Genomic DNA, 72,089 nt, shown 5'->3' with positions numbered 1-72,089 from the left:
CATATCAATATCAGCCAAATTCATAATACACGCATCAACAGTCTGGGACAGCTCCTTATAATATCCTGCAGGATTTTTACGAGGGTCCGGTAGAGACTGTTTAAGTGCCAAAACTTCAGATCATTTCCAGGGGACGTGTACCCATATACGCTGGAAATGAGCAGGGACACCCGGAAAAGCGCCTGCTTGTGGAACCGCTTCTCTCCATACTGAAGGAACTTCTCTCATAGGGTCATTTTTCGTCCTCTGTCTAACTGCAGGATCAGGTTCAGGAATAGTCTGGGAAGAATATAAGGACCTAAAAGTAACAAGTGTCTTTATAGCATCCTCAACTTCAGGACCCACAATGAGTCCCTTATCAAACCTATCCTGTATATCCAATAGACCCTGAGGAGTTAAATCCAACTCCATATCCTCCCATCCTTTAACAAGAGCATCACACATGACATTAAAAATGTATCTCTGCCTAGGCGCATTCCACTGGATAAAGGTATTCAGAATATCGGGTACACTATACAGTGGACCATTCATCATCCATTTGTGAGCAAGAGAGTCAAATACAACTCATTCAGCAGAATCTGGAATTTGATTGCCTTCGAGAGAAAACAGGAGTCATATTAAAAGACCCAAAAAGAGGAGAGAAAAGACCTGAAGCAGTGTTAACCAACCGACTACGAGTTGGGGAAGAAGCAGACAGTAAAACTGGAGATGCAGTATTAAGCAAAGGAGGAGAAGGATCAGCCATCACGAGAGAACCTGAAGATGAAGGAGACTGAGGTACAGAAGTTGGTGGCAAAGGAGGTGCAGGTGGCAATGCGAGAAGAGGCAATTGCGGAGGAACCGGAGCACCCAGTTGAGCAACAGGTTGTTGAACAGGCGGCAACAATACAGGTGCATTAGCACCTGGCACATAAGGCGGAGGCAATCTCAGCAAATGGGACATTAAGGGATCTTTGTCAAGATCCTTATTCTGTGGAGAAGTAGGCAGCACAGGGTAGCACCTATCAATTGCCATACGATGTTGTCTATCTGAGACCTCAATCGCTCGATCAGTCTCATCATCTTTGAACTGCTGGACAGCCTGTATGACCGTCATATCTCTTATTTCCTATTTTTTTTTGCCTGCTTAATTTCTCTCTGTTTGGCTACTTTACGCCAAAAGGCGAAAAGAGTCAAACATTGCTGGCCGGGCTTTTCTCTTAAACAAAATTGCTTCCAAATTATCTAATATGTCGGGCTCAAAGCTATCATTTTGTGGCCACCGCAAAACACCATCTTTCTTTGTGTATCGGATCCATGCCTCATTAAAGGCAATGGGGCCAGCACCATCTTTAGAATAGAGCTCATAAGTGGGAGTTCCAACCGGAGGAATCGGACATGAGTCCTTGAGCCGGGAATCCCTAGTACAGCAAAAGCAACAAAGCTTCCTAAATCCACTCAGACCAGGCATTTTTTAAAGCACACCGGTCCGTTTACTAACTTCAAGGAGTGAAAGCAAACAACACAGTACAAATGTACTCACCCCTTGGCTTCGGCTATTGCAACAGTCGAATAACAAAATTTCAAAAACAAAACAAAGAAGTGGGCGCTAACCACGAATACTTAACTTAATGGTCTTCTCACGTCAACAGAGGTCCGTCTAACGTCTCGCAATACCAGTCATCACCAGAGGGTCCAAGGCAGGGCGGTAGTCAGGGCAGCAGTCGTCAGCAGCCGTCGGAAAGGAGTAGCAGCGCTGCAAAAGACCTTCGGTCCACTTCGATATACAGGGGTCGCTTGATGTGGTTCGCGAATCCTCCGGAATTTTCTTGCGGGGCTTCTCACGACCCTCGGGCTGAACCGCTACCACTGAAACCGCCCAACGTTGGGCGCCAGTTGGAGAACTGGGCCTTATGTGCCTGGCGGCGCAGGGCACGCCTTGAATCCCCGAGTTCACCTGCCTTGTCGAAAAGAGACACAGGACACTTCGTTGAGCATGGAAGCCAGGTTTATTAGCTGCAGCTAAGCACAGTTATCCCAGAAGTTACACACAAGGTGGGTTCTGAGGAGACTGCCACTTCAATCCGTGGCGCACAATCTTTTATAGGAACATATTTACAACGTTTACTCCTTACACATACAAAACGAACCAATGAGAAAAGTTGGAAAACAAGCTATCAGGTGTCTCAAATACGCCCCTCTCTCAGACCCTGTGTGTTACCCCTCCCAACAAATTAATCAGTGGTGGTACCAACAATCCAATTTGCAGGTGGCAGGACGTATTTGTGTGCCACAAAGGATAGTTGTGTAATAGGAGAATACAAGGAGAGAATAGCGAAAGCCAGTCGGATAAGATAATATAAGGAAAGAATAGGAGAAGGCAAATAATCAGTCGAGACAGGGATCAATCAAGCCAGACATGGATTTACGAACTCAGCCAGACCCTGACATCGGGTTTCGTAAACAAGGGCAATAGAGTCACTCTTTAACTGAAAGGACACGCAGCAGCTGAGAAAAGCAAAAACACACCGTCCGCCGTGCTGCCTGAGTGAGGGCAACACAAAATGGCGGCGAGACACAAAATGGCAGCTAGATACGGGGCGAAGTCAGAAATCGAAGAACCTCAAAGTAAGTCACTTCTATTCAGTATGCGCTTTGAGAGCCAGTCATGGATTTTTAAGTATAATGCACACCCGAGCCTAGAGTAGGTCACACCTACTCGTGGCAAACGTTGTGTACATCAAGCTTCGAGTATCTGATGCACAGAGCTTTTTCAATAAGTACTTGCATCTTATGCCTGTTTTAGATGTGGAATATACCTGAATTTCCAGGCCTTGGTCGAAAAACATTTTATGAGAATAGTTTTGTCTTACCGTACAAAGGCACTTTTACCCATGTACTTCCAGGAGTAAGGCTTGCATAGTCAAACGGGAGTAAGGCTTGCTTAGTCACATGGAAACATGTTGTGAATCAAAACTCTTTTTGCCCTTGCACTATGAAATCCTAGTCCTGTAAATGTATGTGGAAGTGATAGCTGAGACTGGATATACCGGCATTTACATTAACCATTTCTTTCGATCTTTATGAGCCAATCGTTGTTATCTATATGCGCTTTAGGGTCATAGATGGGGGTCAGTAAACTTTGGGCATATTATCAAGAACAGCGTTAAAATTATCGCCGGTTTAGCAGCAGAAAACTGCAGCTAAAGCGGCGATAATGGACTTGATAATATGCCCTGGAGAATTCCAATAGAAGCCCATGTTCACACCAGAACATGGACTTCTATTGGAATTCTCAGGGGGATAATATCAAGCCCATTATCGCCTGTTTAGCTGCAGTTTTCTGCTGCTAAACCGGCGATAATTTTTAACACCGTTCTTGATAATATGCACCACAATATTTGATTTAGAATATATTAGAGAAAACTCTGTGGAAAAAACTTATGTCAGACTTTTGTGTTTTTTGTGGTCAATGGTCTCATCTGTTCATTGTAGTGCCTTTTGTGCTTGGTTACACTTCTTCTCTAGAAGGATAACGTTTTTGGAACAATATCCGCTTTCTGAAATGTCTGTGTTTCTAAATTTGAGTTTATCCACCTTCTTCTCCATTGGTGCATATTTTAGTTCAAAGTTCTGCTAGCCCTTGTTGGCTGCTTGTTTTTAATGAGTCCATTAGAGTTTGAAGCACATTGAGACTAAATTAGACTATCTTTTCTAGATTCCCATCTCCTTAACTTTGCTAATTCTCTTATTCGTTGACCCCAGCAACACAGCATCTCTTGTGAAGGCACTAAAAGTTTGCTGAGTGACCAAAATATTTCAATGGGCCTGAACTCAGGAAACTTTAGTGTTTGCATTTTTAAACAAAATGCTAATTATCTTGACACCCTTTGAATTTTCTCTGGGAGTGAATGGGGCATCAGCAGGCTTTTCTTGGCAGTTCAGGCTTTCCTGAAGTAAAGAAGTTTCAAAATTACTGCTTGGAGGATCACAAGACCTGAGAAGGCATGACTTAACAATGCTGGAAAATCTCCCTTAGAGCTATGTACAGCTCACAAAACCTTTGAAGAAATTCTGGCATGAATGGGAAGCTGTGACATTTTGTGATGACTGTCGATGAACTACTGGTCCTAGGGATGTTATTCACCATCCAACGCACATGGATTTGGACTATTTGAAGGCAGCACAGTAATGGCATAGTGACAGCAAAGCAGAGCACATTACCCAACACGCAACGAAGCTGTCAAACATCATCCCTTCATATTGCGACCTGGAAGAATTATGACTACAGCATTTTACAAGCTAGTTGCAAGCCAAAATCAATCTTGATAGCTGCACCTTTACTTTATAGGAATAAGAGGGATGGAATGAATCTACTTTGAGCTTCAATCAATATGTGTCCTTCTTCACCACACCCAGCATTCACAGACTTGTCCCTAAATTTATGACCACTGGGCAAGATGTCAGCATTAATGAACAAAACAACTCAGGAAGTTGATGAGAACAGCAACTGTCACCTTGTACCTGTGGGAAAGGTACAACAAGGGTGCAAACCATTGATTACCATTATGCTGGATAACAATAAACATCTGTTATTCAGTACTAGGGGAACCTGCTGGTGAACGTATTTATTTTATTTATTGTATAATCTTATAAAGCGCATAGCTACCCAAAACGGGTTTTAAAGCACTATGCATAGCAAAAATCAAACAGATTTTCAACTTAATATAACTATGTCTTCTGACCTTTGTGAAAAGTGAGCACAGAAGTGCAGTCCCTAAGGGATTTGGGAAGGGAGTTCCACACTGCTGGGTCCAGCACAGCGAAAGAGCATCCTCCTATCTGGGCAAGTGAAACTTGGGAACAGTACAAAAGACCAGCTTTAAAGACTTCAAAGTTAGTTTAGGGGTATATGGTATCACTAGGTCTTAAATATAGTATCAGCCTATTCTAGCTTTGGTCTTAAACACAAAACAGAGAGTCTTATATTGAATACATTTGGGCACTGTAAGCCAATGCAGCTAAATGAAGAGATGTGAGACTGAAGCGTGCTTAGGGAACTGAAACAAACGTATGGCCGCTGAAATCTGGACTATCTGCAGACACCTGATGGAAGCCTGACCTATTCCCAAATATAATATATTACCATAATCCAATCTGGATAAATTAAGGCTTGAATCATGGTCCTTCCAGTATTGCAAAACAGGTGGAAGCAACCTTAGTACACTTTATCAATATATAAATCATGTTATGTTATGCGTTATGTTATGTTATGCCATGCTGTGTTCCACTTCTTTTTACACCTGTCTTTAAAAAAAGTATTATTCTATAGAGCCCTGGCCACTGTTAAATGCTTAAAAGCCACATTGTTTGCAGTTATATGTGCCATTAACTTGGATACTGCATAGCTAGTAGTAATCAAGGTTGCAATTCTTTATGTTAATGATACACCTGACAGAGTGGTCCAAGACCTGCATGATGTCTCAGTTTAATCAATCAGTTTCTGAACCTAGGCCTACACCTTGCCATGCTACAACAATATTGTTGCCTGTAAGGAGGTACTTAAGATCATCTGCTCTGGTGAGCATACATGGTCTGATCATCAAGCTATATTCAGATTCTTTACCCATCTCAGTCAAGATCGAGTTCCAGTTCTCTAGCGTCTACCATATCAGCCTTCTTCTAAACTTCCTCAAAATCACAGTTCCCATTACACCATTTAATACAGATTATCTCTCTGACCTCCACAATAAGTGAATCACAAAAAACACTTGATTCCAGTATTACTCTTTCAGAACACATCCCTCTACCCATTAGTACTCAGAAGAAATCTTGGCAGCCGAGGGATCTTGCAAGAACCCTGAAGGTGTTCTAACCTTGCTGACAAAGCTTGTCATAAAAGAGAAAATATAATTTGTATAAAATTGGCCCAATCTATTCAAGCCAACTCTTATGAATGCATCCCACTGCCAATAATCCTTCTAAAGAGATCTTCTCGATATATTGCATGCCCGGGCATCCTGATGCAGTTTCAACTTCAGCTATCCCTACCCAAAAGTTGCACTCTGATCTTTCAGATGTCTTTCAAGGTAAAATGAGAAAGTTACTCAGTTTGTTTCACTGAGAAAGGACTTTCAATTGTGCATCATCCCAGTCCTCTTTAACTCCTTCATACACTTCAGTTTGTGTCTGGTCATCTTTGGATTCTGAAACCATTAATGAAATTCTTTTGACTCAACTTGTAACGTTTCTGGTTGCCCCTCAGACCCGCGTCTTGTAAAGATTGCTAAAGCAGGTGCCTCCTCTCGTGTTAAATTTTTTACCTTGCTCTGCAATACTTCACTTAACTCTGGCATGGTATTTCCTGGCTAGAAAAAGGCACTTATTAAGACCTTCTGAAAAAGTCTTAAATGGACCCCTCTGTCATGTTTAATTTGAGGACCATCTCCCTGCCACCACTGACTGCAACACGTTGTAAAAGCTCCATAAACCAACTACTTCCTAAATATATTAATGTCCACGGCCTTTCAGTCTGGCTTCCTCCGTTTTGTAACTAGTGTTAGCATAAATATGTTATAGCACACCGCTGCCGCATCAAAGAGGTGATTGACTATTATTATTCTCTTAAACCTTTCTGCAACTTTCAACACGGTCTTTCATGATATTATGCTAAACAGACTTGACACTTCTGGCATCACATGCACTGTCCACACTAGTTCTCATCCTTTCTACAGCAACGTTCTTAAGCTGTGTCACTGGTTCATTTCCTTACTGATTTTAAATCCATCAACTGTGAGTCCATCAGGGCTCCTTGATTAGCCCCACTCTCTTTAAAAGTTATTTGACCTCACAGGCAACTCTTATCTCTTCATTAATGTGTACGCCAACAACACTCAGCTGATTCAGCCTTTTTGGAGATCTCGATGTTCTGCAGAATCAATTCAAGGATCGGCTTAGCTCATTGCCAGCTGAATGTCTTTGAATACTTGGAGGTTGAATGCAGACAAGATGGACATTTTTGTATTTGGCAAGTCGTCCATCTGGTCCACGAGTTGGCAGTCTAATGTCCTTGCTATTGCACCAATTCCATCTGCCACCACTCAGAAACTGGGGTAACATTTGTCGGTAAATGTTCCTTTTGGCTCATATTAATAGTCCCTCCTCAACTTATCTCTTTCTAATAGAGGTTATCAAGAAAACCCTCCCACTTTTCCCAAGCTCCTCTGGGAAAACTCTGGTTCAAGCACTGATAACTTTTAAGTTGAATTATTGTAAGGCTTTGCTCCTAGGTCTGCTCAACTACCTTCTTTACAAGCTGCAGCTTATTCACAATGCCTTATCCTAGGTTTAAATAGGAAAGTAAATGTAACTGTCCATCTATCTGTCCTTCACTGGCTTTCCATACACAAACGCTGGCTTTTCAAGGTCCTCTGTGTGTCAAAAGTTGCTATACAGCTTGTCTTCTAATTACTACACAACCTTTTTCTTCTCTTTCTATACTAGGCAACAATGTCTCTCTTCCAGTCTTCGCCAATTTGTCAACATTATCAAATTCACGAAAAGCTCACTTTGGTTGTCATGCTCCCATTCTGTAAACTCTTCAAAACTCATTTATTTTCCTCATAGCTGTGCTGCAGCATTTCAACTGACTTAGCCAACATTTTAGTGCCTATGGGATAAACTACTTCAACAATAGATAATCTCACCCACCTTTAAGAGAGATGTCATGATCACATCTCTTACTACTGTAGGATGTATTAAAGCATTATGATAACCTGTTGCTTGAGACATTGGCTAACCGATAGCTGCCAATGTCAAGGTCCATAGTAATCAATGTAAAAGGAACTCTGTCAAAACAGAAGGGAGAGTTTCTTAGGTTTCTTTAGTATCCAGGGTAGATGAGGATGAGGAGTCCAAGGCTTCACTCAGAGGGTGAATGGATGGGACAAGGTCTGTAGAAACAGTTATCAAAGCAACAATCAATGGTACGTGGCCAGCAGGGGCAGCATGGTGGACGCGTCTTAGTGACACTCTGTTGTTTGTCCCCGTAAAGATACATTTCTCCTTCCCTGCCAAGAGCTGGTAGCAACGATTGCGAGCGACGTTCTCATAACACCCCCGGGTATCCATGGAAGATGTTATGAGGTCCGGTAAGCGAGCTGGCTGACTCAGTGCGAGGTGCGGCTGTGCAGCGCTGGGTCTGCGGCCTCGGACGGGCGAAGGAGGCGTTCTCGACTGGGCCTTGCTGGTTCCAGCCCCGGACGATGGTGTGTATCGGGTCCACATTCAGAAAACGTGTGGAGTAGTGCAGGGACGTACTGGCCCCGAGACAAGTTACGCTCCTGAAGGGCTGGCCGTAACAATCGGAGGCTGTGGTGGCATTAATCGTCGGCCAAAAAAAAAAAAAAGATAGTGGATGGACCACAGCTGCGAGAGTCCAAACAGGGCAATTAGCTCTGGGTTTAAGCTCTGCTCTTCTGCTTGTGTGTGATCCCCATAGTGAAGAAGCGGGTTTTAGAACCCAGCAGCGCCAGGGAAAACGCTTGAAGTCTCCGGATTCCCCTGCCTCGGCAAACAGAGACACGGGCCACTTCTCGATGACGTCAAAGACCAAAGTTTATTGGCTGCAACCAGGAACAGAGATCTACGAAGCACAACACGGGTGGTTCGCTAGAAACTGCACAATTTCAATGAGTGGAGCATGGTCTTTTATGCCAAAAATCACATTCCAAAGTAGCATCGGTTACACACAAACTGACCAATGACAATGTGACATTTCAAAAGTAGCGCATGACGACAATCCCATTTTCCGTTGTCCAGCCCACCAGAAATGACCAAGCAAATTCCAACTTTCCTGTTCGATCAGGCCGGACAAACCCATCATAAAACCTTAACCCAAATCAGTGATTATGTCGTAAAGGAAGGAGCAGAAGCAGATTGGAAGCAAGATAGAAGGGTGGGTGCAGTGTACTGTAAATTCGGCAATGTCCTGCTCTTTGATCTTTATCTGACCAGCTGCTTAACAAGGAACTGGCTCAGCGAGGTCAGCCTCGGGCAAGGGAGTCAGTTCGGCCAGGTCACTCAGAAGTCAGCTAATGTGTACGTGTCCCAAGGACTCGCTCGGCCGCAGTCATCGGCCTATGTGAGGGCAACCACACAAAATGGCTGCCGTCCACAAAATGGAACCCGAGGGTTCAAACGAAATCCCTGAATACATAGTGTTCTCATTGATCGATTAAGACGAAAACACTCGTACACACCGCACTAGTGATTTGCGGTCCGCTGACACCAAAATCGTCTAGTTCCGACGACCTTTATTGAACGGGTTCGGAACCACCGAACCTCAGACCCTCAAACTACAGAACTACAGACCCTCCTTTTGCCCTTACATAGGCAACAAACCCAAACCCATGTCAATCTGAATCTAGGTCTATCTTCATCAGATCATCGATATGTTGCTGTAGCATCATCCTAGTACTTAGTACCTCCCTCTGGACAGGTCTCCTTGCACACGAAGTAGCACAAAGGCCACAAATAGCAGGAGCACACTGTACACAGAGACAGAACAGGAAAAGGATAGCTAAGACCATCCCAATGATCATCAGAATTTTTCATCCCCACGTGGATATCAATCCCCAAAACCATCCCATCAACGACCAATCTCCTTTGTCTATATGTACAGAATCGGAGATCTTATGTAACTTGAAAATGGCCTGGAAGACTGACGGAGCGTTGTCTGGAATGAAAATGTAGCAGCTCGATTGAATCAGTTTACATACTCCACCTCGGTCGGCAAGTATGACATCAAGAGCAACTCTATTCTGAAGTGTCATTAGTCTATCCGACTGGAGCTCAGCAGTCAAGTTACTAAGGGCACCGGCAGTTTCGACTATGGTGGACTCAACCACTCTCGTCAACTGGCGAATGTTCCTGCTGTTAGCCATCGGTCCCCAGAACGGCAGAAAACCCTTAAACAAATCTCCCAACTCTTGCCCTGCGGTATCTTCCTGACTGAAGACACCTCTAGCAACTCTTGTCTTATGGTAATCTGCCGCAGCTGTAAAAGTGGGAGGCAACAGGAAAGAAACAAAACATGTGCCCGAAAAGTCAGGGGGCAACCATGTATACGCTTTGTCAAAACAAACAAAATAAGTACCCTTAGCGGCTAGAAATGCTGGGGAAGTCTAAGACGTGTATACATAAGTGTCAGTGCAGACACTCTTCCCTAGCTGAGCTCTCGGATTCTTGCCATTACCCTGCAGACAATAGCGACCCTGATTGGGCACTATCAAAATCGGTGGAGAACTTTTCGCTCGCTGGTTAACACTCAGACTAACTCCATATCCAGTAACGTCCCAACCACTATATGGTTGTTTCTCATCTTTCAAAATAGTCTCAACTGCATTAGTCCCTTTAACCATATTGACTATGCCTCTAGCTAAAGCACTATTCTTCGGATTGTCTTTCGGTGAACGTAGAGGATAGACACTATGGGCATAGATGAACATCGTTCTATATGCCCAAATAGAACCATTAAGGCTGAAAGGCAAAACCAAGTATGGAATACCTTTACCGGTCGTATGGGGCATTAGCCCACAAATCCAACAATTCGTTGTGTTCATAACTAACTGGTGTTGATGCAAAAGTTGAATAAAGGAATTGTTGGAAAATTCCAGTCTTCTAACTACCTCATGTTCGGGCAGAGGGTGAAAAGAATGTGAAGAAATAGTAGGTGTAGGTGTAGGTTGCACAGTGGGAATAAACGTCACTTTAAAAGAGAATGTCACATAACCAATTAAACATATAATTAAACTCAGTAGCATAAATAAGCACAATATTAAAAATCTTTTTCGTGTTATCAGTTTGTGTATCTTATTCTTAAAACTCATTGTCTCTACAGGTCTCTCCAACTCGAAGAAATCCATCCTCACTAAATATGCTGCTCGCGGTGGTAGGGTGTTCTATGCTAAGGAATGCCTCTGTCAACCCAGGGCAACTCCCTTAGGCCAAACAGAACCGTCGACCTATTGTCTCGGGCTTGCACTCCAAAGACTTGACTACCGCGACCCTACAGCTGAACCCGGATGGCGGTTCGAAAAACAAAAATAAGTAGTTCCTCGGAGGAGAGTTAACCTGTAAACAGAAAAATCATAAAAATGTCATTTATTTATTTGTCCATGACTCTCGGTCACAAATTATAACGATCTTCCCCAGGCCTTGTCTGTTCTCTAAACAAAAGTTCAGGCTCGGTAGTGTTCAATCGATTCAAAGGAGGCACAGCTTCTTGCAAAAGATCGTCACTTTCTTTCTCAGTGTTCGTTCCAATCAAACGGGCATAGCTGAATGGCAAAAATCGTCGCACTTTCAGTTTCAGAGTCTGGAAGTCCTTTCTGGACCCACCGGTCGTACGGTAAGGGCAACGGAGCCCGTTTGCAGTGTACGCCGTGGATCCAGTTTTTCTTGCCTTGCACTCGAACTGCAGAACGTGTAGACAGGAGGACCAGGTGCGGTCCTGTCCAACGGGGCTGCTCGTTCTTGCTCCGCTGAAAATTCTTCACGAAAATCCAAGTGCCGGGATCAATGGCGTGGCCTGGATCTTCAGCAGCCTGTGGTAGGCTATTGTGAACCTGTTGGTGTAAGACATGCAGTTTAGCCGTCAGTTCGTACAAGTAATCAAGTAACACAGGGTATTCGAGATCACTGAACTTCGTCGGTCTTGGCACGCCCCAAATGTTTGCCGGGCGACCAAACACGACCTCATACAGACTCAAACCCATTTGTGAATGCACAGTCATTCTTGTGGACAAGAGTGCTAAAGGCATAGCATCTGGCCATTGCAAACCAGAGCTTGCTTGAATTTTGGCCAATTTTAATTTCAAAGTGCCATTATAGCACTCGACTAAACCAGCTGATTGGGGGTGATTTGCAGCGTGGAACTTCTGCCTAATTCCTAATCCCTCACATACTCTCTTCATCACTTGGCCCACAAATTCACTCCCATTGTCACTCCAAATAATTCTCGGCAATCCAAATCTCGGAAAAAACTCTTTGATAAGGGCTTTCGCTGTGGACAAGGCAGCATTGTCCTTCAAAGGGTAAGCTTCCACCCACCTAGAAAAGGAGCAAACAACCACCAAAACATATTTCAAGTTGTTGCACCTCTCCATGTGGATGAAATCTAGCTGCAAAGCCTCGAACGGATACGTAGGAGGAGCAAAATGACCAGCCGGTGTTGGAGTTCCTCTACCAGGATTGTACATCAAACACACCATACAGTTCTTGACCAATTTTCTCTGCACATTTGGGAATTCCCACATTCTGCCAAACCGGAGCCAACAACTTGCAAATCCCTTTCACACTAATATGTGCCATCCCATGAGCAATCGTAACAACTGGAAGCACATGCGCGTCGGGCAACAACCATCTTTGATGCTCAGACAAATCAGTCCAACAACCATTCAAATCTAATCTACCCTTACTTTCTCTCCATTCATTCAACTCTTTCTCTGTAGCTTCAGCTTGGATGGATTTCACACTCTCAATCGTATCTTCACACATACTTTTCTCTGGAACCCATCTCGCCGGACCTGCAACATACATTCGGCTCATCACATTTCTCACAGTTTTTTTCGCAACTTCATCAGCAAACGCATTTCCGCGACAAACATTATCCGTAACTTTCTTATGGGCACTGCATTTCACAATCGCTACTTGTAACGGCAAAGTAAGTGATTCAAGAAGTTCGTTCACCAACTGTCCATGCTGGATCTTCGTCCCATGCGAAGTCAAGAACCCACGTTCACGCCACAAACGTCCAAAACAATGAGCCACACCAAACGCATACTGACTGTCAGTGTACACATTCACTCGCTTTCCTTTTGCCAGCACACATGCTCTCGTTAATGCAATCAACTCTGCTGTTTGCGCTGAATTGTGTGGGATACGTGCAGCTTCAACAATCGTATGCAAAGTCGTAACAGCATATGCCGCAGTCGTATCACCATTCGGCAGCTTAAAGCACGAATAATCAACCCACAAAGTACCATCGCACTCTGGAAGAGGAGTATCACTAAGGTCTATCCTCCCTTTCGTTTCTTCCTCAGTTCTAAGGAAACAATCATGCTGTTCTTCAACATTATCTGTCTCAGCTGAAATCGGCAACAACGTGGCTGGATTCAACGTGTTGCATCTTTTAATGTGCACGTGACTCGCTAACAAGGTTAATTCGTAACCCGACAACCGAGCACTAGTTAAATGCTGTGTCTTGGTACGATTCAACAAGGTATCCACTGCATGTGGAACCATCACAATCAATGTATTGTCCATAACCAAACCAGCAGACTGTCGAATCGAAACAGCCACTGCTGCTGTTGCTCTCAGACAACTCAGCACGCTCTAGCTACCGGATCTAAAGTCGACGAAAAATAAGCACATGGACGTTGCTTATCGCCGAACTGTTGAGTCAAGACTGATAATGCACATCCCTCTCTCTCATGGACATACAATGTGAAAGGTTTACTGTAGTCGGGGGTACCCAACACAGGAGCCGAACTCAACGTATTGCGTAATTCTGAAAAGCTCTTTTGACATTCGTTAGTCCAAGGAATAGGATTTGGAGTATCCTTAACAGTAAGAGCTATCAAAGGTTTTGCTAACAAAGAAAAAATAGGGATCCACTGTCTACAGTACGACGTAATACCCAAGAACGCACGTACTTCTCTCTGTGTCGTAGGCACACTCATTTTTGCAATAGCTTGAATTCTTTCTGGGGTCAGTTTTCTTTTCTCCTTCGATAAGAGGTGACCTAAGTAGGTTACTTCTTGTCGACAATATTGCAATTTGGAGAGAGAAACTTTGTGATGAAAATCAGACAAGTGGCATAACAATGACAAGGTAGCTTCTCTACAAATCTCTTCATTGTCAGCAGCAACTAGCAAGTCGTCAACATATTGAATAAGGGCAGCACCATCTGGTAAAATCAACAAATCAAGTTGCATTTTCAAAGCTTGGCTATAGATCGATGGACTCTCGCAATAGCCTTGAGGAGCGCGCTTAAAGCGGGAACTTCGTCCTCCTAAAGAGAATCCAAAGATATCTCTACTCTCCACGGCAATCGGGATGCTGAAGAAAGCATTCTTCAAGTCAATCACCGAAAACCATGTGGCTGTAGCTGGGACCAAAGTCAATAAGCATGGGCGAATTTTGCGAATTCGCGATCCGCGAATTTGCGGATTCGCGAATTCGCGATCCGCAAAATTCGCGAATTTGTGCGAATTTGCGGATTTTTGTTTTTTTGCGTGTTCGCTGGGTTTTTTGCGTGTTCGCGGGGTTTTTTGCGTGTTCGCGGGGATTTTTGCATCTTCGTGAGCCGCTTGGATAGCGAAGTTATCCATGCAGTCGTTATTGGGAGAGGGAGGGAGAGAGAGATAGCTAGATAGATAGATAGATAGATAGATAGAAAGAGAGAGAAAGAGAGGGAAAGAGAGAGGGAGAGAGAGAACGATAGAAAGAAAGAGAGGCCGGATCTCTGAAGGGCCAGATTCCTGAGTTGCCCCTACAGAACATACAGCTTTTTATTTTTAGCAAAATGCATATGAAAATTGTGCTGTAAAGGTCTCTTTTAGTTTAACCCCTCCTGACAACTCAAAATGGGTGTATTTGCCATCCTCTCCCTTCTTCCTGTTTTTTATATCTGTAAGTGCTTCCTGATGAGGTTTAAATCCTTGGACAGGTGCCTCGTTGCCTACTTGTAACTATTCTCTGACCCTGCTTCAAGGGTCAGAGCAGGGTCAGAGAATAGTTGCAAGTAGGCAACGAGGCGCCAGGAAGCAATTAGCAGCAGGAGTCCAAGTTGAAGTTAATTTGTTTGTAACCCTTTTGTAAAAGGTTACAAAGAAATTAGGTTCAACTTTTGCACCTGCTGCTGTAACCCTTGCTTGGCAGAAAATTCGTCCCCGCTGATTCACGGATTTTACCGCGATTTCGCGAGATTTGCGGAAAAGTCAACAAAGCGGTGATATCAGGTACAACAGAAAATTGCGGAACAACGATCTTGTTCACCTCGCAAAGATCGATCACAAACCTATATACAGGAGGCTGTAAAGAATCAGTTCTCTTTGGAACAGGCAAAACGGGACTATTACACACATTACCTCTCATTTCCTCAATCACACCCTTTTCGGTCAGATCGTAAACGATCGCCAAAAGTGCTCACTCATCATCACTCGAGATACAGTACTGTGGAATACACGGTAACTTAGCATTCGCCTTCAGTGTCACAACATATGGCGGAATCTCCAAGAGGCCTACATCATTCGGACCAGTAGCCCACAATGAATCGGGTAAAGAAGATAATTCAGGTGGAAGTCCATCTTTAGATATATACATCGGAGAGATCACTCTCTCACCCAACGTAAGATGTACTCCTGACGGAGAACAATACAGCGTCGCATACAATCTCTTCAACAAATCCAATCCCAACAAGTTCTCACCACAACCTGTAGTCAAAATGAGGTGTGCTTCAGATCTACGAGGTCCAACAGAAAGAGGCAACGGAGTAGAAATCGGATTTGTAACCGGGGCGCCAGAAAGACCTACAGAAACATTCTCAAATCCAGACAAAGGTGCGCGAGGGAGTTTAGAGTGCATGATAGAACTCTTTGCAGCACCAGTATCCAACAGAAAAGGCTCTGACACACCTGATGCAATCACTTCAACATAGGGTCCACTCTGATCTACTGGAACTGAAGCAACTCCCTCTCTTTGTCTATGGCTGTCCTAGCAATCATTACCATCCACTTCCTCACCTTCGACGTAGTAATCGTCCGTATAGTACTGAGCTGTCCTACCAGACGAACCATTCTGCTGATCAAAACTATTCATTGAGTTCTGTGGAGGCAAAGAACGCCCATTCTGTCCACGACCTCTACATCTAGGCGCTTGGTGAGCACCTCGATCTCTTACACCAGAAGCACCATTTGTGCGCTGTAACAAAACCGGACAACTATTCTTAAAATGGCTCTCTTCTTTGCAATACGCACACTGATTAGGCCCATACGGAAAACGTTGTTGAGAAGACTCGTTCCTTTGCGAGTTTCTTGAATATTGCTGAATATTGCTGATTCTGCTGATAATCGCGTTGATTATTAGTACGGGTGGATAAGCTTGTTGTAGAAGAACTTTAGTCTTCAATTCCTTAGTCTTCTTATCCGCTTTCTCTACGTCATCTTTGTGCCTATTTTCATAGTACTGGGCTGTAGCTAAAATCTGCGCTGACGTGGAAACAGCCCAAGCACTCTCAGAATCTTTCAACTTACTACATAACTCGGGAAGCAGATTATGTACGAATTTGTCGACAAACAATCTCTGGCCACCCTCAGTAGCCATGTCCTGACCACTGTGGTCTACAAAGGTCTCTTCAAACCGAGTGAAAAAGTCAGACACCGTTTCATCTTTCTTCTGCTTGCACGCAGACAACTTGTCCCAATTGACACGCACTTCAGGCATTAGAGTCTTCATATAAGTAATAATCCTATCAGGAAGTTCAGTAATCAAATCCTCAGGCTTAGCGCCACCTACCTGTCTATTATCGGCAACTCTAAGGTGTGCCCATGTGTCACCTAATTCATGTGCATGGTCTGTGTGACGAATCTTACCCTAAATAGGCTGTGGAACAACATTCCCAAACAACATATCTAACATATCTGCCAAATTCATAATACACGAACCCACAGTCTGAGTCAGCTCTTTATAATATCCCGTTGGATTTTTCCACGGATCAGGCAAAGTCTGCTTAAGCGCTAAGACTTCAGCACGCTTCCAAGGAACATGTACCCAAACACGATGAAAGTGTGCATCAACAGGTGGAACAGCATTTGCATCAGCAGGTCTCCAAACTGGAGGAACGTAACGCATCGGATATTGACGCTCTGCTCTCCTAACTGACGAATCAGGCTCAAACAGTCGCTCAGAAGGAGTGTCACTACGAAATGACAATAAAGTCGCAACTGCTTTCTGAACATCATGAGGACCCACAACGGTCCCTTTCGCAAATTCGGAACGTATTCGGTACAAATCAGAAGGAGCTTCACCCACTTCGCCAATCCACTGTTCATGAAGGAACACACACATCATCTCAAAGACGTACCATTGCTTTGGTGCTTTCCATTGATGGAAAACATCCATAATACCCTCAAGATCATACTGTGTAGCGTACGTAACCCATTTACGCGACATGTGATCCAAAACTGTACGCTCATTAGCATCAGGCAACTGACTACGTGATTGTCTACGCTCGACAACAGGAGACGTACCCAATGATCCTAGCAAAGGAGAAAAGAAACTAGAAACTGCAGCAGTCATTCTCTGTCTAGTAGAAGGAGAAGGTGTCAGAATAAGAGAAGACGGAACAATGGTAGAAGAATCCAAAGTCGGAACAGAAGGAGTATTATAGATAGGCGTAGGAGTAACAGATGAAGGGGGAGGCAAAGTTGGCGGCGCCTGAGGAGGCTGCGCCAAAGGAATAGTAGCCAACGGAAGAGGAGCTGGCTGTGGAGGAATCTCAGTTGGCAAAGCAACCGGAGGTTGCGCAATTACAACTGGTGGTGGTGCCGTAGCATTCTGTGTATAAGGGGGTGGCAAACTCAATAGATGCGACATTAAAGGATCTTTCACAAGATCTTTCTTCTCTTCCTGCTCTTTAGGTGGCAAAGCTGGGTAGCACTTATCTACCGCTAACTTCCTAACCCTAGGCAACTGTTCGCTCTCTTGCTCTTCCTCATTATTCCTAAACGCTATAGCAGCTTGCACCATTGACAAACCTCGTTCTCGTTTATTCTTCTTTGCTAATTTAATTTCTTTCTGTTTGGCTTCTTTGCGCCATATGCGGAAAGAGTCAAACATTGCCGGCCGGGCTTTCTTTTTAAACAATTTGACTTCGAGATTGTCTAAAATCTCTGTTTCAAAGCTACCATAACGGGGCCACTGTAGGACACCGTCTTTCTTCGTATATTTTACTCAAATGTCATTATAACCAATGGGGCCCACTCCATGCTTCACATAAAGCTCATATTTTGGAGTTCCAAACGGAGGAACCGGACATGAACCCTCCAACCGGGAATCCCTAGAACAACCACAACCAAATATCTTTCCAAGTCTGCTAAGACTAGGCATCTTCGCTCACTAGCCTAGCTTCAAACTTCAAGGGAAATCTCAAAACGATAGCCTCGTGAATACACGAGTCCCTTGGCTTTGGGGCCTGCAGGTACCAAATCAAAGCGATCCTTGAAGGGATAAAAAACAAACTAAGAACTGGGAGACGCTTCACTCATATTTAACTGAAATGTCGATGGCGTCACCAGAAGACCCGTCTATCGTCTCGCTTTACAAATCGTCTATGGCTCTAAGACAGGGCGACAGTCAGGGCAGCAGTCCTTCGTAGCCATCGGAAGGCGGGGAACCTCGCAGCAAAGACTTTCGGACCACGACGACATACAGGGGTCGATGAAGTGGCAGGCCTTCCTCCAGAATTTCCACACGAAGCTCTCCACGATCTTCAGGCTTGGACCGGTACCGCTGAAGTCGCCCCACCATGGGCGCCAACTGAAGAACCGGGTTTTAGCTCAAAGTCTTTGGATTCCCCTGCCTCGGCAAACAGAGACACGGGACACTTCTCGATGACGTCAAAGACCAAAGTTTATTGGCTGCAACCAGAAATAGAGATCTACGAAGCACAACACAGGTGGTTCGCTAGAGACTGCACAATTTCAATGAGCGGAGCATGGTCTTTTATGCCAAAAATCACATTCCAAAGTAGCATCGGTTACACACAAACTGACCAATGACAATGTGACATTTCAAAAGTAGCGCATGACGACAATCCCATTTTCCGTTGTCCAGCCCCCAGAAATGACCAAGCAAATTCCAACTTTCCTGTTCGATCAGGCCGGACAAACCCATCATAAAACCTTAACCCAAATCAGTGATTATGTCGTAAAGGAAGGAGCAGAAGCAGATTGGAAGCAAGATAAAAGGGTGGGGGCAGTGTACTTTAAATTTGGCAATGTCCTGCTCTTTGATCTTTATCTGACCAGCTGCTTAACAAGGAACTGGCTCAGCGAGGTCAGCCTCGGGCAAGGGAGTCAGTTCAGCCAGGCCACTCAGAAGTCAGCTAAGGAGTACGTGTCCCAAGGACTCGCTCGGCCGCAGTCATCGGCCTATGTGAGGACAACCACACAAAATGTCTGCCGTCCACAAAATGGAACCCGAGGGTTCAAATGAAATCCCTGAATACGTAGTGTTCTCATTGATCGATTAAGACGAAAACACACGTACACACCACACTCGTGATTTGCGGTCCGCTGACACCAAAATCGTCTAGTTCCGACGACCTTTATTGAACGGGCTCGGAACCACCGAACCTCAGACCCTCAAACTACGGAACTACAATAGGAGTGCAGGGTTGGTCACAGTGAAAGGCGGCCACCCCCCAGATCACGGGGACAGTGGGGGGGCCCGTCCCGGGCGTGACTGTTGGAGGTGCGCTCTTCGGTAGCTCACTGAGTCTAATGTGTGTGGCTTCCAGAGTATTGCGGGAAAGAATGAAGAGGAGATCATAACCATCTAGACACTACAACGGTGGAAGGTGTCCCCTGCACAGACATCTTGGGGTCTGTGAACTGAAGTTGTTGCCTATCTGTGAGACCTGGTGAGTTCTCATTGGCCATTATAGGAGGGGAGCCCCGCTACCTAGCTCCTCTGAATTTGTTATTCACAGTCTGACAGCTGGTGTGAGCTGCAGGGAAAGGGTGTGACTCCTCAGATAGCAATGTTGCTTAAATCACATTTGGAGGCGGTGGCACGGTGACCGAGAGCGCCATCGCTAATGATTCAGGTGTGGTGCACCTAGGCAGTAACACTAGACGAAGTGGAACAGCGGCAATACACTACTGCATGGTAATGTGGTGTGGAGCCCCAGTGTTTTGGTAATATCAAGGAGAGGGGACAGGAACCCCCCCTGGCAACACTCAGGAGGAACAAACGGTTCTGCCTAGGGTCTCTGGCAGTGTGAACTGTAGCTGGGTCAGGTGACACTGTGGAGTGCTCGGTAAAACAATGTGGTGGTGTAGTGGATTTATATTGAAGAGTGTGCGACAATGGGGCGTACAAGGGGGCTGGGTCGAAGACCTCCTCACAGAAGGCAGGGACCTGCGATGTAGACTCACTGCAGCCAATGGGGGAGCGGACGGCCCAGGATGATCACCTGGATGTCATACTGGAGGCTATGAGCACACCAGCGCTCCTCTGGAACTCTCTGCCCTTCGAGCTCAGAGCCTTAACCCTGTATTCGCAATTCCGGAAGCAGCTCAAGGCTCATCTGTTCACGAAGTCTTTTAATTAACCCACTAGCAGTTTGTTTTTCGTTTATCCAGCTCCGGTCCTTTTGCCCAGATCCTTTGTTAGTTGTAGCGCCAAGAAACCGCTGGTGTACGTGCGCTTTATAAATAATTTTAAATTCAAATTCAAATTCAAGGAAGCCAAAATGGATAAAGTGGCTCTGGACCTTAATCTATTGCATGCGGACCAGAGGAACCGGATGGTTTGAGTTGTAGCTGTGGAGCAGAAGATTGCTGAACTGGAAAGTGTTACGAAATTTCAAGATAAGCAGCAGAACCCCCATGAAGTCCGGCTCCAGTATCTTGAGGAACGTATTGAGAATTCAGAGAGCCGCTCTTGGCGGAACAATGTCCAGTTGATTGGAATGCTGGAAGGTTCGGAGAGAAGCGATACAATTGGCTTTCTGGAGGCCTGGCTTAAAACCATCCTGTCAACCCCTGAATTTTCTCCTTTTTTCACCATTGAGCATGCACATCGTGTCCCGGGAAGAGTTCCGGCCCTGGTAAAAGAGCATGTCCTCTTATTTTCAGACTCCTGCATTTCAGAGACCAGGATGTGATCCTCCAGGAGACCAGGTAAATAGATGATATTAAATATGAAAACACTGAGGTGTTGTTCTTCCCAGAATATACGACAAAGGTACAGCATTAGCTGGGATCATTCTTACCTGTGAAACGTTAACTCGGGCTGCTTCATCTCTCCTATTTGTTGATGCCCCCGGCCACGCTCTGTGTTGTCTCAGACGAGAAGACCACATTTTTTGATACACCTCAGGACATTTGGGATTGGCTGGAAATGACAGGTCGATACTCTGGCCCTACACCCATGGGCACGGCTGCTACGGCATAGAGTGGGGAGGCTGGTGGTAAAGGAGCTCTGAGACAGCGATCAAGACAGTGGTTCCAGGGCTCAGCAGTGGTGCCGGGCCTGGGTCAGATCTGTAAAGAGCGATAGGAGATAGTTTGCATTGCGGAGAAGATGCCAGCAGCAGTGCCACCAGAAGATAGAGTGGACACTTTCTGTAACTCATCGGGGGATGGGGGATCCTCAGTGGGGGACTTATCCGTTAAGACATCTAAGAGAATGCCTGACATTACACCCCAAATGGCAGATGGTATTGTATGAAACTGATTGTTCTCAAAATAGGTTGCTGGGAACTGTTATTTGCTGTCCATGTGGGGGGCACCTGAGGTTCCTGGGATATATGTGTTGGCATGTGATGGGGCGGGGATGATCAGATAGTTCCTGGGGGGTTGATCCTCTTTAATGGTTCTTGGGTTTATACTACAGCAATGCTTACCACTAGTTTTTAGGTGGGGGCTTTGAGTATGTACCCTGCATGGTTTCACACGTCCTTGTTCTCCCTATTCTGTTGGAGTCAGTAGGGTGGGTGGCTAGGTTGCTGTCTGCTGCATTTGGATGACTCCCTGATGTTTTGGGGGTTGCCCTTATATGTTTTTTTCCTTCCCTAGTTGGTATTTCCCATTCCCCTTTTTACTGCAGGAGTCTGAGGGGGGTGATGAAAATGCTGTTGTGTATATCTGACTGTTACACAGCGAAATTTGGGGCTGAGGGATCAATGTCTATTGTTGTATGTCTTCTTTTTGGTTTAGCCATGGGATATATGATACTTACCAAGAATTCCCCTAGTCTCCGCATGCCTTCCCGTAGTTATGCATTGCATTCTTATCTATAACGTCACAATGTACATATAGCTATACTGCAAGAGGCACACTTAAATGCATTGGAGTTCACTCGCTTGCAACATAGATAGAGAGGTCAAATATATGCCACAGATTACTCCCTGTTTGCTAGGGGGACCCTTATCTGGATACGTCTTAGGACACCCTTTGCTGTAGATGAGGCTCTTACAGATATGTGCTGGTGAAGGGTACATTGGGTGGATGTTCTGTACTGTTGGGAAATGTGTATGCACCAAATGTTAAACAGATTAAACAAAAAATCAAAGCGACATTCAATCAATCAATCAGGGTTTGCGAAGTGCATTACTTACAAGTGAGAAACTCAAGGCAGTGGGGGAGGGAGTGTGCAGCTCCGGTGAGGTCAGTTGAAGAGGCTGGTCTTGAGGTCCTTCCTCAACTGGTGCAGTGTCAGGCTCCATCGGAGGTGAAGAGGAAGTTCGTTCCCGGACTTGGTTGCTAGGTAGGAGAAGGATCCTCCGCCTCCTATGGTCCTGTTATAGCTCAGGACGGGGGCTAAGGGAGGTCGACAGAGCTAAGGTTTTACTTGGGGGCGTGGAAGTAGATTCAGACGTTGAGGTATTGTGGTCTGATGTTGTGGAGGACCTTGTGGGTGTGTGTGAGCAGCTTGAACTGTATCCTTCTTTTGATGGGGAGCCAGTAAATGTTGTGGAGGTGTTGGGTGATGTGGTTGTGTTGTGTGGTACAGAGGATAAGTCTGGCTGCGGTGTTCTTGATGGTCTGGAGTTTGCGGATGAATTTTTTGCTGATTCCAGTGTAGAGGGCATTTCCATAGTCCAGTCTGCTGGTAATGAGCATGTGGTTGACGGTTTTCCTGGAGTCTGGGGAATCCACTTGACTGTCTTGCACAGTATTTGGAGGGTGTTGAAGTATGCAGAAGATATGGTGTTGATCTGGCAATTCATGTGGCTGGGGCAGCTGTGGCGCTTTATAAATTGTGGTAACATAACAACATAACACAAGAGTCGAGTATGATGCCTATATTGCATACGTGGTCCATTGGAATGGGTAGGTTTCCAAGAGCGGGGGTCCACCAGGTGCTGTCCCAAACAGAGAGGGTGGAGTTGAGGATGAAAACTTCTGTTTTCTTTGAGTTGAGTTTCAGGCAGTTGTTGCTCATCTAGGTCACTACGGCTTACATCCCTTCTTGGAAGTTGTGCCTTGTGGTATTGGGTTCCTTGGTAAGTGAAAGTATGAGCTGGGTGTCATCGGCTGAGGAGATGATGTTGAGCCCATGGTTACTGACTGTGGTTCTGAGGGTGGCCATTTAGATGTTGAAGAGCGTGGAGCTGAGGGAGGATCCTTGGGGGACTCCTCATCTGCTCTTTGTCGGTTCTGAGAGGAAGTGCGGTAGTCTTATTCTGTATTCTACCCGAGGAAAGATTGTATCCATTCTAAAACTTTTCCTTGGAAGCCAGCCTCATGGAGGTTGGTGGCTAGTGTGTGGTGGGAGATGGTGTCGAAGGCTGCTGATAGGTCAAGGAGGATAAGGGACGCTGTGTGGTCTTGGTCGAGGAGGGCAGCGAGGATGGTGATCTCGGTGCTGTGGTTGCTAGGGAAACTGGATTGGGAAGCGTCCAGAATGTCGTTGGTTTCTATGAAGTGAGCTAGCTTGTCGTTGACAGCATTTTTGATGACTTTGGTTGTGAAGAGAAGAAGTGAGTTGGGCCTGAAGTTCTTAGGGCCCTTTCTGTCTGTGGTGGGCTTCTTTAGGAGAGGGATGACTTAGGCGCCCTTCCAATAAAGTATACATGTGTAGCAAAGAATTTTTTTATCTCAACACTTTTTATATGGAAACAAGCCAGGGTAAAAGCACTTTTGAAAAAAATTAACCTGGACCCTGAGGAGTAGGAAAGTTATAGACCAATCTCTCTGCTACCTGGAATCAGCAAATTAGCAGAAAAACATGTGAACTCCGCTCTGTCTCGATTCCTGGAAGATAATAATTGCCTCCATCCCACGCAGACAGGATTTAGATCCCAACAGAGCACTGAGACCGCTCTCCTAGCCGTGGTAGAAGCATCGAGGAAAATTCTTGATGACGGAGGCTGCGCTGCTCTGATTTTATTAGACCTCAGCGCAGTCTTCGATACAGTGAATCATCAATTGATGATCTAAAGACTGAAGGAGGTAGGAGTTACTGGAACAGTACTGAAATGGCTACAGTCCTTCCTGAAAACCGAGTTTTATCAGTTTTCGAAGAGGAATTCACATCAAAGTAAATGCCCCTGACATGTGGAGTCCCCCAGGGATCTTAGTCCAATTATGTTCAATATCGTTATGAGTACCCTGGCATGAATTGTATGCTCAGAGGGGATACAGATGGTTATGTATGCCGACAACACCCAGTTAGTTGTCTCCCTTACTCAGCAAGACAATTCTGGTCCTGGTCTGGCTTTATGTCTTGAGAATATATCCAGATGGATGGATAACTCATTCTTAAAATTTAATGGAGCAAATACTGAGCTCATGCTCCTGGGTCATTCTGCCCCATCAAACCTAGGCCTCTTTTGGCCCAGTTGTCTCGGCTCACCATCTGCTCAGAAAAAACAGATTAAGAGCCTGGGTGTCTGGCTTGATTGTAATCTCAACTTTAAGGAACAAGCCCAAAAGGTTGCAGCCAGCTGCTATGGTCTCCTAAGAATGATCAGAGGGATCCTTCCCCTGCTTCCTTTTGCTGCTAGACGGCTACTAGTTCAAGCCTTCATTTTATCACGGCTTGACTATGCCAATGACCTCTATTTAGGAGCCCCTCAGATCTCAACAAAAAGATTGTACACTGTACAAAATTGTGCAGCTCTCCTCCTATTGAACATCCCAAGTCACCTCTCTGCTAAACCTGCTCTTGCACTTTAGACTGGCTACCAATCTAAGAAAGAATTCAATTTAAATCGCTGTGCAATGCACATAAAGCCCTCACTGGCAAGGGCTCGCCAATGATTCACTCATTGATTCAGCCCTACCGACCATGTAGGAGATCATGAACGGGAGGCTGTCTGTTTTCATATAACACAGTCAAGCTTTGGAACCACCTGCCGGGCCATGTACGGCTTGAACCTAATTATCTGAACTTGAGGAAACAACATAAAACTTTAATTTTCCTTTATCTGCTTAAAGTCTAGGGGGGTCACTGATAGTGCTGGGATGCCCTCGGGTAACCTCATGCTCTACAAATACTTTTTCATTCATTCATTCATTCATAGTAGCTCTAATATCCTTAATACATTTTCAGCTTTATTTGTTCAAATTAATGGAATGTACAAAATACTAACACATTATACACATGCAACACAATAATGAGCAGCATACCAGAAATATCACAATAAGAAAGGTAATCTAGGGTGAGTACAGGACGCAGGTATTTTAGATGTGGAAACATTTACAGTGCTAGAGCCTGATACCCTGGCTAAACAGATATTCCCTATCTAAACAGGGTACAATATTGTGAACATGTAGAGTTAAATGAACACAATTCTTTTGCTATGATTTACAAAATTACAGGGTTTGTAATTGAACTAAACCATTTTTGAGAGTCAGAAAAGCCTTGCCAATACCAAAAATGATTTTGTGATCCATTCTTAACCACAGTTAGAAAGGGGTATGAAAGTGGCATCTCATCCTTATTATGTATCACAATGTTATGCTTCAAGCTATTGATTGGTTACCAATATCTTAAAGAAGGTGGAAACGTATTCACCAAGGAAAATGAATTTCTATAAATGCATTACCATTTGTGAATATTGTCAGCAGCTTTGGAGGACAGGTATTTTAAAACAAAGTTTACCATTTATTTTCACCTTGACAATATTGCTGACAAAGATACAAGTGACCTGATGGACCTAATGACCAAGTTGGAGCAAGTTGTCCACGTCACTTCTCATACATCAGGGCACCTGCTTGATGTTTTTTTTTGCCTTGGGTGGCTGGCATGTCCCGAAGGTGGTGGGGTGGATGGGGGAAAAAATTATACATTAAATAAAATAAAACACTTACCTTACTACAATGAGGCGAAGTCCTCAGTTGTCTTCTCTCCTCAAGGCAGGCTCCCAAGCCAATCCTGGTGCTGCTCTCATGGCCATGAGAGCAGCACCCTGATTGGAGGGAGCGGCCTCTGTTGGTTCTCCACAGGGCACTTAATGCCTGCATTTACTCTCAACCCAGCTGTCTTAAGAAAGCTGGGTTAAGAGGTTTAAAGCGTGCATGTATGGCTTGCCATCGCAAGACAGCTTGGCAAAGAGTCATGCGCACTTTAAACAAGTGCAAAAGCAGATGACACTCCTCCCCGCTGCTGCCATTTGACAGTAGCCCGCCCCCGTCCTGACACTCCATTTAGGCCCCGGTGGCAAAAAAATAAATGGTAATGAAGGTGCTTCATTACCATTTTATTTTTCGTCTCTGAGGCAATTCAGTGGGGGTACGCGTCTCCGCTCTTAAGGAGGAGCTGCCCCTGATATTCATGGACAATCATTTTCTTGACTCTATTAGGTCATTTCAGATTCTCTCGTCTGATCACTCAGCCATCCTGTTCAATTTCTCGACTCCAAAGGCTTCCTTGAAGGGGAATACTTCATCAAAAACATATATGCAGCGTGCATGGCACTCAATTAATGTCACTGAATTTCGGACCCACCTGACTAAAAATAGATCTCAGATAGCTACAGATTTAATGCTATGCCTGGACTGAGTCTGTAGTTAGCACCTTAGCAACTCTTAAACCATGCAAGACTCACAGAGAAAGGCCATACGAGCCTAGGTTTTCCGAGGAACTCAGGATTGAAAAGAAGTGCTGTTGCTTCCAGGAACGCCAGTGGAGGCAGAATTAGGACGTTACGGAAAAAGAAATATATAGAAGAATTATCTTAAAATACAGGGAACTTATCGTTAAGGGAAAAAAACAGCTACTTTGCAGACAAAATCAACTCAGCAGTTAATTGCCCAATCAAAAGAACTGTTTGCCATGGTTCAAAAGTTAACAGTACTTCCAGATAAAAATAATTAATCGATCAACCAAACCTTGTGCAACGCCTTAGACTCTATTTTCCAGTACAAAGTGTGTGACATATGTGATGACTTCTCCTCACATCTAAACAATGGAGGACAGTCCGACAACCTCAGTAGCCCTCTTACTGCGGTTAACACTATTGGAAGTACCCAGTCCTCACCCCAGGGTATTCAAACTTGTCAATGCAGCTAAATATGCTTACCGGCTGACCCATGCCCTCCTGGAAATATTTGCTTGACACTAGATATTATAGCACAACATCTTACAAAGGGTTTGAACTTGACTATGAAAACGGGAACCTTTCCAGAGCAATAAAAAAAGCCCCTATCTCATCTGAAAAAGCACAATCTGAATCTTCTGGACTCCAGTAACTACCGCCTCATCCGCCCTCTCCCCTTGCCTGCAAAAAGTCTTGAAAAACTAATCAACCATGAACTTTCCTTTTTCATTAACAGAAATAACCTTCTCGATGCCACGCAGTAGGGTTTCAGGAGCGAGCCCAGCATGGAACTGCCCTTTGATTACTGCTACAGAAGAGATCAGACGTCCGGAAAACAATGGAGCTAATGCTGCCCTCATTCTTTTAGACCACTCTGTGGCATTCAACACTGTCGACTACCAAATGCTTATAGATTGTCTTCAGAATCACGGCTTTAGTGGGTTAGCTTTATCTCTTCCCAAATTATTTCTGACTGATAAAGAGCAAACTGTAGATAACGGGCAACCTGTTATCTCCTTAATTTCTTCTACAATGTGGTGTGCCAAAGAGCTCTTCTCTCGGCCCTTCATTGTTTAATTTGAACGTTGTGCCTTTGGAACAGATAAATAAATCCTTTGGATTTGCCATAGTGATGTCCGTTGATGACACCCAAATTATTGTCTCAGTTACTAGCAACATTCACGACACAGCAACTAGATTTCCCATCTGTTTGCAACAGATTAGCAAGTGGGTGCTGGAAAATGGCCTGAAATTAAACTCAGAAAAGACTGAGCTCTTGCTTTTGACATCCGATGTCTCCTTCCGGTTACACAATTGAGGGTCTCAGGAACTTGGGATCCTCCATTGGCCTGCAACAATAGCTAAGAATCTGCGAGTAATCTTTCACACATCCCTTTCCTTCAAAAAACAAGTTAGTGCCATCACTTCTGCGACTTTTTACAAAGTTAAAATGCTCCAGCAAATCTTCCTTTCATACCTCAGGCTCTCCAGAAAATAGTTGATTCAGTGCTCGTCCTCTTGAGGCTGGATTACTGTAATGCCCTGTTGATGGGCTTTCGGAAAGGTCTTCTAGCCAGACTTCAAGTCCTACCCACTCTTTATTGGCTCCCTGTGAAGAATAGAATTAATTTCAAGGCCTTATGCATTGCCTTTAGGGCCCTATACAAGATTAGCCCTGCTTAACGATAAGACTGGTTTGACTGGTACACTCAACAACAAAAACTTTTGCTCTTCCAATGTCAGATTAGTTAGTGGCTTAGTTAGTGTCCCACGTATTCCCCTGTCCAGGTGGGGTAGCAAGAGCTCCACTTCCAGACTTTGGAACACTCTTCCAGTACATTTAAAATAGTCATTTGATCTGCTTTCTTTCAGAAAATCCCTTAAAATATGGTTTTTCACTCTTTAAGCACTATCTTTTCTTAAATTTAGATCTTGTCTTTTCATATTCATAGATCCTACAGTATCTTCTAATCTTCAGTTGGAAGCACCTAGACGCCTTCGCTAATGGCTTGCGCTTTATAAATGTAAAATCAAATTTGAGAAGGCAAGCACAGGGATTATGGTCTGCTGTGCCACTATCCCCGTGTTTGCAGCCAGTCACAGGGGGGTCACAAATAGTGACCTACCTTTTTGAAATTCACTGGAAAGGATTGTTTGCGACTCCCTGTGACTGGATGTTTTGGGAAGTGGCCTATTGGTACAGTGGTAGAACATAGGTCACAGGCTGGTCACAAAATGTTGGTTGGCAATTTGAGACTAGTTTTTGTGCATTGTCTCGACGATTTTCCATGATGTTCATGAGCTAGGAATGCAGGTGGGCTTCCAAGGCTTATATTCAAAACATTGCAGTATTGGTTGTAGAGTCTAATGAAACTATCTTTGAAAATAACTATTATGTACTCAATCAGGAAAGATAACCAACATCTTCTGACCTAAACATGGGTTACCTTGCAACAGTTGTTACTGTTGAGGTATGCAATGCTAGAACAAAAAAAACAGGCAAAGTCCGTATGGTATCTGTGCATACATGTAAAATAAAGAGGAATTTGTTTCAAAGGACATATGTGCTGATGAGCACATTTAAAGTGACCTGCCAACCTCGGGGTGTTTGAAAATGAAAGGAGTCACATGTCCGGGAGCACATGGAAACCAGCATTGCCCACTGAGCAATTGGAGACAGTTAGGGGCTGGAGACATGTCAATCTGCGCTTTGAAATACATTTACATTCTAAAAGGCTAATAGGCAAAAGTAGTAATGTCTCACAAAGTGTATGTTGGCACATTAACCCACATACACTTAGTCACATGTACATTTACCATAGTGAAGAGACACCAAAGGGTTTTGGTTATAAACATAAAGCAAGGCTAAGAGCGATGCACTGAATGGAAGGATTTCACTAGCGACTGAAGACACCACTAGAAGAAACCTGTAATGTATGTGATGTATTGGAAGAGAACTGTTACTCTGGAGACCAAGAGGGTCTTATTTAAACTGACTACAGCACCCCCATTAATCAGGGGAGGAAATAGATATTAAAAAAGACCTTATGATATTGCTTCTGGAGGTATAACACTGGCATCCAGCAAACTACGGGTAACATACATGGGCAAAGAGCTTGTTTCCATGCAGATGTGTTCTGCACTATCCTTTGCTACCACTGCAAAATTTAAACCTAGAGAAAAGGTGTGGTCCTGGGTAGATATTTTAATATATGCTGTGTTGAGTTTTGCTCTGGATAATATGTAACAATTTTGTATGTTTTGACATTAATGTATATTTATTTACATTATTAACTAGTTTAAAAATTCACTTTTTTTTTATTCATAACCCGCCTCCATTATTTTCCACCTGGAGGGTGCTTGCAGTGCCTGTGGCTGGTCATGTTTAGTGATAAACCTATTGCAGATGTGTAAGTTTAAAAGTGTAAGTTACTCCAAAATCGTAAGTTATATATGTAAGTTACTACAAAAGTGCAAGTTACCACAAAAGTGTAAATTACTACAAAAATGCAGCTTGTCAATGGAGACAAATAGTAACCATACTCAACAATGTAATCTATCTCAAAGTGTATGTTACTTTTGTGAATCAAACAAAAGTAGTTCCACGTGTTACCCTAGATAAAATATCAATAAAGGAACATAAAGAATTGTTATTTTCACCTATCCTCCTGCAGAGACGTGGCCATCTGTTACAGTTGTTAAGAGTAAAGCTTATCACCTATGACAGAAAAATCAATTGGAAGATCAAACCTTCATTCCCCAATACATTTGTCAGTAGAAGTCATCCAAAAAAATTATTACATCAATAAGAGGCACAGCGAATGCTGCAGAGAATACTTACATCCTCATATACTGATACCATGCAGGATATTGTGTTGATATTGCCCACTTAAAGTTGCCAAATGAAATTAAATATATGTAATCTTCTGAAGACTATATACATTGCCAATAATCTAAAGGTTATTTTTAGTGAGCATTATTTTTTCACACCAGAGATCAATGAATTTAAAAAAACATTATAATATTTTGAAATGAGCTTGATGGAAATAATGGTCAGCCTACGATTATCACATGGGAATTTCATGCATCATTGTGTCTATAATAGTTCTCTGTCAAAATGTAAATAAATAAAATAAAGGGCCTCCTTCAGGGACTAGATCAGGTGTGCCTCCACAAGTGAGCAATGCCCATCAAACCTGCACGTCCCCTCCCCATTTTAGTGGTGGGGGGATTGCATATTGTGCTGTACTGTGGAGCGTAATCACTAACAGTGACTGGACATTGACAGAGCCACTTCCTTTTGTGCACATGGAGGTCCACATTATTTAAGGCAGCCCTCAAAATGCAGGTTAGGTTCCCCTGTGTCCATGCTGCATGGTGAACTATGACAAGAATAATAAACCATCACCCCCCTGTATTCTCAAAGAGAAAAGTCCCTGCTCTTTTTCAGAAACCATGCCATTAACCTCTACCAGTGCCTTAGTGTTTTCAAACAAACAAAAATAATGTTGAGCAGGCATTGCAGAAACACCTTCAGCAAAAAATTAACAAACAACAATGAAGACAGACAGTCTGCCCTGAAGTTAGGAAACATGAAGGCTTTTTGCCGGGATGGCAGAATGACACCCGTTGTTTACGACCAGCACATGGCACAAGTGTATTGCATTAGCCAGTTATGCTTTGTGAGTCAATATGAGTTTGTATATTTTGGGAAAGAACTTGGGGCTAGATGTAATTAAATCTTTTTTACCGATTCTAAAATACCAAATTTTACCGATTCGGTATTTTGAGAATCGGTAAATTAGATGTAGGTAATAATTTGGTACTTTTTACAGAATTGGTAAGATTCGGTAAATACCGAATCGGTAATTACCGATTCGGTATTTGCCATTGATTCCTATGGGCCTGGAGGCCCATAGGATTGAATGTCAATTACCAAACCGGTAATTACCGATTCGGTAAATACCAAAAAATTCAAGGGTGGCAGGGTGTCACTTTGACACCCTGTAGCACCCCTGATTAGTGCTTGTGCCTAAGGGCATGTATGTGTGCCACATGGCACAGGTGTAAATGCACATATTTGCATTTACATAGGAATTCGTTATTTACCACCAACTAATAGTTGGTGGTAAATAACGAATCCTTAAAGCCCTGTAGCACTGTATACAGTGCTACCTACATCTCATAACAGAGATTCGGTAAATTTACCAAATCAGTAATTTTACCGAATCTGTACATTTACTGATTCGGTAAAATTACCGATTCGGTAAAATTACCGATTCGGTAATTTTACCGAATCTGTGTTTTTTAATGCCCTACATCTCAGTATCCAAATACCGGTCGGTAAATGCCGAAAATCGGTATTTTCGGCCATTTACCGACCATTATTTGGATACCTACATCTGGCCCTTGATTACTTAAAATTATGATGGATGAAAAATAAAAGTAATTTGAGGACTGCAAAGTTGAAATCATCCTTTTTCAGACATTGATTCGAAAGTAAACATAACCTTAATGAGATTTAAGGTATTGCACGTGATCCCTGAGAGAAAAGAGGGAATGATCACGAGCAAATTCTCTTCCATTAAAAACTATAATTTTGAGACAGAGTGACAGCCAGAAGGATTCCATGTAAGACTTGGTAGGTCATGGTATTTGCAGCCCTTGTATCTATATAGATTTCTTAATTAGGGCCCATCACAACGTTTTGAATACACCATTGGAACCTTATAAGTTTGGCAAGTTTAGGTCTCATTGAGACTACAATGGAAATGGAAGGGTTTAGGTAATAGGAACCTAATGGGTTTAATTGTTGTCACAGTTGTGTTGATACTGAAATTCCTTTTAGATTGCAGGTATACTTTAAATAGAGTGGCATGTTTCAGATTTTTGTTTGAGGAATTACTTGTGTATGGAGTGGCTCTGGAAAATTGTCTCTAACTTCATTTGGCATAAATTAGGGGGAATTGATGACAACAATAAATTGACACAGAAGTCTGTCTGATTAATGAAACTGTAAAGAAAAGTGAAGCATATTTATTAGGTTTAGAAAGAATCGATCCCTTTATTAAGTGGACACTGTATTGAAGGAAAAACACTTAAAACACTTGATTATTGAAATGGGTGTCTACAGGGGCGAGAGAGCCCCGCAATAGCACCATTAAAGTTTTGATATTCAAAGATAATATTTGAACTGTTTTAATTAATGCAGTGGTTATGTTAGAAATTGTGGTCTCTAGTGGTATACACCCTGTCCAAGTAGGGACCCTTACTTCTTGTCAGGGTAAGGAGATTAAACACCCAAGATATCCCCAGCTCACCCACTTGGTATATTGGCATGAGCAGTCAGGCCTATCTTAGAGGCAATGTGTTAAGTATGTGTGCTTAGCACACACAGTAACACAGTGAAGACACTACATACCAAAACAACTATGGTTGTGATGATTTTAGCAAAAGTGCCTCAAATGTGTTGAAATTCACAAGGCAAAACAGCCACTGAGGAGGGAAGCTTAAAAAAACAGGAATGCCTATGGGGAGGGGATGCAACAGTTCTGCTGCACACAGGAGAAGTGATGCATTGAACCCAGACTGTAGAGGGAAGTGATGCATTGATTCCAAGACAATTCTGGTCTGCGGGTGCTGCGTTGTAAAGATGCGGTGCACAGGTGCATTGCATGGAAATCTGGAATGTGCTGGAGAGTGATACAGAGGCGGCAAACGGGCAATGCATCGGTTTCTTCAGCCGCGGTCCCACGATATGTCGATTCTTGACAGTCGCACAGCATGGCCTGTGTTGGAGTCAGTGCGTTGGTCTCAGAAATCGGAGACACAATTCATTGAATAAGGCATGCAGCTGTTCTTTGGGTTGCAGGCATGTGCTGCAGCGAGTTCTTTGGCACAGCAGAGGTGCATCGGAATTACTCCTGTACAGCTGGAGGGTATTTCATCAATTTTGCAGGGTTTCAGCAACAAAACAACCTCCAAGGGCCCAGAACTGGAATTGGCATCACAGGACAAGTCAGAACACCAAGCAGTGGAGTTCAGTGATGCTGTAAGTGAAATCTTTGAGTTCCTGAGACTTCTTAACAGGAGGCAAGCTCTACTTCAAGCCTTGGAGAATCATCCTAAGCAGGATACAGTAAAGTAAAAGTCCAGTCCTTTCCACTGCCCACAGATAGAAGCAGCAACTGCAGGCCAACCCAGCAAAGCAATTTTTACCCCGAGTGGGCTGGGTATGCTCAGACGTGAGCCCCAGGTTCTCCACATCACTGGAGTCAAGCTATCCAGGCTGAAGAAGGCTGATAGCCAGAAACTGGTCCTTGGATGCCTGATTCCGGTCTAGGAAAGACATGGCTTTGTAGTTCGGGCTGGACTGTTCCCATGAGGCACAGGGTCAAGGCTGATTTGCATATAGCCAGTGTCTGACCTAGGGAGGTGTGGAGTGCAAAAAAACGATGGATTTAGGCCCAGATCTTTGTACTGGGGTGAATGTAAGACATTGTTCTGCATTCTGTCCATCAACTGTGTTTTTTGCAATTTTCACCCCGAGTGGGCTGGGTATGCTCAGACGTGAGTCCCAGGCTCTCCACATCACTGGAGTCAAGCTATCCAGGCTGAAGAAGGCTGATAGCCAGATACCGGTCCTTGGATGCTTGATTCCGGTCTAGGAAAGACATGGCTTGGTAGTTCGGGCTGGACTGTTCCCATGAGGCAAAGGGTCAAGGCTGATTTGCATATAGCCAGTGTCTGACCTAGGGAGGTGTGGAGTGCAAAAAAACGATGGATTTAGGCCCAGATCTTTGTACTGGGGTGAATGTAAGACATTGTTCTGCATTCTGTCCATCAACTGTGTTTTTTGCAATTTTCACCCCGAGTGGGCTGGGTATGCTCAGACGTGAGTCCCAGGCTCTCCACATCACTGGAGTCAAGCTATCCAGGCTGAAGAAGGCTGATAGCCAGATACCGGTCCTTGGATGCTTGATTCCGGTCTAGGAAAGACATGGCTTGGTAGTTTGGGCTGGGCTGTTCCCATGAGGCACAGGGTCAAGGCTGATTTGCATATAGCCAGTGTCTGACCTAGGGAGGTGTGGAGTGCAAAAAACGATGGATTTAGGCCCAGATCTTTGTACTGGGGAGAATGTAAGACATTCGTCTGCATTTTGTCCATCAACTGTGTTTTTTGCAGCGAGTTCTCTGGCACAGCCGAGGTGCATCGGAATTACTCCTGTACAGCTGTGCTGCATCGGAAAAGCAGGCGCTGGGAGGGTATTTCATCAATTTTGCAGGGTTTCAGCAACAAAACAACCTCCAAGGGCCCAGAACTGGAATTGGCATCACAGGACAAGTCAGAACACCAAGCAGTGGAGTTCAGTGATGCTGTAAGTGAAATTTTTGAGTTCCTGAGACTTCTTAACAGGAGGCAAGCTCCACTTCAAGCCTTGGAGAATCTTCCTAAGCAGGATACAGTAAAGTAAAAGTCCAGTCCTTTCCACTGCCCACAGATAGAAGCAGTAACTGCAGGCCAACCCAGCAAAGCAACACACACCAAAGGGGTAGTGCACTTCCAGGCAGCTCTTCAGCTCTTCTGCTTGGCAGGGTCCTCTTAGTCCAGAAGTGTTCTAAAGTTTGGGGTTTCAGGTCCACTACTTGTACCCCTTTTGGCCTCTGAAGTAGGAATACTTCAAAGGATTTTCTTTGTAGTAAACAAGTTCTTGTCCTACCTGGTCTTGCCTGCAGACACACTCCAGGAGGTTGAAGACAGCATTGTGAGAGGCAATACACAGACATATTTCGGGGTAGGTGACAGCTCCTTCTACCACTCTATCTCAGGAAGGCCCATCAGCCAGGTGATGGGCCATCAGGATATTTAGGGCACATCTCAACTCCCTTTGTGTGACTGTCTCGAGTGAGTGCACAAATAGGCCCCTGTCATTCTAGACTAGACTAAAATTCAACCGGCAAGCAGAGGAACAAGACGGTTAAACATGAAAATGCCCACTTTCTTCAAGTGGCATTTTCAAACACACAATTTTAAAAACCACTTTTAATAAACAATGTGTTTTTAAATTCTGAGCTCAGAGAAACCAAACTCCAAATCTCTAGCTGTTTCAATTGAAAGTTACACTTGTACACTGGTACACGGCAGCTCCAATGCTATCCTTTGGGGGAACTAGTCCTTGCAATAGTGAAAAACAAAATTGGCAATATTTCACTATCATAACATTTAAAACACACCAATACACGTCCTACCTTTCACATACACTGTGCCCTGCCCAATTGGGTGTACCTGGGCCTACCTAAGGGGTGCCTTACATGTAAAATCGAAGTTTAGGGTCTGGAAAGTGGGTGCACCTGCCAGGTTGACTTGGCAGTTTAAAATGTTACTCACAAACACTGAATGGCATGTCTGAGAGAAGTTTACAGGGCTCCTCATGTGGGTGTCACAACCAGGGCTGCAAGCCCACAAATAGCATTTTATTTACAGGCCCTAGGCACTCATTGTGCACTTTACTAGGGACTTTCAAAATTCCAATTTACACAGGTGAGCACTTACACGTTAGCACTTGTCAGCAGTGGTAAAGTGCCTAGATTTTATAAACCAGCATAAGAGAATTCCGGCATAGTAGTCAAAAGTACAGGAGTTATAGGCAAAAAAGATAAGGGAAACCACACCAAGGATGTCAGGTCTAACAGGTTACATCAAAACTCACTATTTGTAATAAACATTGTGATTACACTTCCAAAATTAACCTAATTTCTATATCTACGCATCTTTCTGGTATTTGTATAGCTAGTATGTATGAAAAGGGCATCAGAGAGCTGTACAGCCTCAAAGGCAAAGATACCCACACAAATGTGGGTGCACTAATACCCATAGAAAAGCTACACTTCAATGGCATATCCAAATGTGGGGTAGATCAGGACATTGTTAACATCAAGTCATGAGGCAATGTGTACCAGAGGTAAGGTTTAAAATAGCATTTCAAAATACAGTCAATAAAGGAAGGATCAACTCTAAAAGTGGGTCCTAAAGTGGAATTTAGAAAAACCATGAAGGTGTATTACAAAATGTAAATGATTAAATACAGAAATAGTGGAGGCAGGTGCAGCAACAACACCAATTATCGTCACGAATGCTCTCAATAATAGGACTTGTGTTGAATTATAAGCAAAATCAATAATAGACTAAGTCTCAACTGTGCAGCAAAATCAGTAGGATATTGAGCAGCATGAGTAGGAGAAGGTTCATCCACAAATTCAAGAGTTTATATAACCATTTCTCCATAAGAAGCATTTAAACTGCAAAGTCATTATAGCGTGAGAAAAGAATTGAATTTTTCCAAAATCATATTACAGTATTATGAATCCTCATATTACCTTAACACCTCAGCACTAGCCCACTACCTAAGTATTGATTTGGCCTTTCTGACCTAATGTGATCTGGAGGTGCCAGAACAAACTGAACAAATAAACAGCAATGAATCATTTTGAATGAATGCAATACTGTGTGAAAGCGAAAGGTCCTTGGAAATGTTACTAAAGCTTCCTCTAGCTGACTATCTTTCAGAACAGTATTAATCAGAAATACACAATCTACATCTTGCTGCACGGAGTATCAGACATAAATATAAACAGAGAATAAACATGATAAATTTTGAGCAAGATGGTTCTGGGACCTAATTGAGGACCAGCTAGCCTAAACCAGAAAAACACCCTTTAACATGTCATAGCAAATTTGTTTCAATTGTAAAAGCTCCATGACAGTATGCACATGTGAATTCAAGTGTAGATGAATTGCTCTGCATACTGTTAATGATGCACATTTTGGTTTAAAAATACAAACGCTATAAGACTAGATCACAATTACTTTGTTATCATGCCATGATTAGCCATTGTTTGCAATGCCTCAGTACAGAAAATATGCATTACCATACCAGTTTCCACATTGCAACAGTTGTAAAGTAAACATTCTTCACAAATTGCACTCTGTAACAGTTTTGAACTACACATTGTTTCCAGACTGCCTCTGTGTACACAAAAATATTATGTACCTTATTCACATTACCTCAGTATATGAAGCAGCACTATTACGTGTTCCTTTCCATAATTTCTAAGGATATAAAATATACAGTGCCATCCATGTCTGTTTCCACCGAGAAAAAGCAGGCAAAGCAAACCTTCTCAGGCCAATTGCCATCTGGTCCGTGCGTATTATATGCATTGTTATACTGTCAGTTTCTCTCTGCGTCAATCATGCATGCTACACATAACCACACTTGCAACAACACAGGAATATACCCACACAAGTATCCTCGCAAAGACATGCGAAGTGGCACATGCATAATTAGATACATGTATGCACACACACTCATGCAGATATTCACAAAAGCACACACTCAAAAACCCAATAGCTACATAAGCAAAGGTACACCCATAAGCTCACGAATGGATACACGCCCACATATCAAGGGGTAACAGATAATCCCTGCCCCCCCCCTCCCCCCACACACACACACCACCTACCACATTCAGTTCCACAGATCTGTGCCCACAATAGTCAGTAACTGAGACAAGGCAGATAAAACATATCCATACATACCTATCATACATGCTATGTAGAGGAAGCAACTCTGTCAAATAGTTTTCTATTCCAGGTGCAGCGTTCTCTGGCTACACTACACTAGTCCTATTGGCTAAGTCAGTAATACTTTTACTGATAAGAATAATTAGTATTTACTGGCGGATCAGTTTAAATTGAACATTGGCATATTTCACTTTCTTGCTGTCAGCCCACAGAATGCTTTGCATGGATCTTAGCAGGAGCCATGAAGCCATCTAGTTGCAGATAGCACAGAGAATGTGTTCAGAGTGCAGCGCTGTGGATGTAAATGTTTGAGCCACTAGAAAACGGGTTGCAAGACATGCAAATGAGACCATAAGATTACCTGAAAGTCAAGAAGAGGGGCGAGAACAGAGCCTTTCAGAACATACATTGTTAGACGGTGAAGCTGTAAGGTCGGGCAGAGTGGAACCAGTACGTTGTAATTCAATTAATAACAGAGCCTCACATATTTCGGGATACTGTTTGGAGATAATTTCAAAGGTCGATTTTAGGGTTAGAGGACATGCGTGCGGAATCATAATCAAGTGCACTAGCTCAGTCCAGCGCTTGTGTTTTTTTGAGTCTGAGGATTGTAAAGTCTATACGTAAAAATCTGAACTTCTCTAAGTTAATTAAAACATTTTAGACCGTACAAGTCGGACATAGTGAGCAGAGATTGTTTCTCTGCACACGAGCGTTAACAAAGTGGAAAACACCAAACACAAGAAGAAATCCCAGCCCAATGTAGAAATAAATGTTATTATTTTAAAAAAATGATACCAGGGGCCATATTACAGAAAGCTCCCCCTGGGAGCAACGGGTATATCCGCCCACTTTAGGCAACCCCAGGGCACTTTGGTATTATAGACGGGTCAACAGACACTTGTGTGGCCCCTCCTGTAAGACAGATAGCACTGGCGGACATTCTGGAAAGGGGCGACCACTCGGTCCCCCGAACGTATGGTGGAGTACCCCGATCCTCCCGGGAGGCCATCTTGGGCGGGAGGCGAGTCTCGGCTGGTATGCCCAAAGCGGCGTAGCCGGGGCGCGCCTTTTCCCGCCCTGGAGTGGGTTGTCCTAGATGCCGACGCCGCAGGCCACGCCCCCGGGGGGCAGGCGGAGGCGGGTTCACGCCCGCCCGAAGACGGATAAAAGGAGCAACAAGCCAAGAAAGCATCCTCTTGTTCCTGTGCTCTGAAGCTGCACCTCCCCGCTGCACGTGAGCTCGAGACGGAACGAAGAGCCAATTTTGAGCGTTGTAATTTTTGTTCTTGTTTTACAGATATCTGCGTAGGAGAATGCCGGGCAAGAAGGTCGGAAAGCGGGTCGGTACCGATCAGATGCTCCGCATGCTCATAAAGGAGGTTGTCGATTTAAAGAAACAGATGGCGGAGAAGAACGGGGAGGGAGGCCCGAAGCGAATCGTCGGACCAGCTTTGCTGGGAGTAGTCCCTAGTGGGAGAGGCAAGAGGTCCAAGAGGGGGGCGCCTGGGGGGGAGACCCCGGTTCCCGATACACCGATAGAGGAGCCGATCCCGGTTCCGAAGGAGGGGCATCCGATTCCCGTGGTAGTCACCCCCGTGAACGGAGAAGATATGCCTCCTGAGTTGGCTGCACAACTGGCAGCGTGGTTGGGAAAGGATAGCGAGGGCGTGATGAGGCAATTACAGGAATCTAGACAGGCTGCGAAGGCACCATCTCTTGTTCCCCCGCAGGCTCCGATGGCTGAGATCGCGGCAGGCGCAAGTTCGGCAGCAAGTACAGCACCTAGTTCAGGTAAGCGGCTACTGCCGATTGCGGGGGAGGGGTCTGTACCCTCGCGAAGGGAGAAAGTGGCCCAGCATGTCCCACTTGAAATTAAGGAAAAGATTTGGGCTAATAAGTATGTGAACATGTTTTCTTTGCTTACTGACCATTACGAGATCGAGCATGTGAAGGCCCAAAAAGAGCTTATGCATCCGAGTGTTTGGCGCGCAAAAATGGCCGCCTTTAAAGTCGATGAGAACATAGGTACTTGGGGCAGAGCATTTGGCATTTTCACCTCCATTATGGGTGAGCGAAGGCCTGAGTTGTTGACGGAATTGCCCATTTATCAGACACGTATTATGGAGTATTCTCTAGCCTATGAGGGCAATCAGTGGTTTTGTTATGACAATATTTTTAGGAAGGCTAAGGAACACGACCCAGCTCTAACTTGGGATTGTTATGACTCCATTTCTTGGCAAAAAATGGAGAATTCGGGCATGCTAAAGGTACCATTGTCGGGGGGTAGCGGGGGTGAGTCTTCCCGCCAAACCTCTGGGACACCCTTTCGGACGGGTGCAGGTAACGAGCACCACTCGAAGTCGAGTGGCAACACAGGGAAAAAGGGGATTTGTTGGAATTTTAACAGGGGTAAATGTACAAGGCCTCAGGGGTCATGCAAATTTAGACACGAGTGTGGGGGTTGTGGACAGTCCTCTCATCCCGAGACCATGTGCAGAGCCAAAACGGGTGATAACGGAGGTAGGGGAAGCGCCAAACAGGTCTGAAATAGTCCGAGGGGCGCCTTTACCTACCCCGGTTGATACCATGGCAATGATTCCTTGGCTCAATGAATACCCGGATCATGTCTCCGCAGGGGTGTTGCGAGACGGGTTTTCGTATGGTTTCCGCATTCCAGTGGGGGACTTTCAGGGTAAAACAAGTTGTAAGAACCAACTGTCGGTCCTGCAGCATACGGCGGTGGTACAGGTAAAGATTGGGAAAGAGGTGACTCGAGGGCGGGTTGCCGGTCCATTCGATCTACCGCCGGTTGCTAACTTTGTTTGTTCCCCCTTAGGGGTGGTCCCCAAGAAGGACCCGGGGGAGTTTAGGCTAATACATAATTTGTCAGCTCCACGAGGTCTTTCCGTGAATGATGCGATAGACCCGGAAGTGTGTTCGGTGCGGTACGCATCCTTCGATGAAGCCGTCGCCATGTTGAATCGCCTGGGGACCGGATCGCTGATGGCCAAATCAGACATCGAGTCAGCGTTCCGGTTGCTCCCGGTACACCCAGACGATCAGCGTCTCCTTGGTTTCACGTTTCAGGGTCGCTAATACATGGATAAATGTATGCCAATGGGTTGCTCCATATCTTGTGCTTATTTTGAAATGTTCAGTTGTTTTCTGCAATGGGTATTCACAAGAAAGACGGGTTTTCAGCATGTGATGCATTATCTCGATGACTTTCTGTTCCTGGGGGCAGCCGGGGATCCAGAATGTGGGCAGGCTTTATCAGAGTTTTGTGTCTTAATGAATCACTTCGGCGTGCCATTGGCACCAGGTAAGACTGTGGGTCCCTCGACTTCACTCGAGTTTCTGGGGATCGAGCTCGACTCGGAGGAAGGCTGTTTTCGGTTGCCCAAAGAGAAGGTGTTGAAATTCAGGGCATCCCTTGAAACATGTATTCGAGAGACTAAGGTGAACCTGCATCAATTGCAACAAACGGTGGGCCAATTGAATTTTGCCCTTAGAGTAATCCCAATGGCCCGCCCCTTTTCCCGCTCGATTGCACAAGCCATGGTCGGCCTTAAAGAGGGACATCACCGCACGAGGCTCTCGGCAGAGATTCGCCAGGACATGCGCATTTGGTTGGCATTCCTGGCGGATTTCAATGGTCGAATTGTCTGGAACAAGCCGGCGGTGTCCTCCGAGGAGCTGGGGCTGTGGACAGATTCGGCGGGGAGTATAGGTTTTGGCGCCATATTTGGTACGCAATGGTCGGCTCAAAGATGGCCGTCATGGTGGCACGAGTGCGGGCTGACGAGTAACATTGCTTTTCTCGAACTCTTCCCCATTTTGGTGGCCCTGAAAACATGGCCTGAGGGGTTCCGGGATCACTCTGTGGTGTTCTGGTCTGATAACATGACCGTGGTTGAGTGTATCAACAGTCAGGCAGCACGTTGCAAATGGATTCTGAGACTGCTCAAAGAAATTGTGTTATTGTGTATGCAGTTGAATGTGCTCTTTAGGGCAAGACATGTCCCGGGGGTGCTGAACCAAGCGGCTGATGCGCTTTCTCGTTTCCGTATGCAGGCCTTCTGGGGTTTTCTGCCCACAGCGGACCCGGTGGCGGCACCCTTTCTCGAAGCTCTCTGGTCTCTCGGTGCCCCGAACTACAAAACCTCGTGGGAGAGAGTTTAGCACCCAGGACAAGGAAGGCATATCAAGGGGCGTTCCGTTCCTATTGGTCCTTTTGGGTTCTGCCAGGGGGGAGTTTTGGGGCCAGGAAGAGCTTGTCGTAAAATTTTTGCTGTCTTTACATCAGGCAGGCAAGTCAGTAGCTACGGCTCAGAGGCATCGGGCCGCCATTTCCTTTATGGCAAGGGCTCATGGGATCCAGGACCCGACAGCGTCTTTCGTGGTCCAGAAAGCGCTACGTGGGTGGCAACGCCTTGAGGGTCGCAGAGTAGATGAGAGGCACCCGATAGGTCTGGATAGATTTGCCCTGTTATTGTCCGTACTCCCTGCGACATGTTCATCCCAGTATGAAACAGTGTTATTCCGGGCCGCCTTTGCGTTAGCATTCCATGGGGCAATGCGGGTAAGCGAACTAGTGGCGAAGAACAAGCAGGATGCGGTGGGGGGACTGTGCCGAGAGCACATTCAGGTTAAGGGGGAGACGATGACTGTCTCGTTTGTCAGGTCCAAGGCCGATCAGGGTGCGGTTCGGGACTGCGTAGTAATACATAGGATGTCCGGATCTCCCATGTGCCCTGTTGTTTGCGTAGAGGAATATTTAGCGCAGAGGGTGGCATCATGGGAGGGGACCTTGTTGAGACACGCTGACGCCACCCCACTGACGAGGTTTCAGTTCCAGCGGGTGCTTACAATGGCAATTTCGGCCGCGGGCTTGAACCCCGGCGAGTTTGGGACCCATTCCTTTCGGATAGGGGCTGCTACTGAGGCTACAGCCAGGGGTCTGAGTGTAGAAAAAGTGAAACGTTTGGGGCGTTGGTCCTCGAATTGTTACAAAAGGTATGTACGGTTGCACATGTTATGAAGCGGCTATCATGTACTCACGCTTCTTGTTTTTGTTTGGTTTACAGTTTCGCAAGCTTACGAGGCGGGGCGGACTGTGCAGTCGACCCGACACCTGGGAACCAGCGGTCAAACATCACCGGCTGCGGAAAAAGTGGTGTGGGTCGTGGGCCACTCATACGTGAGACGTGCCGCGGACGTATTCAAAGCAGGTGACATGATTCACATAGCTGGGGAATACGGGTACAGGGTGACCTTCTACGGAAGGGGCGGGCTCTGTATTGACCAGTTTCAATCCTTTTTCGAGGGTTTGTTAGGGCGGACAAGGTCACCGCCGTCTATAATCATAGTCCATCTTGGGGGTAATGATTTGGTGACCACTGGTAGACGACTGCTTCTCGAGGCAATGCTTTCCACTGTAAGTTGGTTGGCGAGAAGAGTTCCAGGGTGCACAATTGCATGGTCCCATATGATTCCACGAAAAGTGTGGCGGGGGGCGATTTCGGTTTCTGCTCTGAATCACTCAGTGAAGAAGGTAAATAACAAGTTGGGTAGATTGTTTCGTTCAAGTACACTGCATTCTATTCCGCATGGTTGCATCAAGGGGGACAGTATGTATTTGGGAGATGGGGTCCATTTGTCCCGGGTGGGGAATGAGTTACTCATAGGAGACCTCATAGCTTGGCTAAAGAGTTTAAAACATGACCTTTAGGCAGGAGTTGTTGTGGGGGGTCCGGATAGCCGGTCAACTATCCGGCCTGTGGCGGTAAGGTCATGATCGGTGAGCAGTAATTGGAAGATCCCTATGGGGGGGCGTCACCCATTACGGATGGGAGCGCCCGGGGGAGGTGGCCATTGGCCCCTCAACGGGGAGGCGGTCCCTTCTAAGGATGGGCCACCGAAAGTAAAGGAAAGGCGGTCAAGGCCCCTTCCTTGATAGGAGGGGCTACGGGCCCCTCCTGGGGAATTTCCCGGGGCCAGGACACCTGCGACGGCAGATGTGGTAAGTTGTGTGGGGTGGGGAGGGGGTTTACGCTACCTTCTAGACACCTCACACGAGTCCTCGGACGACCTTTAAATGGCGTCGAGTTCATTGGGGCCCCCGTCAAGTCAAGGGAAATTGGTAGATGCATGTGAGGTACAGCCTCTGTGCAGTCGCCCCTCCCAAGTGGGGGGGGTAATTCTGGTTTAGGGATCTGACACCGGTTACGACCTTGCCGTTGGCCCTTAACGTTAGGATGTACAATTTCAAGTTAAATGTTTTGTAGGATGTTAGTTCGGCTAGGAGAACCTTTGTATTAGAAGTATGTTAAGGTTAGCCAAACATCGTAATGTGGAAATGAAATTGTACATAATATGAAACTGTTATTTTTATGTTTTGATTTTGTTTCATATTTTTAATAAATACGGCCGGGAGGGTCACTCCCTCCCGCCTTCCAAAAGTTCAGAACCGTTTCCGTTTTCCCATCCTTGGGGATTGCGTTGAGAGGGGGTGGCGGGTATCTCAGCCATATGCACCAGCGCAATCTCAAGAGGGCATACCCTCATTTCAATGTCAACCCCTGTTCCAGCGCCAAACTGTGGACAGGACACAAAGGTAAACAAGCTGTTAAGGGACGCACTGAAAGTGCACCACAAAATAGTGGCCACCATCAGTGCGACCCCTGATGGCAGCCATTTGGAGGAAGTAAATGGAGTCATATGGACCCCACAGACATTCCTTAGCAGGTGGGTGTAGTCAGTCACTACACCCACCTGCAAAGGGATCGCTAATCCCTCTTTTAAGTGACCCTTAGTTGCTGCCTCCCTAGTAAAACACGGAACAGCTTTGAAGCAGCCACTCTGTATTTCACTTGAATGCACTGCCTCTGGAGGGCAGCACGTTCAAGTGAAAAACAGAGAGGGTATTCACTTTTAATACAGCGCAATTTGATTGTTTGCGCACAGCGCATCTATTCAAAGATGCACTGTGGCACAAACAGGAAAAGTGCACCCTAAATGAAATAGGGCCCCAGAATGACAACAAATCCTATCTGTGCAACGGACATATTCTTTTTTTTTAACGTTTGAGTGATAATTATGCCAAAAGGTGCAAAGCACAACCTCTGGGTATCTGGCCGCGCCGAATTGTTACAAAGTCACAAGTTTAAGCAGACTGTGATGAAGCACAGGCCGCAGGACAGGGTTTGGCCCATTGGGAATTGCTTTGCGATGCCTCTCGTCGCTCTGCATGAGTAGCTATAAAGCTTTCAGCTGCGTGTCAAAGTTTTACAGAGCTTCTCATTGCTCGTTTCCAACTTGCTCCATCTAAAAATCAAGCATAAATATGGAGAAATTCTGAGTTAAATATATGAACTACAGATGTCTCAGATGCAAAAAAAGACAGATGCTCTGCTCAGAGCCGGTGCAGTTAGTCAAAGTGATGACATTGGAGATGGAAGCGAAATAATCTCAGAGGCATGCATTTAGTACTAGCCGCATGGGAGGTAGTTGGAGAAAGAAGTAGTGCTAGTGAGGCACTGGATTGATCTGTTTAAGGCAAGCAATACAAACCTTTAGGAGGCAAAACCAGCAGGAAGACATGACTCTACCACAAGGTCGCAATCATGATATTGGATCTTATACTAGTGAAAGTGATCAAATTTTTTCTTTAGTGATTTGTGTGCTGCATACTAATATGTTTGTTCTTTTCAGATCAAAAAGTTTTAGTATGGTGGTGCATCAGTAACATGTTTCCATAATATTATGCTCATGTGATAATTTGGAGACATTAGCATCAACAGCATATATGAATTATTATGATATGAAGCATAATTGCAAATATTTTCAAGCATGTGGTTCTACCATATTAAAATATAACCCTGGAGTAGGTATGGGCGGAAAATTCGTTTCGCTCTCGGATTTTGCGGATTTTCGGGAAATCCGCAATCCGCGAGATTCGCGAATCTCCCGCAAAATCCGCAAATCCGCGAGCAGCGGATTTTGCTCGCACTGCTCGCACTGTTCGCGTGAGTTCGCGGCTTCCCAGTACAACTTCGCGCCCCGCGAATAAGTGCTAAATTGCAGAAATACGATCTTAGCAAAACTGAAACTACTTGCCAGGTTCAAAAGTTCAGGCTCATCATTAGTAGCCATTTCCTGTAGTGCTTCCTGAGGGGCCCCTCCAGAGTTCAGTTGCCAGTTGCAACTATTATGTGACCCTGCTCTGAACCTCAGAATAGTTACACATATGCCACAAAGGTCCTGAATTACAGCTAAGGGAGACAAGCAGGAGCCAGGCTGGAAGTTAAAATCCATTAATCAGCCCCTAATTCATTATTGTCAGTTGGGGCAGGGCAGGTGTTGTAACTAATTTTGCAACAATGAAAGCACTTAGCAAGTGCAAAAGATCACTAATCAGGGCGCACTAAGGAAGCAGGTGCCAGCTAAAAAAATATTCTGTGACACATTAATCAGCCCCAAATTAATTCAGGTCACTTGAGGCAGGGAAGGTGTGCTTTGCTTTGCCGAAAATAATGTACACTGGACAACCAGAGGGTGTGGTGATGAAACAGAGGGTGGCATGGGTGGGCCAGAGGGTGGCATGAGTAGTCAGAGAGTGGCAGTGGTGACAGAGAGTGGCAGTGATGAAGAAGAGTGTCCCAAACAGGCTGGACACGTAGAAACAACAAGTTCGCAAAACTTGCGACCCGACAGGTAAGTTCGCAAATTGCGAAATTGTAAAAACCCTCGCGAACTGGCAGAAACACGGGCGAACACAAAAAAAAACCAAAATCCGCAAATTCGCGGGAATTCGCGGATTTTGCGGATTGCGAGTTCGCAAATCCGCAAAATTCGCGAACGCGAGATCCGCAAAATTCGCCCATGCTTACCCTGGAGTTACTTTTTTCCAAGATAGTAAAAACTGATAAACCACATGAAATAAAATAATGAAACTAGTTATTTACTCGCTCGCTCGCTCGCCACCCGGAAGCACCACCAACTGATCCGCACCGCCAAGAAAACTGCATTCAAGGACCGGCTGGACAACAACGCACACAACTGCAAGGAGCTCTTCAACATCGTGAAAGAGCTCTCCAACCCCAACGCAGGAAACAACGACATCACCCCTTCGCAAGACCTCTGCAACTCCCTCGCCTCCTACTTCCACAACAAGATCGCGGACATACACAACAGCTTCAGCATTCAACCGACGCACGCCACGACCGCAGCAACGCCGCCCACCACCACCCTCCGCGCCTGGACTCTGGTCAGCACTGAAGACACCGTCCGCATGATGAACTCCGTCCACTCCGGATCTCCGACCGACCCCTGCCCTCACCACGTCTTCAACAAGGCGGACGCTGTCATCGCACCCCACCTGCGGGACATTATCAACACCTCCTTCGACACCGCCACCTTCCCTGAGAGCTGGAAGCACGCCGAACTAAGCGCTCTACTCAAGAAACCCCCAGCGGACCCCACCGAACTCAAGAATTACCGCCCCATCTCGCTCCTCCCGTTTCCAGACAAAGTCATCGAGAAGACCGTCAACAAACAGCTGGCCGCCTTCCTCGAGACGAATGGATCCCTCGACCCCTCACAGTCTGGTTTCCGAGCCAACCATAGCACCGAGACCGCCCTCATCGCTGCCACCGACGACATCCGAGCCCTGATGGACAACGGAGATACAGCGGCCCTCATCCTCCTAGACCTCTCCGCGGCATTCGACCCTGTCTGCCACCGCACCCTAGTGCAGCGCCTGAGCAACGTCGGAATCCAGGAGAAGGCACTGGAATGGATCATCTCCTTCCTCGACGGAAGAACACAGAGAGTCCACCTACCACCGTTCAAGTCAGAGGCCACCGAAGTCATCTGCGGCGTCCCTCAAGGATCCTCGCTGAGCCCCACCCTCTTCAACGTCTACATGAGCCCCCTCGCGGCCATCGCACGCCAACACAACCTCAACATAATCTCCTACGCCGACGACACCCAGCTGATCCTCTCCCTGACCAACGACCCCGCCGCCGCCAAAGCCAATCTGCACGAAGGGATGAAAGATGTAGCCGAGTGGATGACGACCAGCCGCCTGAAACTGAACTCAGACAAGACGGAGGTCCTCATCCTGGGCTCCTCGCCCTCTGCCTGGGACGACTCCTGGTGGCCCCCCGCCCTGGGCACCGCACCCAAACCGACGGACCACGCACGCAACCTGGGCTTCATCCTGGACTCCTCCCTCTCCATGACCAGGCAAGTCAACACCGTCTCCTCGTCGTGCTTCAACATCCTACGCATGCTACGGAAGATCTTCTGGTGGATCCCCACCGAGACCAGGAAGACCGTCACCCAGGCCCTCATCACCGGCCGACTGGACTACGGCAACGCCCTCTACGCCGGTACCACCGCCAAGCTCCAGAAGAGACTCCAGCGGATCCAGAACGCCTCAGCCAGACTCATCCTCGACATCCCACGAACCAGCCACATCTCCGGACATCTGAGAGACCTGCACTGGCTCCCCGTCAACAAAAGAATCAACTTCCGTCTCCTCACCCACGCACACAAAGCCCTACACGATCAAGGCCCGAGCTACCTCAACAACCGAATCAACTTCTACGCTCCCAAACGCCACCTCCGATCAGCCAACCACGCCCTCGCCGCCGTCCCCCGCATCCGAAGAGCGACAACAGGAGGAAGGTCCTTCTCCTACCTGGCCGCCAAGACCTGGAACTCCCTCCCTCCCGACCTGCGCCTGACCCAAGACCACCTCTCCTTCAGGAAGAAGCTCAAGACCTGGCTGTTCGAGCAGTAACGGCACCCCCCCCCAAGCGCCTTGAGACCCTACGGGTAAGTAGTGCGCTCTATAAATGTCTTTGATTGATTGATTGATTGATATTTACGAAAAATCATTCATCATAAAACAAATTCCTCTCACATGAAAAAATACCCTATATTTCTCAAAAGAAGTAGCACATTTTATGTTTTGTAGTCTGTATTCAAAACGGATAATGCTACCAGTTCTTCATTTACAATGGAGGTGAAGAGTCTCCTAACCATAATCAAGAACCTATGTGTTTGTCGATTTTAACTCTCAGATTATGGTCTGCATGAGGTACATGAGAAACCTGACATCCTTTTCCTTAAACGGTAAGAATATTGGATAGGAATGGTAAGGATGTTGAGTAGAGACAATGTTTTCTCCAACAGAATTGACTAATCCATTCAAGCATGCCTATGCTCTCTGATGATTGCTTTACAATGCTCATTTACAGCATGAAGCGTCTGGATAAAAAAACTCAAGGATGATAACTCAATTGTATGGTATATTAAGGTTAAAGACGAGTGGAAAAAGAAGGAACACCTTGAAATTAATAAATCAACGTGGGACAAAGTTAAAACATTTAACAAATCCACCTTTTGAGACGCCAACTTTTAGCGAATGCAATTCTATAGCAAATGGTTAATTTATAGAACGCCCTCGTTTCTTCATAGTATATATCCCCAAGTCGAGGATAAGTGTTTCTGTTGTGAAGAAAAGGGTACTTGGAAACACATAATCTGGGAGTGTTCCAAAATACAGGAGTTCTGGAAGGAGATAGGAAAATACCTCAGTAATATGATCAAAGTCAATATCACATTTGATTAATTAACTTCGGTCCTTGGTTGCTCCCCGAGCCCCACTCCCTATGACGAGTCCTTGTTCATAGCATTATTGGTAGCAAAATCGCTTATCTTGCAGTGTTGGAAATCGGAGAAAGTACCAACTCTACATGCATGGAAGGTAACATTATCCAGGATTCAGGGAAGGGAAAGAAAGTATGCATTGAGATCAGGGGCCCTTAGGAAATATGATAAAAACTGGAGTGTGTTCGAATGTTAGATTTTTTATGCTGGACATTGATTTTAACCTTTTTCTTAGTCTGTTTGATTGTCAATATAATGCACTATGCACATTGCACTTTATGAGTATTTTTTAACTGGCTGAATTTGAATATGACTCTATATTTAAATGAAGCTATTGTCAGTTTGCTCACTGTTTTTTTTATATATATTGTATTTTGCACTGTATCAATTTTGGTGCTGAAAGAGAGAGAAAGAAACAAGCAAATGCTATGTAATGTTTATCCATTGTCTATGAATTCTCAATAAAAATAAATTAAGCAAAAAAAATGCTCATTTACAGCACAGTGCAAAGTTTGGATGGTAAAACAAAGAAATTGGATTATCGTTTATGTATGACTTTATCTCTTATAACCCCTTTGTTCTAAGAGCTGAGGGAAATATCTACTTGAGCACTAGAATGGAAATTCAAGAAATATAAAATTACTGCACATCGTACTTTCTGTGCTCGGCACCACAGATGGGGGACAACGAATAGTGTTACTCAGAATTGGAAATGAGGATGTAATCCTGCACCTGGTAAACACTGCTCCCGGAGGGGGTCGGTGGCGGGTGTATTAACGGTGCAGTATTGCCATCCAAAATGATGTTGCCATCAGAATGAATTAATTATTTTTCTGTAATCTTCATTACCCTTAGAATAGTGCTCCTTGTCATAGCATTGACTTGTGAGGCCTGCCCTCTCTCTGACAGAGAAATGCTATTACAAGATTATTTCTAGCTCTACTGTAACCTGTACTCAACAAATCAGCATTAGGATATCTCCCCACCTTGCACTTCCTGTTGTATAAAAGCCAGATTAATTGTAAATGAGGAACTAAGGGAGGGTGAGAACTTGTGAACACGTGGAGAACTATACTAAGTTTGATGAAGATTACACTTGAAGTGACATGCCTCACACTTTGGTCCATGATACTGCTCCAGCGCTCGTAGATTTTGCTAGTATATTTGTTGGTAATTCTTAGCCCATGGACACATAGTTTTGAGGAACTGCTTGCCTTCACCACCTACTGATTGCAGTAGATTATGATTTCTTTCCCTTACAAGCAGTTTGATAGAAAGAAAACAGACATTGGGAGTTTCTGTAAGTTCTTGCTTTTCCTAGTAAAATGTAAAGTGCTCTCCTAAATGATCCAAGGTTGAAGGGATAATATGAGAGGGCCGAAAAATTGGAAGAACGATTTCTTGATGGAGTGAAAGAGAGATTGGACTTTGATCTTCAATTTTGGATCTCGTCTAAATACCACATGGTCACGAAAACATTGTAAGTGAGGGAAAAACATTAATAAGTTCTACCAACTTTCTTGCTGAGGTTATTGCTATTTAGATGGCTTATTTGGAAGACCCAATGCATTTCGGGCATTGATGGCATGCCCTTCATCAGGGAATTGACACTAGGAACAATGATATAGGCAAACATTAATGTAAATAATGACTTTTGTAATGAGACAATACAAAGCAACATGTCAAAATATACTGTAAGGTCATGCGCTGCTGTTAAAACAAATTGTGAAAGGACAAGGGAAACAAAAACAATTAGCCAAAATGTGGGGAGATTAACACAGTGCGTTGTGCCTTGGCTTTTGTAGTTTGGTTTGCCCTGTTCCCATCATGCACTGGGACAGGAACAGACTAATTTGCATACAGCCAGGTTCTGAAACTGGGATGGTGCAGTGAGCTAAAAAACGGTGTTGGATCTAGCCCTGATCTCTTGACTGGGTGAGAGCTTTCTGCTTAATTCAGAGACTCTGTCCCTCACCACCCCTTGTTGTAAATATTTTTGTCCACCCTAAGCGTGGAAGGGTATTCTCAGATGTGAGACCCTTGCTCATTGCACCATCAGGATTCAAGCAAACCGGGCCGAAGACGGCTGTAATGCCAGAAACCGGTCCCCGGGAGCTTGTTTCCTTCCCAGTGTGAGAATTGGCTTTTGTAGTTTGGTTTGCCCTGTTCCCATCATGCACTGGGACAGGAACAGACTAATTTGCATACAGCCAGGTTCTGAAACTGGGATGGTGCAGTGAGCTAAAAAATGGTGTTGGATCTAGCCCTGATCTCTTGACTGGGTGAGAGCTTTCTGCTTAATTCAGAGACTCTGTCCCTCACCACCCCTTGTTGTAAATATTTTTGTCCACCCTAAGCGTGGAAGGGTATTCTCAGATGTGAGACCCTTGCTCATTGCACCATCAGGATTCAAGCAAACCGGGCCGAAGACGGCTGTAATGCCAGAAACCGGTCCCCGGGAGCTTGTTTCCTTCCCAGTGTAAGAATTGGCTTTTGTAGTTTGGTTTGCCCTGTTCCCATCATGCACTGGGACAGGAACAGACTAATTTGCATACAGCCAGGTTCTGAAACTGGGATGGTGCAGTGAGCTAAAAAACGGTGTTGGATCTAGCCCTGATCTCTTGACTGGGTGAGAGCTTTCTGCTTAATTCAGAGACTCTGTCCCTCACCACCCCTTGTTGTAAATATTTTTGTCCACCCTAAGCGTGGTAGGGTATTCTCAGATGTGAGACCCTTGCTCATTGCACCATCAGGATTCAAGCAAACCGGGCCGAAGACGGCTGTAATGCCAGAAACCGGTCCCCGGGAGCTTGTTTCCTTCCCAGTGTAAGAATTGGCTTTTGTAGTTTGGTTTGCCCTGTTCCCATCATGCACTGGGACAGGAACAGACTAATTTGCATACAGCCAGGTTCTGAAACTGGGATGGTGCAGTGAGCTAAAAAACGGTGTTGGATCTAGCCCTGATCTCTTGACTGGGTGAGAGCTTTCTGCTTAATTCAGAGACTCTGTCCCTCACCACCCCTTGTTGTAAATATTTTTGTCCACCCTAAGCGTGGAAGGGTATTCTCAGATGTGAGACCCTTGCTCATTGCACCATCAGGATTCAAGCAAACCGGGCCGAAGACGGCTGTAATGCCAGAAACCGGTCCCCGGGAGCTTGTTTCCTTCCCAGTGTAAGAATTGGCTTTTGTAGTTTGGTTTGCCCTGTTTCCATCATGCACTGGGACAGGAACAGACTAATTTGCATACAGCCAGGTTCTGAAACTGGGATGGTGCAGTGAGCTAAAAAACGGTGTTGGATCTAGCCCTGATCTCTTGACTGGGTGAGAGCTTTCTGCTTAATTCAGAGACTCTGTCCCTCACCACCCCTTGTTGTAAATATTTTTGTTCACCCTAAGCGTGGAAGGGTATTCTCAGATGTGAGACCCTTGCTCATTGCACCATCAGGATTCAAGCAAACCGGGCCGAAGACGGCTGTAATGCCAGAAACCGGTCCCCGGGAGCTTGTTTCCTTCCCAGTGTGAGAATTGGCTTTTGTAGTTTGGTTTGCCCTGTTCCCATCATGCACTGGGACAGGAACAGACTAATTTGCATACAGCCAGGTTCTGAAACTGGGATGGTGCAGTGAGCTAAAAAACGGTGTTGGATCTAGCCCTGATCTCTTGACTGGGTGAGAGCTTTCTGCTTAATTCAGAGACTCTGTCCCTCACCACCCCTTGTTGTAAATATTTTTGTCCATCCTAAGCGTGGAAGGGTATTCTCAGATGTGAGACCCTTGCTCATTGCACCATCAGGATTCAAGCAAACCGGGCCGAAGACGGCTGTAATGCCAGAAACCGGTCCCCGGGAGCTTGTTTCCTTCCCAGTGTAAGAATTGGCTTTTGTAGTTTGGTTTGCCCTGTTCCCATCATGCACTGGGACAGGAACAGACTAATTTGCATACAGCCAGGTTCTGAAACTGGGATGGTGCAGTGAGCTAAAAAACGGTGTTGGATCTAGCCCTGATCTCTTGACTGGGTGAGAGCTTTCTGCTTAATTCAGAGACTCTGTCCCTCACCACCCCTTGTTGTAAATATTTTTGTCCACCCTAAGCGTGGAAGGGTATTCTCAGATGTGAGACCCTTGCTCATTGCACCATCAGGATTCAAGCAAACCGGGCCGAAGATGGCTGTAATGCCAGAAACCGGTCCCCGGGAGCTTGTTTCCTTCCCAGTGTAAGAATTGGCTTTTGTAGTTTGGTTTGCCCTGTTCCCATCATGCACTGGGACAGGAACAGACTAATTTGCATACAGCCAGGTTCTGAAACTGGGATGGTGCAGTGAGCTAAAAAACGGTGTTGGATCTAGCCCTGATCTCTTGACTGGGTGAGAGCTTTCTGCTTAATTCAGAGACTCTGTCCCTCACCACCCCTTGTTGTAAATTGTTTTGTCCACCCTAAGCGTGGAAGGGTATTCTCAGATGTGAGACCCTTGCTCATTGCACCATCAGGATTCAAGCAAACCGGGCCGAAGACGGCTGTAATGCCAGAAACCGGTTCCCGGGAGCTTGTTTCCTTCCCAGTGTAAGAATTGGCTTTTGTAGTTTGGTTTGCCCTGTTCCCATCATGCACTGGGACAGGAACAGACTAATTTGCATACAGCCAGGTTCTGAAACTGGGATGGTGCAGTGAGCTAAAAAACGGTGTTGGATCTAGCCCTGATCTCTTGACTGGGTGAGAGCTTTCTGCTTAATTCAGAGACTCTGTCCCTCACCACTCCTTGTTGTAAATATTTTTGTCCACCCTAAGCGTGGAAGGGTATTCTCAGATGTGAGACCCTTGCTCATTGCACCATCAGGATTCAAGCAAACCGGGCCGAAGACGGCTGTAATGCTAGAAACTGGTCCCCGGGAGCTTGTTTCCTTCCCAGTGTAAGAATTGGCTTTTGTAGTTTGGTTTGCCCTGTTCCCATCATGCACTGGGACAGGAACAGACTAATTTGCATACAGCCAGGTTCTGAAACTGGGATGGTGCAGTGAGCTAAAAAACGGTGTTGGATCTAGCCCTGATCTCTTGATTGGGTGAGAGCTTTCTGCTTAATTCAGAGACTCTGTCCCTCACCACCCCTTGTTGTAAATATTTTTGTCCACCCTAAGCGTGGAAGGGTATTCTCAGATGTGAGACCCTTGCTCATTGCACCATCAGGATTCAAGCAAACCGGGCCGAAGACGGCTGTAATGCCAGAAACCGGTCCCCGGGAGCTTGTTTCCTTCCCAGTGTAAGAATTGGATTTGTAGTTTGGTTTGCCCTGTTCCCATCATGCACTGGGACAGGAACAGACTAATTTGCATACAGCCAGGTTCTGAAACTGGGATGGTGCAGTGAGCTAAAAAACGGTGTTGGATCTAGCCCTGATCTCTTGACTGGGTGAGAGCTTTCTGCTTAATTCAGAGACTCTGTCCCTCACCACCCCTTGTTGTAAATATTTTTGTCCACCCTAAGCGTGGAAGGGTATTCTCAGATGTGAGACCCTTGCTCATTGCACCATCAGGATTCAAGCAAACCGGGCCGAAGACGGCTGTAATGCCAGAAACCGGTCCCCGGGAGCTTGTTTCCTTCCCAGTGTAAGAATTGGCTTTTGTAGTTTGGTTTGCCCTGTTCCCATCATGCACTGGGACAGGAACAGACTAATTTGCATACAGCCAGGTTCTGAAACTGGGATGGTGCAGTGAGCTAAAAAACGGTGTTGGATCTAGCCCTGATCTCTTGACTGGGTGAGAGCTTTCTGCTTAATTCAGAGACTCTGTCCCTCACCACCCCTTGTTGTAAATATTTTTGTCCACCCTAAGCGTGGAAGGGTATTCTCAGATGTGAGACCCTTGCTCATTGCACCATCAGGATTCAAGCAAACCGGGCCGAAGACGGCTGTAATGCCAGAAACCGGTCCCCGGGAGCTTGTTTCCTTCCCAGTGTAAGAATTGGCTTTTGTAGTTTGGTTTGCCCTGTTCCCATCATGCACTGGGACGGGAACAGACTAATTTGCATACAGCCAGGTTCTGAAACTGGGATGGTGCAGTGAGCTAAAAAACGGTGTTGGATCTAGCCCTGATCTCTTGACTGGGTGAGAGCTTTCTGCTTAATTCAGAGACTCTGTCCCTCACCACCCCTTGTTGTAAATATTTTTGTCCACCCTAAGCATGGAAGGGTATTCTCAGATGTGAGACCCTTGCTCATTGCACCATCAGGATTCAAGCAAACCGGGCCGAAGACGGCTGTAATGCCAGAAACCGGTCCCCGGGAGCTTGTTTCCTTCCCAGTGTAAGAATTGGCTTTTGTAGTTTGGTTTGCCCTGTTCCCATCATGCACTGGGACAGGAACAGACTAATTTGCATACAGCCAGGTTCTGAAACTGGGATGGTGCAGTGAGCTAAAAAACGGTGTTGGATCTAGCCCTGATCTCTTGACTGGGTGAGAGCTTTCTGCTTAATTCAGAGACTCTGTCCCTCACCACCCCTTGTTGTAAATATTTTTGTCCACCCTAAGCGTGGAAGGGTATTCTCAGATGTGAGACCCTTGCTCATTGCACCATCAGGATTCAAGCAAACCGGGCCGAAGATGGCTGTAATGCCAGAAACCGGTCCCCGGGAGCTTGTTTCCTTCCCAGTGTAAGAATTGGCTTTTGTAGTTTGGTTTGCCCTTTACCCATCATGCACTGGGACAGGAACAGACTAATTTGCATACAGCCAGGTTCTGAAACTGGGATGGTGCAGTGAGCTAAAAAACGGTGTTGGATCTAGCCCTGATCTCTTGACTGGGCGAGAGCTTTCTGCTTAATTCAGAGACTCTGTCCCTCACCACCCCTTGTTGTAAATATTTTTGTCCACCCTAAGCGTGGAAGGGTATTCTCAGATGTGAGACCCTTGCTCATTGCACCATCAGGATTCAAGCAAACTGGGCCGAAGATGGCTGTAATGCCAGAAACCGGTCCCCGGGAGCTTGTTTCCTTCCCAGTGTAAGAATTGGCTTTTGTAGTTTGGTTTGCCCTGTTCCCATCATGCACTGGGACAGGAACAGACTAATTTGCATACAGCCAGGTTCTGAAACTGGGACGGTGCAGTGAGCTAAAAAACAGTGTTGGATCTAGCCCTGATCTCTTGACTGGGTGAGAGCTTTCTGCTTAATTCAGAGACTCTGTCCCTCACCACCCCTTGTTGTAAATATTTTTGTCCACCCTAAGCGTGGAAGGGTATTCTCAGATGTGAGACCCTTGCTCATTGCACCATCAGGATTCAAGCAAACCGGGCCGAAGACGGCTGTAATGCCAGAAACCGGTCCCCGGGAGCTTGTTTCCTTCCCAGTGTAAGAATTGGCTTTTGTAGTTTGGTTTGCCCTGTTCCCATCATGCACTGGGACAGGAACAGACTAATTTGCATACAGCCAGGTTCTGAAACTGGGATGGTGCAGTGAGCTAAAAAACGGTGTTGGATCTAGCCCTGATCTCTTGACTGGGTGAGAGCTTTCTGCTTAATTCAGAGACTCTGTCCCTCACCACCCCTTGTTGTAAATATTTTTGTCCACCCTAAGCGTGGAAGGGTATTCTCAGATGTGAGACCCTTGCTCATTGCACCATCAGGATTCAAGCAAACCGGGCCGAAGACGGCTGTAATGCCAGAAACCGGTCCCCGGGAGCTTGTTTCCTTCCCAGTGTAAGAATTGGCTTTTGTAGTTTGGTTTGCCCTGTTCCCATCATGCACTGGGACAGGAACAGACTAATTTGCATACAGCCAGGTTCTGAAACTGGGATGGTGCAGTGAGCTAAAAAACGGTGTTGGATCTAGCCCTGATCTCTTGACTGGGTGAGAGCTTTCTGCTTAATTCAGAGACTCTGTCCCTCACCACCCCTTGTTGTAAATATTTTTGTCCACCCTAAGCGTGGAAGGGTATTCTCAGATGTGAGACCCTTGCTCATTGCACCATCAGGATTCAAGCAAACCGGGCCGAAGACGGCTGTAATGCCAGAAACCGGTCCCCGGGAGCTTGTTTCCTTCCCAGTGTAAGAATTGGCTTTTGTAGTTTTCATTTGCCCTGTTCCCATCATGCACTGGGACAGGAACAGACTAATTTGCATACAGCCAGGTTCTGAAACTGGGATGGTGCAGTGAGCTAAAAAACGGTGTTGGATCTAGCCCTGATCTCTTGACTGGGTGAGAGCTTTCTGCTTAACTCAGAGACTCTGTCCCTCACCACCCCTTGTTGTAAATATTTTTGTCCACCCTAAGCGTGGAAGGGTATTCTCAGATGTGAGACCCTTGCTCATTGCACCATCAGGATTCAAGCAAACCGGGCCGAAGACGGCTGTAATGCCAGAAACCGGTCCCCGGGAGCTTGTTTCCTTCCCAGTGTAAGAATTGGCTTTTTTAGTTTGGTTTGCCCTGTTCCCATCATGCACTGGGACAGGAACAGACTAATTTGCATACAGCCAGGTTCTGAAACTGGGATGGTGCAGTGAGCTAAAAAACGGTGTTGGATCTAGCCTGATCTCTTGACTGGGTGAGAGCTTTCTGCTTAATTCAGAGACTCTGTCCCTCACCACCCCTTGTTGTAAATATTTTTGTCCACCCTAAGCGTGGAAGGGTATTCTCAGATGTGAGACCCTTGCTCATTGCACCATCAGGATTCAAGCAAACCGGGCCGAAGACGGCTGTAATGCCAGAAACCGGTCCCCGGGAGCTTGTTTCCTTCCCAGTGTAAGAATTGGCTTTTGTAGTTTGGTTTGCCCTGTTCCCATCATGCACTGGGACAGGAACAGACTAATTTGCATACAGCCAGGTTCTGAAACTGGGATGGTGCAGTGAGCTAAAAAACGGTGTTGGATCTAGCCCTGATCTCTTGACTGGGTGAGAGCTTTCTGCTTAATTCAGAGACTCTGTCCATCACCACCCCTTGTTGTAAATATTTTTGTCCACCCTAAGCGTGGAAGGGTATTCTCAGATGTGAGACCCTTGCTCATTGCACCATCAGGATTCAAGCAAACCGGGCCGAAGACGGCTGTAATGCCAGAAACCGGTCCCCGGGAGCTTGTTTCCTTCCCAGTGTAAGAATTGGCTTTTGTAGTTTGGTTTGCCCTGTTCCCATCATGCACTGGGACAGGAACAGACTAATTTGCATACAGCCAGGTTCTGAAACTGGGATGGTGCAGTGAGCTAAAAAACGGTGTTGGATCTAGCCCTGATCTCTTGACTGGGTGAGAGCTTTCTGCTTAATTCAGAGACTCTGTCCCTCACCACCCCTTGTTGTAAATATTTTTGTCCACCCTAAGCGTGGAAGGGTATTCTCAGATGTGAGACCCTTGCTCATTGCACCATCAGGATTCAAGCAAACCGGGCCGAAGACGGCTGTAATGCCAGAAACCGGTCCCCGGGAGCTTGTTTCCTTCCCAGTGTAAGAATTGGCTTTTGTAGTTTGGTTTGCCCTGTTCCCATCATGCACTGGGACAGGAACAGACTAATTTGCATACAGCCAGGTTCTGAAACTGGGATGGTGCAGTGAGCTAAAAAACGGTGTTGGATCTAGCCCTGATCTCTTGACTGGGTGAGAGCTTTCTGCTTAATTCAGAGACTCTGTCCCTCACCACCCCTTGTTGTAAATATTTTTGTCCACCCTAAGCGTGGAAGGGTATTCTCAGATGTGAGACCTTTGCTCATTGCACCATCAGGATTCAAGCAAACCGGGCCGAAGACGGCTGTAATGCCAGAAACCGGTCCCCGGGAGCTTGTTTCCTTCCCAGTGTAAGAATTGGCTTTTGTAGTTTGGTTTGCCCTGTTCCCATCATGCACTGGGACAGGAACAGACTAATTTGCATACAGCCAGGTTCTGAAACTGGGATGGTGCAGTGAGCTAAAAAACGGTGTTGGATCTAGCCCTGATCTCTTGACTGGGTGAGAGCTTTCTGCTTAATTCAGAGACTCTGTCCCTCACCACCCCTTGTTGTAAATATTTTTGTCCACCCTAAGCGTGGAAGGGTATTCTCAGATGTGAGACCCTTGCTCATTGCACCATCAGGATTCAAGCAAACCGGGCCGAAGACGGCTGTAATGCCAGAAACCGGTCCCCGGGAGCTTGTTTCCTTCCCAGTGTAAGAATTGGCTTTTGTAGTTTGGTTTGCCCTGTTCCCATCATGCACTGGGACAGGAACAGACTAATTTGCATACAGCCAGGTTCTGAAACTGGGATGGTGCAGTGAGCTAAAAAACGGTGTTGGATCTAGCCCTGATCTCTTGACTGGGTGAGAGCTTTCTGCTTAATTCAGAGACTCTGTCCCTCACCACCCCTTGTTGTAAATATTTTTGTCCACCCTAAGCGTGGAAGGGTATTCTCAGATGTGAGACCCTTGCTCATTGCACCATCAGGATTCAAGCAAACCGGGCCGAAGATGGCTGTAATGCCAGAAACCGGTCCCCGGGAGCTTGTTTCCTTCCCAGTGTAAGAATTGGCTTTTGTAGTTTGGTTTGCCCTGTTCCCATCATGCACTGGGACAGGAACAGACTAATTTGCATACAGCCAGGTTCTGAAACTGGGATGGTGCAGTGAGCTAAAAAACGGTGTTGGATCTAGCCCTGATCTCTTGACTGGGTGAGAGCTTTCTGCTTAATTCAGAGACTCTGTCCCTCACCACCCCTTGTTGTAAATATTTTTGTCCACCCTAAGCGTGGAAGGGTATTCTCAGATGTGAGACCCTTGCTCATTGCACCATCAGGATTCAAGCAAACCGGGCCGAAGACGGCTGTAATGCCAGAAACCGGTCCCCGGGAGCTTGTTTCCTTCCCAGTGTAAGAATTGGCTTTTGTAGTTTGGTTTGCCCTGTTCCCATCATGCACTGGGACAGGAACAGACTAATTTGCATACAGCCAGGTTCTGAAACTGGGATGGTGCAGTGAGCTAAAAAACGGTGTTGGATCTAGCCCTGATCTCTTGACTGGGTGAGAGCTTTCTGCTTAATTCAGAGACTCTGTCCCTCACCACCCCTTGTTGTAAATATTTTTGTCCACCCTAAGCGTGGAAGGGTATTCTCAGATGTGAGACCCTTGCTCATTGCACCATCAGGATTCAAGCAAACCGGGCCGAAGACGGCTGTAATGCCAGAAACCGGTCCCCGGGAGCTTGTTTCCTTCCCAGTGTAAGAATTGGCTTTTGTAGTTTGGTTTGCCCTGTTCCCATCATGCACTGGGACAGGAACAGACTAATTTGCATACAGCCAGGTTCTGAAACTGGGATGGTGCAGTGAGCTAAAAAACGGTGTTGGATCTAGCCCTGATCTCTTGATTGGGTGAGAGCTTTCTGCTTAATTCAGAGACTCTGTCCCTCACCACCCCTTGTTGTAAATATTTTTGTCCACCCTAAGCGTGGAAGGGTATTCTCAGATGTGAGACCCTTGCTCATTGCACCATCAGGATTCAAGCAAACCGGGCCGAAGACGGCTGTAATGCCAGAAACCGGTCCCCGGGAGCTTGTTTCCTTCCCAGTGTAAGAATTGGATTTGTAGTTTGGTTTGCCCTGTTCCCATCATGCACTGGGACAGGAACAGACTAATTTGCATACAGCCAGGTTCTGAAACTGGGATGGTGCAGTGAGCTAAAAAACGGTGTTGGATCTAGCCCTGATCTCTTGACTGGGTGAGAGCTTTCTGCTTAATTCAGAGACTCTGTCCCTCACCACCCCTTGTTGTAAATATTTTTGTCCACCCTAAGCGTGGAAGGGTATTCTCAGATGTGAGACCCTTGCTCATTGCACCATCAGGATTCAAGCAAACCGGGCCGAAGACGGCTGTAATGCCAGAAACCGGTCCCCGGGAGCTTGTTTCCTTCCCAGTGTAAGAATTGGCTTTTGTAGTTTGGTTTGCCCTGTTCCCATCATGCACTGGGACAGGAACAGACTAATTTGCATACAGCCAGGTTCTGAAACTGGGATGGTGCAGTGAGCTAAAAAACGGTGTTGGATCTAGCCCTGATCTCTTGAATGGGTGAGAGCTTTCTGCTTAATTCAGAGACTCTGTCCCTCACCACCCCTTGTTGTAAATATTTTTGTCCACCCTAAGCATGGAAGGGTATTCTCAGATGTGAGACCCTTGCTCATTGCACCATCAGGATTCAAGCAAACCGGGCCGAAGACGGCTGTAATGCCAGAAACCGGTCCCCGGGAGCTTGTTTCCTTCCCAGTGTAAGAATTGGCTTTTGTAGTTTGGTTTGCCCTGTTCCCATCATGCACTGGGACAGGAACAGACTAATTTGCATACAGCCAGGTTCTGAAACTGGGATGGTGCAGTGAGCTAAAAAACGGTGTTGGATCTAGCCCTGATCTCTTGACTGGGTGAGAGCTTTCTGCTTAATTCAGAGACTCTGTCCCTCACCACCCCTTGTTGTAAATATTTTTGTCCACCCTAAGCGTGGAAGGGTATTCTCAGATGTGAGACCCTTGCTCATTGCACCATCAGGATTCAAGCAAACCGGGCCGAAGACGGCTGTAATGCCAGAAACCGGTCCCCGGGAGCTTGTTTCCTTCCCAGTGTAAGAATTGGCTTTTGTAGTTTGGTTTGCCCTGTTCCCATCATGCACTGGGACAGGAACAGACTAATTTGCATACAGCCAGGTTCTGAAACTGGGATGGTGCAGTGAGCTAAAAAACGGTGTTGGATCTAGCCCTGATCTCTTGACTGGGTGAGAGCTTTCTGCTTAATTCAGAGACTCTGTCCCTCACCACCCCTTGTTGTAAATATTTTTGTCCACCCTAAGCGTGGAAGGGTATTCTCAGATGTGAGACCCTTGCTCATTGCACCATCAGGATTCAAGCAAACTGGGCCGAAGACGGCTGTAATGCCAGAAACCGGTCCCCGGGAGCTTGTTTCCTTCCCAGTGTAAGAATTGGCTTTTGTAGTTTGGTTTGCCCTGTTCCCATCATGCACTGGGACAGGAACAGACTAATTTGCATACAGCCAGGTTCTGAAACTGGGATGGTGCAGTGAGCTAAAAAACGGTGTTGGATCTAGCCCTGATCTCTTGAATGGGTGAGAGCTTTCTGCTTAATTCAGAGACTCTGTCCCTCACCACCCCTTGTTGTAAATATTTTTGTCCACCCTAAGCATGGAAGGGTATTCTCAGATGTGAGACCCTTGCTCATTGCACCATCAGGATTCAAGCAAACCGGGCCGAAGACGGCTGTAATGCCAGAAACCGGTCCCCGGGAGCTTGTTTCCTTCCCAGTGTAAGAATTGGCTTTTGTAGTTTGGTTTGCCCTGTTCCCATCATGCACTGGGACAGGAACAGACTAATTTGCATACAGCCAGGTTCTGAAACTGGGATGGTGCAGTGAGCTAAAAAACGGTGTTGGATCTAGCCCTGATCTCTTGACTGGGTGAGAGCTTTCTGCTTAATTCAGAGACTCTGTCCCTCACCACCCCTTGTTGTAAATATTTTTGTCCACCCTAAGCGTGGAAGGGTATTCTCAGATGTGAGACCCTTGCTCATTGCACCATCAGGATTCAAGCAAACCGGGCCGAAGACGGCTGTAATGCCAGAAACCGGTCCCCGGGAGCTTGTTTCCTTCCCAGTGTAAGAATTGGCTTTTGTAGTTTGGTTTGCCCTGTTCCCATCATGCACTGGGACAGGAACAGACTAATTTGCATACAGCCAGGTTCTGAAACTGGGATGGTGCAGTGAGCTAAAAAACGGTGTTGGATCTAGCCCTGATCTCTTGACTGGGTGAGAGCTTTCTGCTTAATTCAGAGACTCTGTCCCTCACCACCCCTTGTTGTAAATATTTTTGTCCACCCTAAGCGTGGAAGGGTATTCTCAGATGTGAGACCCTTGCTCATTGCACCATCAGGATTCAAGCAAACCGGGCCGAAGACGGCTGTAATGCCAGAAACCGGTCCCCGGGATCTTGTTTCCTTCCCAGTGTAAGAATTGGCTTTTGTAGTTTGGTTTGCCCTGTTCCCATCATGCACTGGGACAGGAACAGACTAATTTGCATACAGCCAGGTTCTGAAACTGGGATGGTGCAGTGAGCTAAAAAACGGTGTTGGATCTAGCCCTGATCTCTTGACTGGGTGAGAGCTTTCTGCTTAATTCAGAGACTCTGTCCCTCACCACCCCTTGTTGTAAATATTTTTGTCCACCCTAAGCGTGGAAGGGTATTCTCAGATGTGAGACCCTTGCTCATTGCACCATCAGGATTCAAGCAAACCGGGCCGAAGACGGCTGTAATGCCAGAAACCGGTCCCCGGGAGCTTGTTTCCTTCCCAGTGTAAGAATTGGCTTTTGTAGTTTGGTTTGCCCTGTTCCCATCATGCACTGGGACAGGAACAGACTAATTTGCATACAGCCAGGTTCTGAAACTGGGATGGTGCAGTGAGCTAAAAAACGGTGTTGGATCTAGCCCTGATCTCTTGACTGGGTGAGAGCTTTCTGCTTAATTCAGAGACTCTGTCCCTCACCACCCCTTGTTGTAAATATTTTTGTCCACCCTAAGCGTGGAAGGGTATTCTCAGATGTGAGACCCTTGCTCATTGCACCATCAGGATTCAAGCAAACCGGGCCGAAGACGGCTGTAATGCCAGAAACCGGTCCCCGGGAGCTTGTTTCCTTCCCAGTGTAAGAATTGGCTTTTGTAGTTTGGTTTGCCCTGTTCCCATCATGCACTGGGACAGGAACAGACTAATTTGCATACAGCCAGGTTCTGAAACTGGGATGGTGCAGTGAGCTAAAAAACGGTGTTGGATCTAGCCCTGATCTCTTGACTGGGTGAGAGCTTTCTGCTTAATTCAGAGACTCTGTCCCTCACCACCCCTTGTTGTAAATATTTTTGTCCACCCTAAGCGTGGAAGGGTATTCTCAGATGTGAGACCCTTGCTCATTGCACCATCAGGATTCAAGCAAACCGGGCCGAAGACGGCTGTAATGCCAGAAACCGGTCCCCGGGAGCTTGTTTCCTTCCCAGTGTAAGAATTGGCTTTTATAGTTTGGTTTGCCCTGTTCCCATCATGCACTGGGACAGGAACAGACTAATTTGCATACAGCCAGGTTCTGAAACTGGGATGGTGCAGTGAGCTAAAAAACGGTGTTGGATCTAGCCCTGATCTCTTGACTGGGTGAGAGCTTTCTGCTTAATTCAGAGACTCTGTCCCTCACCACCCCTTGTTGTAAATATTTTTGTCCACCCTAAGCGTGGAAGGGTATTCTCAGATGTGAGACCCTTGCTCATTGCACCATCAGGATTCAAGCAAACCGGGCCGAAGACGGCTGTAATGCCAGAAACCGGTCCCCGGGTGCTTGTTTCCTTCCCAGTGTAAGAATTGGCTTTTGCAGTTTGGTTTGCCCTGTTCCCATCATGCACTGGGACAGGAGCAGACTAATTTGCATACAGCCAGGTTCTGAAACTGGGATGGTGCAGTGAGCTAAAAAACGGTGTTGGATCTAGCCCTGATCTCTTGACTGGGTGAGAGCTTTCTGCTTAATTCAGAGACTCTGTCCCTCACCACCCCTTGTTGTAAATATTTTTGTCCACCCTAAGCGTGGAAGGGTATTCTCAGATGTGAGACCCTTGCTCATTGCACCATCAGGATTCAAGCAAACCGGGCCGAAGACGGCTGTAATGCCAGAAACCGGTCCCCGGGAGCTTGTTTCCTTCCCAGTGTAAGAATTGGCTTTTGTAGTTTGGTTTGCCCTGTTCCCATCATGCACTGGGACAGGAACAGACTAATTTGCATACAGCCAGGTTCTGAAACTGGGATGGTGCAGTGAGCTAAAAAACGGTGTTGGATCTAGCCCTGATCTCTTGACTGGGTGAGAGCTTTCTGCTTAATTCAGAGACTCTGTCCCTCACCACACCTTGTTGTAAATATTTTTGTCCACCCTAAGCGTGGAAGGGTATTCTCAGATGTGAGACCCTTGCTCATTGCACCATCAGGATTCAAGCAAACCGGGCCGAAGACAGCTGTAATGCCAGAAACCGGTCCCCGGGAGCTTGTTTCCTTCCCAGTGTAAGAATTGGCTTTTGTATTTTGGTTTGCCCTGTTCCCATCATGCACTGGGACAGGAACAGACTAATTTGCATACAGCCAGGTTCTGAAACTGGGATGGTGCAGTGAGCTAAAAAACGGTGTTGGATCTAGCCCTGATCTCTTGACTGGGTGAGAGCTTTCTGCTTAATTCAGAGACTCTGTCCCTCACCACCCCTTGTTGTAAACACTTTCTAAAAGTGGCATTTTCAAACAGGCAATTTAAACCCCAAGTTCACCAAAAGATGTATTTTTAAATTGTGAGTTCAGAGATACCAAACTCCAAATCTCTATCTGCTTTCAATTGGAAATTACACTTAAAGATATTTCAAGAAAATCCCCTTGTTACCCAATAAGATAGATAGTCCTTGAAATAGTGAAAAACGAAATCAGCAGTATTTCACTATTAGGAGATGTAAAACACACCAGCATATGTCCTACCTTTTATATACCCTATATCCTGCCAATGTGGCTGGCCTGGGCCTATCTTAGGGGTGCCTTACATGCAGGCAGTAAAAGGGAAGGTTTGGATCTGGCAAGTGGGTGCACTTGCCAGGTTGAAATGATAGTTCAAAACTGCACACACAGACACTGCAGTCTCAGGTCAGAGACATGTTTGCATGGCTACTCATGTGGATTGCACAATCAGCACTGCAGGCCCACTAGTAATATTTGATTTACAGGCCTTGGGCACCTCTGGTGCACATCACTAGGGAATTATTAGTAAATCAATTGTGCCAATCATGGAAAAACCAATTACCAATATAATTTAGCACTTTAGCACTGCCCAGAGTCCTAAAGCCAACAATAGCAGTTCAGAAAAAACAGGAGGAAGAAGGCAAGCATTTGGGCAAAACCCTGCAAAAAGTTCTGGGTCCAACAAAGGGAGACTGTCCTGCAAAATAAAAATGCCATATCCACTACTAAAACTCTTGTACCTGATATTAAAAATAAATGGCATTAACTGCAGAAGAAAGAGTGCAAAGATTATAGCAAGGCAACGCTGCATGTTAAAGGAACAGGTGATGGAAATTCCTTACATTTTGACTTGAATGATTTAGATAATAATGACTCTGCTAGTTTGGAAGGACTAGATGGAATTGATAATGACCTGAAACGTACAGCAAATGGACAGCCAGGTAAGATTTTTCCACTTTTCCTTTTGTTACAGTAACTTTAGGCCCGGACCATTTCCATATACTTATTTAGCCTGCTGCACATGAAGATGAAGGTTTCTACATCTGTTCTCTCCAGGTTCCATGTTTCCCAAGGCTGGTCCACTCTGTGACCTAAGTTCACACTTTTTTAGAACTATGTGATCGTCACAGGCAGTTGTTATTGGAACAAGGGTTAGAGTTGTGACATGTATGAGCTATTGTCTATGAATCCTATGATTTGCAACGGGTTATCAAGTACGCACAGATGGATACCACACAGTTTTGTCGAACTTCATTTGAACAATTGTTACTGGGATTTGGGTACATTTTCTACTACATGATTTTTCGAGAGATTTCTTACACAGCTGTGAATCGTCGAGATGGTGAGTAGGATCCTTTTAAATATCATCTTGAATGGTGTGTGTAAAACCGACGAGTATACCTGGAATTAACAGAGTTATTGTCAAAATTACATATTGAGAGTAAATACATTGTGATAATATCAATGCTATCTTTAATTACGGTCTAAAGTCTCAATGCGCACAATGTCAAGACATTTCTGTAGATTGAATGTTATCAGTCCATGAGCAGTCTTTGTATACTAAGTTCATATTAGGGAACATTACCAGCTGTAAACAGCTGAACATCACACACATCTGGCGCTGGCTGCTGGTGGACACAGGGCCTGGCTGTAGGCCAGAGCCTGTATGTAATCCGTGCTGCAGATGGCCAACGGCCATGTGCAGTGAATGTTTGCAGCACACTGGGGATTCGGCCAATCCACGCTGCAGATAGGTGAAGGCCTGCTGCCAGCTCACTTAATGCTCAGAAGAATTCTGAGCAGATAGCCATGTGTTTCTTGGCCCTCTGTGCATTTGGGCTTTTTTTCACAGACAAACTAGAAAACAGGAGCATGGTTCTGAAAACCAAACAATTCGCATGGCTTTTTGTTCCTGCGTGTAAGGATTATAGTATGTTTTAAATTCCTGTGTCGAATACACGATGCATGGTGTCCCGGGGCAACGAAAACCAGTGGTAAGTGCCCTGCCCTAAATATTTTGACGTGACTAACACTGTGATGCAATAACGCTATTTATTTATTTATTTGTGTTTCATAGAGCACAAACTTGACCCGTTAAGGTATTAGAGCGCTTTACAGGATTAACAGGTTGAAAACAAGAGACTTAGAAGGGGGTGTGTGGAAAACATATGGGATTCAAACATGTAAAAATGTTTTATGAGAAAATAGAGGTCCCAGATCCTTGGGAGGGAGGTCCGGAGGTCGTATGTTAGGTAGGTCGCCAGGAAAAGGGTTTCTGACAGAAGAAAACAACAAAAGGAGGTACCTTCAGTCTGAGTGAAAAAAGGAGGGGACCCGAATGGTGTCCAAAAAATGTGCATGCAGACCACACTGTTGATCTTACAAGGAGACAATATTATGTCATGTCAGAAGAGAGATGAAAGAGGAGAAGGTACAGAGTCTCTAAGACTAGAAAACAGTACCCATCAGCCCACTCAAAAGCGGAGTATCGTCATCTGGGTAGTGGGAGAAAAGGTGTCCCATAGGCTCATCCTTAGCCAAAGTCTAAGGTTGCCTGTTCATGGACCCTTAAGATCGAAACATCCAACCCATAGAAGACAGGATGTGAGCAGACAGGGCAGAAAGAAAACGTTGCAGTGCAGAAAATAAAGGAAAAAGTGCTCCTGATATTTAAAAATGCCTAATTCGATGACATAAGGTAACTTTATTGGGTCTGACCATCAAATTGGCATGATTAAAAGCAGTATGCTGATAGCATGGAAAAAATGGTTTGCTATCTGTCATGAGTGTTACTAGGTCGACATGTTTCAGCCTTAGACGGCTTTCTTCAGGACCATAATGAGCTACCGCAACACATACTTATCGTGAATAACGACCAATGTCCCATAGATTCAAAGGAAAAAGGTGTATCTTCTCCTGTATATAGTGTGGAAAACAAAGAACAAAACATCATGTTAGGAAATATACATAATGCAGTGCACATATCATAATTATGCTGTCAAAGACATTAATACACTCACCCTAAATGCAGGGAGAGAAAACCTCACCTCGCCTGGCGACTGCTCAGGTAAGAAGGAGGCCACGCACTGTAAAAAAGTGCATGAAAACAAGGGAAAATTAATTATATTTGAAGAAACTTGTTCCAAAAAGCAAAACCAAGGTAGCAGATAACTAGGACCAGATCTACACGAGAGACCTGTGGAAACCAACTCTAAGAGAGAATGTAAAAAACCCCCAACTCTGAGAGAGCTTGCAAAAAGCATTATCTAGACAAAAAGGGTCATTGTAAACCAAGAGGGTTTTCTTGAAAAAACCAAACCATAGCTCAAATAGGCATATTAGCACTAGTAACATGTCAGGGAAAGCGCTGAGCTAGATTTAGCCTTAAAAATCTATCAGAGCAAGTGCAGAGCTCCAAAAAACCCTACCTCTCCGTCGTTGCCTCGGGTCTGTAGACTGAGCCGAGGGGGAGGTAACTAACTAACGTGATGTTGTTGTTTTTAGAGAGAAACTGCGGACCTGGGAGAAGCCTCCCATCAAAAACCACACGATTGGTAGAGAGGCTTAAACCAATCGTGAGCGATGTCCGCTGTCTAGGTGAAGCGCACGTATGGCGACTTTCAGCTGGCTCAAGTTAAAATCAGGTGGCGGACCTGAGAGGAAACTATCTACCGAACACTCGCTATTGGTTGAATGGCATAAGCCAATCACAAGCGATTTCGGCGAGTTTAGACGGAAGTGCGCGGATGGCGCCTACCGAACAGAGTGTGCTGTGAAGCTAAACAGCGAAAACGGCCACGCCGTGTAGCGGACTTAAAGGCAGACGGTACTCAGAAAAGAAGGGGGCATTGGTTGAGACAATCAGCCAATGAAAGTGTATCAACAAAGTGAACATCGCCTATGGTGGAGTGTGGAAAGACACGAGTAAGGATGCGGACACGCATTTATATCTGCATCAAACCCAGTCTAACCACTAAGGCGGAAGTAGTTACAGACATCTGTGTGTGTCGAGGAAAAAGTCCCAAAAGTGCAGGGACGAGTGTCAATTCAAATCAAACCTTGCACAACTTGATGTGACCACATATAGGCTTGTAGGTACGCAGGAGGACACTGAGTCATGCTCATGGTTGGAATTCTAGCCCCTGGAAGAGGTGGTATGTAAGTAATAATACAAATAATAACTGTCAGAGTCATGCAGATGTGTCCCAAAAGCGGACATCATCCTACGATCAGAGGCGGAGTATCTACACCAAATGTATGCACAGGGGGTTACGAGTGCAGACACTTAAAGTTGCAACCAGGGGATATCATCATTCAGGCCTTCGCTGTCAGTGCGAAGTTTGAAAACCCACTTCTGCTCTTTCCTAAGGAGGAACAATGGAATGTCAGTGATGTGGCTAGGTATGTAGGGTTGTTCTAAGATCAACCACCTAAGTTCATCAGGATGATGTTTTTGCTCAACAAAATGTGTTGTAAGGCGAGTAGCCTGTTTAATGCGTCTAATGGTGCTTTTATGCTCTTGGATGCGCACTTTGATTTTCCTTGTCGTCATGCCTATATACTTGAGGCCACATGGACAAGTGATTTGGTAAATGACTTTGTCACTGTTACAGTTCGTGTGGTGCCTCAGTATCCAGGGGCGGTTGGTCCCGATGTCAACCTCGAGGGTCTTCTTAGTTTGGGCACACACTGAACAATTACCACAGGGATGATGTCCCTGTACTGGAGGGAGATTCCACAAATTGGAGGTGGATTCAGCTGGAATATCCCGAGGTCTTGTATGTACAAGAGCATCTCTTAGATTAGCTCCTCTCTTGAAGGAAAACATAGGTACCGGGATATGTTCTCCAGAGCTGTTCAGAATCCGCCATCTTTGTCTGATGATTTTCTGGATGGTGGACGAGGAGGTATTGTATGTGGTGACACATACCAAGCGATTGGTGGGAGGTTTAACCACTGGAGGTTCTAGTAGAGCCTCACGATGGTTGTTGGCGGCACGCTTGAGGCTTCTGCGTACCAGTGATTTGGGGTAGTGTCGCGCTCTCAATTTCCTTGAGAGATCACCAGCTTTTAAGCGGAAGTCAGCCGTGTCAGAACAGTTCCTCCGGACCCTGAGGAATTGGCCAAAAGGGAGGTTCTCCCTCAGGGAACGGGGATGGTGGCTGTCAAACCTAAGCAAGGAGTTACGTGCCATCGGTTTACGATATAACGAGCTAGCCAAATGTCCTTCTTGTGGAAAGATCGTTAGATCAAGAAAAGGAAGGTCGGTTCTGCTGAACTCTAGGGTGAACCTGAGGTAAGGGTTCTGTGCATTCAGCCATTCCTGAAAAGATTGTAATGATTGTATGTCTCCTTTCCATACTACTATGATGTCATCTATGTACCGTTTCCACAATTTCAATTGATGAAAGTGTGGATTGGTGTCATTCAGTACATGTTGAGTCTCGAAGCTATGGACATAGAGATTCGCTAGACTCGGTGCGAATTTACTGCCCATGGACGTCCCCGAGATCTGTAGGTACAGTGATTCCTCGAAGGCGAAAAAGTTTTCCGTCATGGCAATCCTTGCCAGTTCCATGATAAATTGAACGGGAGTGGCACTGTCCCTTGGAAAATTTTCTAGGAGGGTTTTGACCGTCTCTAGTGTTTCCAATTGCGGTATGCAGGTATACAATGATTCGACATCAAAACTAGCTAGGATGTCCGTGTTGGTGTCGAAAGCGACATCAGGTAGTTTGCGTAAAATGTCCTTTGTATCCTGAAGATATGTAGGCATAGTTTT

This window comes from Lissotriton vulgaris, chromosome 6 (genome assembly GCF_964263255.1).
Source record: "Lissotriton vulgaris chromosome 6, aLisVul1.2, whole genome shotgun sequence".
Taxonomy (NCBI): Eukaryota; Metazoa; Chordata; class Amphibia; order Caudata; family Salamandridae; genus Lissotriton; species Lissotriton vulgaris.
The sequence above is the reverse complement of the archived record's forward strand: the minus strand, read 5'-3'. Positions refer to the sequence as shown.